The sequence below is a fragment of the Symphalangus syndactylus genome, chromosome 6 (genome assembly GCF_028878055.3).
Source record: "Symphalangus syndactylus isolate Jambi chromosome 6, NHGRI_mSymSyn1-v2.1_pri, whole genome shotgun sequence".
Lineage (NCBI taxonomy): Eukaryota > Metazoa > Chordata > Mammalia > Primates > Hylobatidae > Symphalangus > Symphalangus syndactylus.
The window spans coordinates 33,742,087-33,814,175 of record NC_072428.2 but is presented as its reverse complement, the minus strand read 5'-3'; the positions used below and the strand labels follow the sequence as shown (position 1 = coordinate 33,814,175).

The following is a 72,089-nucleotide window of genomic DNA, read 5'->3' as shown; positions in this document are numbered from 1 at the left end:
TTGTCTGTGTTTCCAATATACGGGATTAAAAAAAATTTTCCTGTTATATTAAAATACATTTGGCATTCTTGAAGATGCCATATTTACATTCACAACATCTTTAAAGTACTTTCTCATATATCCTTTAGTCATCTGTTCAGCAGCATGTGAAAAATCTTATGCATCCTAGTATTCTTTGCATTTTAAAGATGTGATAACAGAACTAGATTTTAAATGACTAGTCAAGGATATTTAGCTAAGAAGTGGTGGAACTGGAAAATCAGATATTCACGTTACTCATTTAGGGCTCTCCCTGACTGTGGTAATTGTTAATGCAATTATTTCCTTGGTTATATATTTTAGATTTTTTTAATAAAGTGATTCCTCAGGTTTTAAAACTAGTAATGAACTCTCCAATAAAAGTATGTTGCAAAAAATGAAAGTATATTACTAAAATTTAAAAAATTTGTTATAGAGTACACACTGCATTAAATCTAGAGAATTTAAGAACTTTTGAATTTCCCTTTGGTGTCTTTGTTCCAAGGTCCAATGTTCTGGCCAGTTGAGGCCTGACCCAGGAGTGGGAACATTCAGAATTTCTCTATAAAAATCTGTTTTGGGGAACACTTATCTAGCATGCTAGTTGTTTGCTTCCATGTGAAGGGAATTCAGTGAATCTGCAGACCTTAGTCTGTCTCTTGGGGGACACATCAGACTATAGCAGGCTCCCATTTCTTCCTTCATCCATTCTTTTAATACATTCATTCGTTCATTGTCCTCCTTCCCTCCCTTCTTCCTTCCCATTCTTTCTTTATTCCCTTCCTTCCCTCTCCCCTCCCACTTCATCTATTTATTCTACTAACATCTTTCTGACATTTTTCTTGCATGTTGGGTTACTCCACTCTAGAGAAGGAGACGTGACTTATCTGCTTAGTACATTTGAAAAGAGTGAACAGGGCATACGCATACTCAGCTCTCCTACTTTCATCTACTTTTTGTAATAGTCTTCCTGCTCTGCTCCTCCAAGGCTAGGCTCTTCACCTGTGAAGGACAGGAAAGGGGGCTTGTCACAGTTCACTGAGGCTGAGATTAGGTTGGTAAGTCTGCCTAATTCCCAGATACACACATCAACTGGCCCTGCTCAACTTTTATCTGTCAAAATGAGATATATGGGCAACCACCTGTTACTCCTTGGCCTTATTTTTTTTAATTTATTCAGATCCTGGGGAAATTACAGAAGTGCCATTTATTGAGCAGGCTTAAAGATGTTAATAGCCATAAACTCAGCATTTGGATATCTTGTGAACTATATATTCATTTTTAACTTTGGAGCATTTTCTAGACAAATGTATTTCAAAAACCTGCAATATAGATAGTAATAATAATAATTGCAGCTAACATTGATACTGTGGTAAATACTTTACTTGTTTTATCTCAATGAATCTTCATTATACTAGTTTTGATGAATACATGTATTATCTTCAGCTTTCGATAAACAACTGAGATTTTAGTCTTGTTCTTCTCTGAATTAAAATATTTCCCTTTATTGATAAAGCAGCATAAAAATGGTACTGTCTAAAGCAGAAAAGGATAATCGGATGGGGAAGGATTCTATGTTGTGCCCTCAGGATTGAAACTCTCTTTGCAAAAATTATAATGGAGAAAATTATTGCAGTGAAAGAGATCTGACCTAACTGACTCCATCTTCCTTCTAACCTCCAAGCTATGCTCATTCCTTCCTGCATATGGACCAAACTGACTTTGGAAGGAACTTAGTTTATAGTTTAACTTGCAAACAAAGATGATAACTGCCCTTTGCCAAAACAAACCCTCTGCCTGCCTAGGGACTAGACTGCCTTTGTAGGACTAACAGAATAGCTACAAGATTAGAAATTATGGCTTAGGAGCCATGCAGCTGGAGGCTGCAAGATTCTGAGCCTCCTCAAATTGTTCCTCAGGATAACATCACTATTATAAAACCTAAGATCAGTGCTTGAGATATTTTGCACACCCTGCACTTAGTGGATCAGCTGGCACCAACCAGATCAATAAACTGATTCTTCTGGTCTTGCTGCCCCCACCTAGGAACTGACTCAGTGCAAGAGGACAGCTTCCACTCCCTATGATTTTATCTCTGACCTAACCAAATAGCACTCCCCACTTTCCAACCCTCTACCCACCAAATTGTACTTAACAACTCCATCCCCAAATTTTCAGGGAGATTGATTTGAGTAATAACTCCATCTCCCACATGGTGTGGTCAGCCTCATATCAGTTAAACTCTTTCTTTACTGAAATGTTGTGGTCTTTACTTGTGCAGCAGGCGGGAAGAACCTATTGGGCAGTTACAAGACCTCGCTTTAGAAATAAATAACTTACTCCCAGGCTGCTGGCAAGCTCTGGCTGTCACCCTTCAGCTGTTAGCCCTCTTGGGAACAGGCAGCAGGCAGTAGGCAGTAGGCAGTAGTTTGCTCATTCATACTTGCTCTAGGCAATGGAGGCCCACTGAAAGCTTTTGCACAAACCTTGTTCGTTCTCCCTGACATCACAGGGCATTTTCCTACACCATTATTTTACTTTCAGGCCCTCCTTTCATTCATTATTTCTGCTGTAACAAAATACCTGACATGGGGTAATGTATAAACAACAGAAATTTATTTCTTACACTTCTGGAGATGGGGAAGTCTATAATCAAAATGCCAGCAAGTTGAGTTTCTAATAGAGCCAAGTTTCTCTTCTTCTAAGATGTCACTTTGTTGCTGCATCTTCTGGAAATAAAACACTGTGTCCTTACATGGCAAAGAAAAGCTGAACCCACTCTCTCAAGGCTTTTGTAAGGAACCTAGTTCCATCCATGAGGGTTTCCCCCTCATGACTTTATCATCTCTTAAAGGCCTCTCCTCTTAATACTGTCACATTGGCCATTAAATTTCATCACATGAGTTTTGGGGGACAAATCAGATCATAGCAGGCATCTATTTCTTCCTTCATCCATTCTCTTATACATTCATTCATTTGTTCATTGTCCTCCTTCCTTCCCTTCTTTCTGCCCTTTCATGCTTTATTCCCTTCCCTTCCCTCCCTCTCCCCTCCCACTTCTTCTACTTATCCTATTAACATCTTTCTGACATTTTTCTTGCCCGTTACTGAAGCCTTGATCTGGATCATTGACTCTTCCCCCTTCTGCTTTGACTGTCTCAACAACTGCAATTTTGTCTCCTGGTAAATTAAACTCAAGCAATTGCTGGCAGAAAAGCAGCCCTTAAATGGCAGTGTAAGTTGTTTCTCACTGGGGCTCTTTTCTCCCCTCACGTTTATGAGATAATTGGAAATAAATCTGTGAGCATTAAAAAAAAAAGGAGTGAAAAGATACTAAGATAATTTTACACCAGACTCCATTAGAATCTCTTAGAACTTTTAACTTCTGTACTTTAATATGTGGCTAAATTTCTTCACTACCGCTTATATTTTAAATAATAGTCTTCTGGGATAGATGTTGTTAGAGTATGAAGTATAAGCCATATAGAAAAATGTTGTAGACTCAGATTTAACTGTCACAATACATCCTAATTCATAAACAGTAAATACTTAATTACTTAGCATTGTCAGAAAATGATATATTCTGCTTAATCCAAAATTCTATTTACTAAAGCATGCTAAATAATCTAGATATAAATTATCAATTTCAAAGAAAAATATTAGAATTTTTACTGAAGTAAACTATTTTTTTTGATGATTCAAAATGTGTTATCTCTAGATTCAGATTAGTTGGTTTAGAAGTCCAACACTATTGCATCTTTGAGTGAATGTCAACTTTCTAAGCTTCATGTATCTCATCTACAAAATGGGGAATATGATAATTTCTAACCTCATGGAATTATGGTACAAACTAAATAGAAATAATTTATATCACATACTTGGAATAGCTTCAGAGCATATAATAGGTGTGGTGGATTTCAAGTATGTCCACACATTCCTCAATACTTTTTAAGATGTAGAGCTTAGTTCACACTCCATTGACAGCTGCTACACTTAGTGATTTACTTCCAATGAATAGGCTATGGAAGTTTTCATGACATATAATTTCCTGTGCTAGTCATTTCCTGTGTCCTGGTTGCTCTCTTGGGTCATTTGCTCCAGGGAGAAACCAATTGCATGTAACTAGGACACTTAGCTGATGAATTGAGAGGTGCATGTGGTGAGGAACTAAGGCCTTCAGAAATAACCAGCAAGGAATTGAATCCTGCCAACAACAATGTGAACGAGTTATATATCAGATCCTACAGATTTCACATGACTAAACTGTCATCATCTTGATGGCAACCTCATGAGAGACCCTGAGCTAGAACTACCCAGCTAGCCACTTCTGGACTCATAACCCTCAAAAACTGTGAGAGATAATAAGCATTTGTTGCTTTACATTTGTGCATTGTTTGTTATGCCACAGCAGATGATGATTAATGTAATAAGCACTTAAGATGTGTTAGCCATTATTGTTATTCATTCACTCTCAGTAGTTGAGGCACCTGAGCACACCCATCTTTTAATTCGAATCCCATAAGGCTTCAGTTGGTTAAAGCCGGACAAAACCTTTTACATTAGTGCTTTGACCTGATTTTGAGGTGGTTTCTAAATTTAGAACTAGCTGTGAGTTAAATGCTCTCACTTTATAAAGAACAGCTTGATAACTTTATTTTCTAGAGCGGGATGATAATTTTTTAAAAAGTGACGAAAGATACTACTGCTCAAGTTTCATTGATGTCCAAAATAAAGGGGTGAGCATGTGTTCACTTGCTATATATAAGTACACTTCACATGCCACGAGTCTACTTATTCCCCTTGATCAAATGAGAGCCCCAAAGCTCAGAGAATGTAAATGAGTTTCTAAGATGCGACAGGAATAAGACTGCAGAATGAGGATTTGGACCTGGTTGTATCTGACTTCAAATCTGGTGTTCTGGTTACCTTATGCCTCTGAGGAAGGAAAGATGGGATCAGAGCCCAGATTCAAATAGTATCAGGCAACTCTCTCATAGGTAGACTGTTCTGTTAATGAAGTAGGACCCCTAGTCTTCTTCCTAGTGAAGGCCAATTGTTCTGCACATCCCTGCGCATGCACACACACACACACACACACACAATCAGAGCTAGACATCACATGCTTGATCCCAGTGAGACTTTTACCAATGGTATGTGGAAGGTCTCAGTGAAGAATAGAGTACACCAGATGAGCATATGGATGACTCAGTACAACTTGTCACATTGGTTAGGAAATTCAATTTCAGGCCATATTTGCCTTGCTGAGAATGAGTCAGTTGTTCTTTCTCTTCTCTGACACGTCAAAGGTTTACCTGAACAGGTCAAGGTTGTCATAGGAAATGGAAGAGCATAAAGAATAATGAAAACAGTCCAAGAAAGGTATTTTGATATTCATCAAACATGGAGTTTAGTGTCATTTCATTGTATTCTCCATGAAATAAGATTTCTCCAAGAACATTTTTTTTTAAGCAAACAAAGGAGTAAACGGATAGCCTGAACTTATATGTGTGTCTCTTTTTGGCAGAAAGGTGCTCTAAATCAGTTTTTTAATAGTGAGACATTTTAAAGTTCTTTCTGTCTATTAAGAGATTTGAGTGATTCCTTTCCCTCTCTAACAAATGGCTTGGCATTTCTACTGTATGGATTTTTTTTTTTCAAAGTAGGCGTCTCAACCACTAGTCACTTAAAAAAAAGAATTCTATCATATCTTACCAAATCAATACTTGATAATAGTAAAGTTCCAACTACTGCCCAGTCATTAGAGGTCTGGTATGTAACCTCCAGAGTATGATTTATTAAAAGTAAACTCGGAGGCTGGTAAATATATGGTGATGTAATTCTAGAAATGCTAGCTAATAACTTCATTTGGGTCAGCTTTACAGTCCTGAGGGAATGGAAGGCTACCACTCAAATGGCTCTTGGCCACTCATGGGTCAGTCTAACCATGGAATACTTTGTTTCAGCAATGACTAAATGTCTAAGAAAGAATGGCAAAGCTAGCTATTGCCTGTATTTTAAACATCAGGAAATTTTGGAGTTAGTTCCAGATTACCCATCCCTATTGGGAATCATAGGAAAGAAAATTTGGTAATAGACTGTTGCAAGTACATGTATTATCCAAAGGACAGGGCATTTAGGAGAACTGAACATTCCCACTGTTATTTCTTGGCTGAGAGACTTAGAAGCCAACTTTTGGTTTTGAAACAGAATCTGCCAGTTACTTGCTATGTGACCTTAGACAAGCCACTTCCCCTCTCTAAGGCTTAATACTCTCATTTGAAAATCAGAGTGATATTAATAATAATCTCAGAGGGCATCATTAGGATTTAACAAAATTATATATGTAAAATGATTAAAATAATGCCAGATAATTGCTAATCACTCAGTAAATGTAAGCAGTTAATAGTAATAACATAATAGCAACATTAACAATTAGTGCTACAAAGTTACACTTTGTAATTCATCGAACATTTGATGTGCTATAACTCACACCAAAGTTACACTTTGTTGTTACACAGTTCATTTGCTTTTCGCATTTAGAATTACATATGACAAGTTTGTGTGTGTGTATGTTGTAGCGATCATGGTGATGATGGTGGAAAGGAATGCTTGTATGCTGGCTATTATCTAGTCCCCTACCTCATGTTAATTTAAGAGGCCTTGAGGCAAGGCTCTGTTGGCTCTTTATATCTGGCCCAGGCTTCCATGTATATCTGCTCAGGATCTACAACAACCACAGTCAGAAAGACTCCAGTAATTCAATGGGAATTGAGAGTTGACTCAAGTTTTACCACATTTTATTTCTCAGTTGCATTGGACATACTATACCTACTGCTTCCCGAAACACTTTTCACTTGGCTTCTGGAACATGTTGGCTTGGCTCCCTTGCTACCTCATTCATCACTCCTTCCCATTTCTCCTCATCGTCTTAATCTCTTATTCTCAGAGTGTCTGGGACTGTATTTGGTATTTAGGGCATTTATTCTCTTGTCTATCTATAGTCACTCCCTGAGTAATATCATCCATTCTGAGATCTCTTAAAGCCATCTCTATCCTAATCATTTTAAAATTTGTATCTCTAGCACAGAACTTGTTACTGAATTCCAGACTCTCACCCAGCAGCCTACTTGAAACATCCACTTGGATATTCGAGGGGCATTGCAAACTTACCTTGTCCCAAACTAACCTCCTGAATTCCTTCCCTGCTCCTCTTGCACTCTTCCCTGTTTCACTAAGTGCCAACTCTCTCCTTACCCTTTTGAGGCCACAACTACTGCAATGTTTAACTCCTTTTCTGCCTTACACTGCACATAAATAATCTAAGGAAATTCTGTCAGCTCTGTCTTCAAAATATGAATGGAATCCAACAGCCTCTCACCGTTTCCATGGTTTCTTCCCATGTCCAAGTTATCTGTAGTTTTATATATGGATTATTATAATAGCCTCTTAATTATCTTTACCTGCTTCACTGACCATCTCTTGTCTATTTTCAAGTCAACAGCTACAGTGATCTTTCCAAGGGGTTGAATCCAAGCTTGTCACTCCTTTATTTTAATTCCTCCAACAGTCTCTCAGCACTTAAAGCCAAGCATTTACAATGGCCCACAGGGCCCTAGTGACCTATTTCTTCTACCTCAACCTCTTTAACTTCATTTCTCATTCACTCTTTAATTCTGTTGCATTTTAACCTCTTTGTCTTCTTTGAGCAAGTGGTCGTACTCCGACCCCACAGGCCCTTTGTACTTGCTGTCCCATCTGCCTGGGACAAACACGCACACACACACACACACACACACACACACGTTCTCTTTCTCTCTCTCACTGGGTATACTGAATGAAATCATAGATCCATCTATCTTTCTACCTTTGCCCTGAACAATAGTCCCTCTCTCTCCACATTTTCCTTCTACAGCATTTAAAACTGCCTGATTTTATAGAAAGATAGAATAAATATTCATTCACACATTCATATACATAGATGAGTTATAATTTATTTTCTCTACTTCTATCAGAATGTAAGCTACATAGATGGTATTTACATTTACATTTTGCTTATTGCTGTATTCCCAGATCTTAGAAAAAATGCTTGACATGAAAAAGGTACTTAATGAATATTTGTTGAATGAATAAATGAATAAATTAAATCTTTATCAAGCTGAACTTATTCCTACCGGAGGCACTACTTTTGAAAACCTTACCAGCCACTGATTTTCTTGCATTGCAAAGGACCTTAGACACTCAGTGTATCCTCCTAATTTTACAAGTGAGTATTCAGAGACCCAGAAATAAATAGTGGTTGTCTTAGGCCTTGGAGTAAATAAGTAAAATATTAAGGTCCAGACTGTCAGTTTCTTAACTCTTACTCAGTATGGTGTTCTATAGTCTTAAGACATGTCAGAAACCTCCCAGAGAAATTGTAGAGGGCCTAATATTGGGGATAATGTGGATATTATATCAACAGTGACAAGTCCAGGGCTTGACAAGGACACTTAAAACAGCAATAAGCAGCAGAGTTCACTGGGAAATTAGGGCAGGAAAAAAAATAACAGATGCTGGCGACATTGCAGAGAAAAGGGAACAATTATGCACCATTGATGGGAGTGTAAATTAGTTCAACCATTATGGAAAGTAGTGTGGTGATTCCTCAAAGAGCTAAAAACAGAACTACCATTCAACCCAGCAATCCCAATACCGTGGATTTACCCAGAGGAATATAAAGCATTCCACCATAAAGACACATGCATGCAAATGTTCATTGCAGCACTATTCACAATGGCAAAGACATGGAATCAACCTAAATATTCATCAGCGACAGATTGGATAAAGAAAATGTGAGACATATACACCATGGAATACTACATAGCAAGATCTTGTCTTTTGTGGGAATATAAATGGAGCTGGCGGTCATTATCCTTAGAAACCTAATGCAGAAACAGAAAACCAAATTTCACATGTTCTCACTTATAAGTGAGAGTTAAGTGATGAGAACTCATGGACACAAAAAAAGGAACAACATACATTGGGGCCTACTTGAGGGTGGAGGGTAAGAGGCGGGAAAGGAGCAGAAAAAATAGCTATTCGGTACTAGGCTTAGTACCTGGTGATGAAATAGCCTGTAAATGAACCCCTATTACATGAGTTTATGTATATAACAAACCTGCACATGTACCCCTGAACCTAAAACAAAAGTTAAAAAAACAAAAATAATAAAATGTAAAATGTGGTTCAAAAAGAAGAGGTCATAGAGACTGAAGAAAGGTTTGTTCATTGCCAATTGGTTAATTTGTTCATAATCCACTGCTTATGCCAGTTCCTATACTAGGGGCTGAAGGACACAGACAAATTGTACTTGCTGTGCCAGGGGCTGACGTTCTTTTCAGCTGGGTGGGTAGGAGATGTGGAACAAGGTATACTTGAGGAGGATTTCACAGAAAAGATGAGATCTGAATTAAGTCTCAGAAAATAAGTGGACCCCAATAGGTAGAGGAGGAGTGAGGAGGTGGAAAGATAGTGAGCAGCATGGGCAAAGTCATAGTGGTATGATAGTGCCTATATTCAGGGACTAAACATTAGTCAATAGGACAGGAGAGGTAGGTTAGTGGAAGGGGTAAGGAGGAGAGGGAGGACTGGGAAAGTGGACTGAGGCCAGACGGTGCATGGTGAATGGTATCTTAGAGCTTGAACCTCTAAACACCTTGCTGAAGGAGGGTCTCTCTCTCTCTCTCCTCTTTCTTCTTTTCTTTCTTTCTTTCTTTCTCTTTCTTTCTTTCTTTCTTTCTCTTTCTTTCTTTCTTTCTTCTTTCTTCCTTCCTTCCTTCCTTCCTTCCTTCCCTCCCTCCCTCCTTCCCTCCTTTCTTTCTTTCTCTTTCTTTCTTTCTTTCTTTCTTTCTTTCTTTCTTTCTTTCTTTCTTTCTTTCTTCTTTCTTTCTTTTTTTTTTCTCTTTCTTTCTTTCTTTCTTCTTCTTTCTTCTTTCTCTTTCTTTCTTCCTTTCCTCCTTCCTTCCTTCCTTCCTTCCTTCCTTCCTTCCTTCCTTCCTTCTTCCTTCCTTCCTTCCTTCCCTCCCTCCCTTATTTTTCTTTCTTTCTTTCTTTCTTTCTTTCTTTCTTTCTTTCTTTCTTTCTTTCTTTCTTTCTTTCTTCATTTTTGTTAAAACTCAAAAAGCCTTTAATGCTATTCTGATATTCCACCAACTTTCTTAGATATCAATTTTTCTATTATTTGCTTCTAGAGATTCTAAGCAAATTTTCATGTGCTTCTATTATGAGGAAAATAATAAGATTTTTACATTAATATATGTCACATGCACAGATATAGTTTAGCAGGGCCCAAACTTAGTTCTAATGTACAATGCACAGGCATGTTGTGAGAGAAGATTGTAAGAATAAAAATACATCTTGTATTGTACATTCCAATCTGTAATTCTTTTCAGGGAAAATAATGTATAAATTTATTTATTTATATACCTAAGTCTTAATGCAGAGAATATTTTATTTATATTATAAAAATCCCAGGTGAGGGGCCAACGGAGTAATTTTAAAGCATCAAAGAGGAGTTTACATGGTGTAAATTACATTCAAGGAAAAGATAAGTATTAGATTTTTGTAGCATGACTCTCCTTTACATTACCATAAAATGGAGGAAAACAATAAAACTCCCAGAAAGTTCTGAAAAGCCAGTGATTCTTTTTAATAAAAGATCAGTGATCTGTGTATATTACTGTGATTAATCAAAATAATACAATATTTATTTGTATTTGTCAGGCAAGGTGCTGGAATTTTCTTAGTAGATTTTAGTGAAGATAGGAACACAGTGTAGCAGCAGCACTGTCTCCTTCCTTTTAATTGACAAATAACTACAGATAGAACAGTCAGAAATTGGAAGAGAGCAGGGAAAGTAGATGAATTCTTCCCAGATGATGCAGGGGCCCTGTTAATGGAATTCCGTTCACGTAGTCTAGAGCTCAGACCTGCCTTGGTTTAATCAGCTTGCTGAACATTACAGTTGAGTATAGCCATGTTGATCCAGGTCTCTACATACATAATTTATTTCCCCTAAATTAGGTCTTGTTTAGTTCCCATTGTTTGACACATTATATTGAAAGTGCAACGGTGAGAATACAGTACTGTATCAGTTTATGTATGCATGTGTTTCTGTATATATTTAAAAAATTTATACATAGAGCTCCAGTGTTGACGCATATCACTCTATCCCAGGCATTTGATGACTACAGAAAAATATTGGATGTTAAGCAGGATGTCGACTTCTTCTATTTTGGCAATTATGTAGTCCCAGCTTTGCTGAAAATAAGGCCCAGCCACCCTTGCAGAATTGAATAAGTCACAAGGATATAGCACATAACACCTGTCCTGGTTGTGAGCAAGGTCTGCACTAATTCATCAAGTCCTGCAGTGAGGGATTCCACAAGAGCTGCTCATGACAAGCACAGCAGAGACAAGTATTTAAAACCCAAGGATTTTGGACACATTGTTTTCAATGCTTTTTGGAAAATTTTGGCAAAAAATACAATTTTTGTTTCTTTGTTTTCCATCCATGGTTGAAAGAAAGAAATTCAAAAAAGTCTACGGAGTTGGAGTGAAAAAGTGGCAGGCAAACCTGAAACAACTCATTTTTATGACATGTGATACTTAGACATTAGCAATTTCATAACCAGACCCAGAGTAGGACCAGAGAAAATGCTGGTAATTATATTGCCAGTGAAGTGGCCCCAAAAAATGAAATTTTTTGAATTTCACCCATGATTTTTTTACTATGATTAAAATACAATTAAAATATGAAGAAAAATTCAAAATTGCTTTGTAACTGGTTTTAGAGTGGCAGTGTTCTTTATGTAAAGCATTATGTTTGTCAATAACGTACACATTTGGTCTTATAGTCCTCATTGCTGATTCTTGACACTGTAAAAGGAGAACCTGGTTTTCTGAGGTGATGATATTTATAGTTCGGCATCATCAAAAAGCAATTCCTTGCTTATTTGGGATTCGAAGCCCAGCCAGGTCTCCCTTGTGACTCATTCAGCATTCATCCGGGGATCTATGCTTGCCTGCCTGTGCAGCATTCTCATGAATCCTTAATTCCTTTTGAACTCAGTAATGCCAGAGTCACTTTCCATCAACCCGCCCACTCAGCTGAATTGCGCCAGCCTCTTTTGTGCAAAGCATCACACTCCTGTTGTAAGATTGATTGGGTGTTGAGCCACCGCCACAAAGACAAAGGAGGTCAGATTCAGCCCCTGCAGTTTGCTTTTAAGACCTGATGTCATCATCATCCTGACTTCCAGAGCTGATGCTGATAAAATTTTCTGAGACCTACCTATATGTAACCCATGTCTTGTTGAACTAACTTTATTAGCACTTCATCACTGATAATGCAATAACATATTAATGACGTGTTGCTCTTACCCTTTGTCTGCAAAGCAGAAGAGTTGAAACTAAAATGACATGGTGAGCCAGATCAGTCTGATGTGTAGACAACCCTGTATCGTGGCATCTTTCTTATTCCCTGACTGCTTTTCTCTGGGATGATAGGGCAGAGATGGCTGGAGTGCTGGCCAGATGTCCAACACAGGGTCCTGCTCTAGGCTCTAGGAGTTTGCAGCTCAGGAAACCAGCATAGCTATTCATAAGGGTCAGAATATGGGCAAGTCAGAGAGCAAGCTCAAATCTAGTCCATGTGTCCATAAGTGAGCACATAACTAAAAATGTATGACCAAGCCAGGGGATCAGGTGTAAGACAGGGAGATGGACTCAGCATAGACGCAAGGGCAGGGGCAGGGGCAGGGAAGCTGGATTTCAGACAATTATGAAGAAGAGGCTGTTGTGATGGTGGCTTTCTAAAATTGGTTACCCACAGAGTTGCATGTATTAGGTTGGCCTAGTTTAGAAACACAAAGTAGGGGGTTGGTAATATGCAAAATACTAGAGAGGCTGAAAACTTACTTAGATAGTATTGGATTACATGACTGAGATCTCCCCAGTGGCTCTTTAGTACCTGGAGCTAGAGATAAGTCAGATGTGGCCCCTGCCTGTGTTCACCATCTGCACAAGGAGAAAGGAATGTAAATAAAAATATTACAACACTCCCAGGATTGCTGGGACATAACAGTCTCATTCTACCAAGAAGGTAGTAATAATGGCTGACATTTATTGAAAACTCACTGTATACCACCGGGCACTATGTTAATTGCTTTACCTATATTTCTCACTGTATACCACCAGGTACTATGTTAATTGCTTTACCACATTAAATTCTTACAACCATATGAGGAAGTGCTATTATTTATATTTTATAGATTAAGCAAATGGAGGCTAAAAGAATTTAAACAATAATCACCCAGTGTTGCACAGCTAATTAGTGGTGAAGTCTAACTCCGACTTAGACTTTGACCTCTACATGAGTCTGTTCTGGGAGACACATTTTAAGATGGATGTTGGGAAATATAGAACTTGACAAGAGTGTTAAGAATGGTGTGGAGATGGGATCCACAATCTATGAGCACGTCTCTCCTCAACCCCTTCCAATGAGTCTGCTGAGACTGAACATAAAGGGCTAGAGGGGGTGATACACACTCTGGCTTCAGGTGTGAATGATGAATGGGTTATGGCAGACTGTTTCACTTGGTATAGAAGGGAAAGAGATTCATCTGCAGATTCCCAAACCACTTACTTGGCTCTGAGTGTTAAGTTCCTCTGGCACTCAGCAGAATGTTGGGGTAACTGATAGATCTTGGGAAGTTCTGCTAGTGAACAACAACTACAAAGATAAGAGCATCTAAGTCATGTTGATTTAGGAGAAGACATTTAATAGAACTCTCCACATTTGAAGAGTTGTCATACGAAAGAGAAAAAATAAATTTGTCCCTTGTGATTCTAATGAATGCAACTGAGACCAATGATTGGAAATGATAGGAGGCAGATTGCAACTCAGTAAAAAATTATTTTTCGACAACTAAAGCTAACAAATACAGAAGCTTGTGGTAGTGTCAATTCTTCATCACTAGAGGTATTCACATAGAGACTGTGTCACCTTCTGTTGAGAGGGGTAGTTTTCAAATCTTAGAATTCATAAGAATAATTTCTGGGAGTGGCAGCCAGATTCTGGCTCAGGAGGTCCTCATAAGCATCAAGAATCTCTCCTTTTAGTAAGCGAACTAGAGGATTCTGATGCAGGTTAGAAATAACAATCTGCAGACTGTAAAAGAGATAACTATTTTTAAAGGAGAAGTTAGATTCCATGGTGAAGTTTCCATCCACCTCTATGTCCAGACCATGTTGATCTATTTCTTCCCAGAGTTCCTGTTTTTTGTATAGTCCTTATCACATAATTTAATATTTTATTATATTTTGTCTCCCTCTTCTAATCATTTCCCTCATCCCACAAATATTTACTGATAATTTACCATGTGCCACGCACCATTCTAGGCACTGGGGAGACATTATAGAGACAAGCAGACAAGGCAGCCTGACCTTATGGAGCTGATAATCTAGTGAAGGGAGATTTTTAAAACCCCAAATATATCAGTTATTTTATAAATTTTTCCTCCATACAACCAGATGCAAACTCTTTTGGGAAGGACTCTGTCTTATTTAGTATTTTATGTAGTGTCTAGAACAATGCTCTGCAATAACAGGTACTCAAAAGTATATTTTAAAGCAATGATGGAACAGTAAAATAAGAATACACTTGGAGAAAAACAGCAAAAATTTATATTTTCTGCTATAAATCAGGCTAATCTCAATGGTTTAACTGAGGATTTCTTTGTGCTTTAGGATGGAGAATTTTTGTAAGCCAAAGGATTTTTTTCTGCATTAATAGAAAATGTATCCAGAACAAGTGACACAAGCTTCTCAAGTTTTGCAGGTCACAGTCTTACAGCAGTAGTGAAAAACTGAAAGACATCCAGAATACAGATGACTAGGGTCCTTGACACACCATGGTATAAGACAGTGGCCAACAAACTATTTTTTAAAGGGCCAGGTTATTCAATATTTGGGGGCTGTACACTCTCTCACACAGCTAGTCAATTCTGCCATTGTAGTATAAAAGCAGCTTAGAAAATATGGAACTGAATGGACATGTTCTAATAAAACTTTATTTACAAAAATAGGTGACAGGCTGGATACAGCTCTTAGATCACAGTTTGCAGACAGCTGCTATAAGATAAATAGTTCAAAGAACTGAGATGTTTAGCTGGGTGTATTAGTCCATTCTCACATTGCTATAAAGAAATACTTGAAACTGTGTAACTTATAAAGAAAATAGGTTTAATTGGCTCATGGTGCTGCAGGCTGTGCAGGAAGCACAGCAGCATCAGCTTCTGGGAAGGTCTCAGGGAACTTACAATCATGGTGGAAGGAAGGGAAGGAGCCAGGCACTTCACATGGCTGGAGCAGAAGAGAGATGCGAGGAGGTGCCACACACTTTTAAACAACCAGATCTCATGAGAACTCTACAGCACCAAATCTGGAAATCTGCCCCCATGATCCAATCACCTCCTACCAGGCCCCACCTCCAACACTGGGGATTACAATTTGACAAGAGACTTGGGTGAGGACATAAATCCAAACCATATCTCTTGAAGAAGACAGAAAGAGACCACCATTACTATTTTTGGATATTTGAATGACTTCCCTGCAGAAGAAGGATTTGACCTACACTAGAAAAACAGAGGATATATGTCTAATATCTTAATAGAATTCTCCAGGTGGTTATGAGTTTAATGAGTTTACCAGTACTGGAGGTGTTCAAGCAAATATTGGATGCCCACTTCTTGAGACTGTTCCAGAGCAGGCAAGGGAGTCTGGTGTACAATTTGATTAAATGTCCTTTAAGGTCCTTTTCAACCATGGGATTCTCTCATGAATATGAAGTTTAGTGAACAGAGCAGGGCCTAACATATGCTGAGATTGACACAGAGACACAGGTAAATGATATCCCAGCAATTTCACATGTTAAAATTTATCTGTGGTAAATGAATGACTGAGTGAAAAGCAAGCTCTACTAAATGTTAGGTACCCATATTAATAAGCAGGTTAAAAATAGCCAGATTAAAAACAGTTAACACCAGGTAAATATCATTTCTATTTTCAGTGAGCTTGATTTACAGCCTTTTAAGATTATATCTGGGTTAAATGGATTGGTCATTCAAAAACTAAGTAGATGTCTCTCAATCACATAGATTAAAAGAGAGGGAAGACTCCATCCTACCTTTTAGAATTCAACAATTTTTAATTTTTTATCTTTTGGACTTCTTGTAAAATTTCTTTGTGTGCCTTATGATATTTTGCATTTATGAAGTTGTAAATGCTAAAACAGCACAAATTCATACTCACCAATGGATGTGTAGATCTAGAAAATTAATAAACAATGATTTATTGGGAGCCTATTGCTCCACTGAAGAAACTGAGAACCAGACAGTGCCTGAAGGTTGAACATGACAAGGAGCTAAATGGTTTAAAATTTGTGGCTATCCGTAATATGCTACCCATGTGTGCCAATGAGGCAAATCTTCAGTCAGCTTGAGCCTGGTCTCCACCTCCCAGTGGAGGGTCAGATGGGGTGAGTGATTCCAATCAATATCCAGTTGTTAGAGTAACAGCTATGTCGGTTCTGGATGGCTGACTGGACGAAAACATGTTTGTTCTACTTAATGTGACAGTGTCTTGTCAAATTAACAGCCATGGTGGCAGGAACAAGCTTGCTTAATGGGTTAGAGTCAGTTCCACAGAGAATCTATCATCAACATGCAACTGAGAGGAATCCCAAACCTCATTACCAGGGTTTATTTGTAGATAATAACTGAAGGTATGCCATGTCCTTCGACAGGATTTGTTTGGTTTTTTTGGCAACTCAGTTTCATGGTCTTTATCAAGTGTTGCCCTTTTAACTCCCCAAAACTCTGTATGCTCATGCTTAGTCTTGTGTTTAAATACACTAAGTACAATATTTAAGCAGCTATGTTAAGATGTTTTAGCAAGATAGAATGATTATTTGAAATAACCATGTATTAGATGTGCAGGGCAGTGGAGAAAAGGAAGTACTCTGGTGAGTTCTTTAACCCTGCACTTCATGGTGAATATTTAAATGTACTTTTCCTCCCTAGAGGTGAGCTGTTGTTCCAAAGCCAGAATCATAAACTGCCTGCCAGTTTTCTCTCACAGTTAAATTGCATTTGGTTCACATAGTGGTTTTTAAAAATTGAAATGCTTTCTATCACTTAGAAAAAAGACAATTTCACATGCAGTTCTAGATGTTTCCTTTCAATGAAAAATTCAGAGAAGTCAGCAGCACAGGCCAGGTTTTCACAGGGCAGTAGTTTTCTGGAGCTGTGTGTTAGTTCATCTTCTCTAGATATGCTGAGCGTTCTCCATGGTGTCTACTGTGCCTGCTTTATTCATCTATGTGACCTAACCAGCCCCTTGAAACATTGAAATTTTCCATCTGTGATGAAAAAATTAAATCTTGATTTTCTAATCATACTCATAGATGAAAAATGCAATATTATGGCATTACCATATACAGATATCGTTAAGACACTGTTTGCTTCTTTCTTCCTCTAGTCCTCCAATCCTCTACCAGTGCCTCCCAGTGGCCTAAACCAGCAGGAGCCATATGAAAAAGAAGTCTGGAAGATGCTAGTCCTTCACAGGAGGATACAAGAATGGCAACGAGAAGATCTGAGGACTACGAGATTTAGGACGAACAAATCTAGGAGCCAGAAGATGTACCTTCTAGTAAACGCTAAGATCTTAAAAAACTCTGGAGCGAATGTGACCTTCGGAATTTTTCTTTTCTTTTTTTTTTTTTTTTGAGACGGCGTCTCGCTCTGTCGCCCAGGCTGGAGTGCAGCGACGCAATCTCGGCTCACTGCAAGCTCCGCCTCCCGGGTTCACGCCATTCTCCTGCCTCAGCCTCTCCGGGTAGCTGGGACTACAGGCGCCCGCCACAACGCCGGGCTAATTTTTTGTATTTTTAGTAGAGACTGGGTTTCACCGGGGTCTGGATCTCCTGACCTCGTGATCCGCCCGCCTCGGCCTCCCAAAGTGCTGGGATTACAAGCGTGAGCCACCCCGCCCGGCCGACCTTCGGAATTTTTCATCTGTAAAATGAAATATTGGACTAGATGGTCCCTGAAACTTCTTAAAGTCCATGATTCTATGGTGGAGGGGTTGGTACAGCTTTGATTTCATTGTCTGCTTATACCTGGCTGAATTCTCTTGTGACATGTGACTGTCCTTCTTAAGAAACTGATAGGCAACCAAGTAGCTGATTGTTGAGATATCGGAATGTTTTAGGGAATGCAGAGAATACAGCCTACCTGATATAAAGTCTGACAGCAACAACAAAAATCTCTCTGGGCAATTTTATTTAATAATTAAAACAAAAGGTTTGGAGGAAATATTCAAATTGCCACTTTAACAAGAGAGTAACCTGTGGTGAGAATGCTTCCACAGTGATCTGGACAGGCATTAGAGCTAAAAAATCCCAGCCTGATGTGATAGTGACTCTGGCTGCTTTATGTTCCTCAGGAATCCCAGGATGTCTTTCAAACGAACAAACAAAACAAGCAACAACAATGAAATATTGTCTTCATCACTTATCACAGATGATTTTCCCAGAATTGTTGGCTCAAATTTTAGAGGAAATTCTAGAAACTGATTCAACATAAAATTCAAACCTGCTAACTCTTCATTTAAATCATGGAATCACTTGTTTGCTATTGAACCACATGTTGACATTGAAGTACAGATACTTGATGATGAATTCATTCCTCTTTGTATAACAGCAACTACATGGTAAATCAGGGAAAATACGGCAGCATCTTTTATATCTTCATTTGTTTGAAACAGATAAAAAATATTTTATTTTCCTTATTCTATGTCAAGTAACCCAATAATGACAAAATGTAAACTTACATTTTCAAGGGATTTTTAAATTGTATTAAACTTGTAAAGGTAAAGCAATACGTTAAATTCAACACACAGTTTGAAACATATCAGTTATGGAGCCAACTGAGATGTCAATAATTTAGTAGTTCTTCTCTCTGAAAATAGAGAACATTCAGAAGCAGATCCAGAAAGTTTCATTTTAACCTCAACTGGAACCAGGAAGAGGAACTGAGGTTGCTTACTAGCAGATCATGATACAGTGGACACTGACGTTCTTCCAGACATTAAATCATTTGCACTTTCTCTTTGACAGATTTAAAACCTGAGAAGTTAATTGTGGGAGCTAGTCCTGATTCACCCAAGATCAACTAGCAGTTGCAAGAATATTTTCGTTCAAAAGCTTGAAAACGAATCAAGTTTACTTGTTAAGATGTCCAGCAAATAGCAAGATAAACATGGTAATATATTCAGTTTTAAATATATAAGTTTATATCAATAATATATTTAAAATAGCATACTTTAAGGCTACTAATGAAAATGTGAAGCAAAACGAAAAATGTTAGTTTGCAAGAGAAACTGATTTTATTTAATGGGTTATTTTACTTCAGTAAAATCTTGGTTATGCAGAATAATTGAAAAAAGAAATATCTGAGTAAGCAAAGCTTTGATATGGCTAGAAAATAAAGTATATTTTTCTTGTACTTGTAGCCTTACTGTTGAGAATTTTAAGAAATGATCCTCCTTGTTTAAATTCAATTGGCCTTTAATGGGCACGTATCACATGCTGGGCATTACAGTAGGAGGCTGAAAAGAATACCATAAATAAATAATCCCCCTGGCTCTCAAGGAATTCTTAGACTCAATGAATAGAGTACATTGAACACAAGGGAATAGTTTTATATATATATATCTAAAATATATATTTATTTATTTCTAGAATCCTCCAGACTTACATTCAGTTTCAGAAAAAAAAACTCATTTTGAGTTTCAATTTCCATTGCCTTAGCCTGAAGATGGAAGTGGAGAACAGAGGAAGGATCACTGGCTTTAGAAGAAGTCTTGAGGATGAAACGAAATAATGTGTGTGAATGCTTTTGGCATAATATGTGCTACTTTGCAAATGTCAACAGCATTAATATTTATTTATTTATTTATTTATTTATTTATTTATTTATTTATTGTATCAGTCACATGGCAGGCATTATTATGTTGACTATCTCCCTGATAAGAGCTTGTGGATGGGAAGGAAGTTGGATGTCACAGACTTTTTCTTAATTAATCAACCAAACATGTATTGTGTATCTATCAGAGTAAGACTGAACTACATAGGTTGAGTCATACAAACCAGGTTGCTCTGAAAACACATGGGAAGGATATCAAAACCAAATGTTGGGTTCCAGAAACTGATTACTTAAGGAAACCAATATTTGAAGAATGAGGTGAACGTGCCCTATGAATGAGGGTACATTTTTAGACAGTTGTTCGAAATTTAGAGCAGTTGTTTCTGTGAAACAAATGAAGGAATGGTTGGTTTCAGAAACTCAGACATCAGTCAAATTTCTAAGATAGACCAAAAAAACCTGCAATTATTCATGAACTGAAATATAATCCTTCTTTTATATAAAATTTTGTCACAAGCTATTGGAATGAGCTTACCTAGTATGCATTCTATGTATTATAATTATTGAGAAATGGAATCTTAGTACCTGTCTGCCAGTGTTAAATGGCAACTAAGGAGCACTTAATTCATCAAAAATGTACTGAGTTTCTATTAAATTGATGGAGCTGTCAGAGGACAAGGGAATATAAAAGAGATTTCAAAGTTGTCTCTTCTCTAGGAACTTACAGTCTACTGGGAAAGACAGATACATATGCACATAACTAAAGCAATTAGGTTTAAAATAGAATATGTACAAGTGTTATACAGATCAGTAAAGTATGGAGCATTTAGTTTTACAATATGTTAAGGATTTAGAAGCAATAATAAAACAAACTATGAGGATAAATGGTGATGGTTTAACACTGTCTCTAATTCTCCATTTGGTTCTGAATATTTAAAATCACTTTAAAGCAGAATTGTTTGTATGCCCGGAAGTCAGAATATTGACTGTCTCTTTCCTCTTCCCGTTTGTCTTACAATACATTTTTTGCCATCAAAGCTTTTCTGCCTATGTTCTTGGATATTTATAACCCAACGAAAGGATATATATTACTCAGCATTCTATAAGAATCACCTGATTTAGGATCTTCAAATTTGAGACGTGGATCTTAGCTGAAGGGCTAGAGATCATTTAAGGTGTTCTTTGTAGTGGATGTAATGAAAAATGTATTACTTCAGAAAGAATAGCAAAAACTTCTGCTAAACCTTTCAAAGAAGAGATGTTGTGAATCTATTAAAACCTCAGTTAAAACTCTGACTCTTGTGTATGTTTCAATTGGTTCTTATCCCATTCTCTCTTTGGTTCACACTTCACCAGCCACACTGGCTTTCCTTCTGTCCCTCAAAACGCAGATCGTTATTTCTTTACTCCTTAGACTCTCTATCCTGACTGTCTCCAACTCCTCCAGATCTCTGGCCAGTTAGCTACTTCTCATCACTTAGGTTTCAGTCCAAACGTCACCTTTTAGAGAGATCTTGCCTGACCATCTAGCCTTTTGTGTCATTTGTTTTCAGGAACAGGTAAAAGAAAATGTGGTTCAAGTTTATGTTAAGTGCAGGAAATATGAGATCCTACAAGAGGAGATCCTGAGGTCAGGTGAGTTTCGGGTGATTGGCTTAGTACCCTAACAAGTTCGTTCCTTTTTTAACTCCAGCTTCCATATCATCATCTTCCTCCTAAAGCTGGTTCCCCCTTCGTGGTGGTAAAAATGAGTTCAGGGAAAATCTGGGCCACAAGGCTCCTTGTTAATATCACAAAACTATTAATTTGTTATGGCTCTTCCATAAAAAATAATTTTTTTAAACTTTCTCAGATGCCTGCAGTAAACTGGTTTTACATTTTATTGACTGGAACTGGGTCACGTGATTATGCTTGAACCAATCATTGATAAAGTAGATGGGAATAATTTATAAATATGAGATCTGAGTCATCACCAATTGAACTGAAGTCCTTCTCCAAATCATACATTGTTGTTATTCATCAAGAAATGATGAAGTAAGTACTGAAGATTCAACCAAAATGTCTACATTTCCCTCAAATATAATCTTATTGTCTTTTTGAGTTTTTACACTCATCACAATTTTAAGTTATATATTTATGAGTGTTGTTATATATATATGTACATAATTGTCTGCCTTGCTATCATAATAAAAACATCATAAGAGGATTATTTTTGTCTTATTTAATGATGCATTTTTACTTAGAAAAATAAAATAGTTAGTGCTCAATAAAATTGCTGAATTAGAGGATGAGCTGGAAACATCACGTCATCACTTTCTTAGTCCCTAATAGTCTTCTGACTTCATGAGGATGAGAAACTTTGAGAAGTTATTATTAACTGACTCTTCCTTCTTATCTCCTAGAGTCTCTTACATTCCTAGGAGGCCCCAGTTATTGGTGGAGGGTTCCTAAACAACAGTAATTTTATCAGTCTTGGACACTTTTGAAGTAGACTTTGAAGGATAAATAAAATGATAAGTCATTTTTTAAAAATAGAAGCACAAGAGAAGATGAAAAGGAAATACAAATTGTAGGAAGACATGATGAAATTGCATGAGGTGTGCTAAGAAATGAAACCAGTCTGGTGTGACTAAATCTGGGAGCTGTAGAGTGATTGGGGCAGTAAGGCTGGGAGGGAAGCAGTGAAGCTGACCTACAGATAGTCTTTCTCAGTTATGTCTATGGTTCTGATTGGCTCTAATTATCTGGTCACTGGTTTATTGACCTCAGCACATTTATAATTTGTTTTATATTAAATTACCTTAAAAACTTCTTATTTATTTATACTTGATATCTCAGGTATAGTTTACCTTTTGACTTGTTTGTAAACTCATTGATAACACTCAATAGTTTTACTGTGTGTTAGAATAAAACATAACTGACCTGGATATAAGCTAAGCTTTAAGAAAGGATCTTGAGTGACTTTTTTTTAAAACCACTTATCCTCAGTCCACATAGGAAACACAGTCATCCTGGTAAGATAATACTGAATAAATGAAAGACAGAATGACTCAGAAAACCTGTCTCTTTGTTTTTTGTTTTGTTTTGTTTTGTTTGTTGTTGTTGTTGTTTTTTAATCAGGCTTCCCCTTTACTCATGTGATCATAGAAGAGTGTCGCTGAATCCTTTCTAAGTTTGATTTCCTTATTGGTCAAGTGAAGATGATAAAACTAATGACAATTGTTGAGAGATATAAGTCAAGTGAGGAAGACCCTTGGGAAAATGAAAATGCTACAGAAATGTATACAATGGGGCTGGACATTATTCTGAAATCAGAATAATAGAAGCAAAGATGAGAAAAGGAAAAGGTTAAGATTGTAAGTTTGGCGCCCAAATGGGAAAACCTAACTCACATTTTTTTTTTTTTTTTTTGCCTGTCTTGAAGATTTCAAGCTGCACATACACTCTTAAAAAACAAGTTTCACATTTCACTGTAAGAAATGGAGATAATCAGCTGAGTAAATAGTTATAAAGCTCCAAGCCCAAAGACTTCTACAATTTCAAGATTCTGTGTTAAGTAAATATTTCTGAGTTGGAATGGACCGCTTTGTAAGCAGAGATTATGGAGATTTATAGCCTATTTGAGATTCTTGTCTTTCTCTTCCCATCTTCACTTGAGAGGGAATAAAGAAATTATCTTACCTTAATATAAGAAAAGAAGTCACTGCATCAGGGCCCAGGAAACTGTCCACTAATTACTTATGTAACCTTGTATTTACTCATAGATTCGGTTTTTCTTTATAAAAGGAAGGAACTATATGAGATAAACCCCGAGATTCTTCTGTTCACTAAAATTTCACAGTCCTTAAGCATCCAGAGGAAATAGTGAAATTGAATCCCAGGTAACTTTCCCTGATCACTCAGCTGAGTCCCTTATATTTGCAGTATTTGGGGGAATATCTGTCAGCTTCCACACACATTTCTACAGAATTCTTTTATTCTGGTTTTGGCTGAGTCATTTTGCTGGCTAATTTAGGTCATGTCCTATTATCCAGCTGGGTGATAATAATAACAGCTACCACCTATATCACACTACATGCTGGGCACTATTTTAAGAACTTTAATATATTAACTGATTCAATCTTCATAACAACTTTATGATGTCGACATTATTGTGATGCTTATTTTATAGATGAGTAAACTGAAGCAAAGTGTGGTTATGTAATTTGTCTAAGTTACACTACTATTAAGTGCCAGAGTAGCACTTCAAATCTAGACTGTTTTATAACCCCACATATGTGTGCTAAAGTAATAAACTACACTCAGTACGGAGGGTAGAAGGAAAGATGGTAAAAAGAGGTCTACAACTAGGAGGAACAGAGCCAGGCTCCCAGATCATTATGTCAGGTATACAAGGACAGGTAAGCGGTTTAAACACATGTGGGCAAGTGACCAGAATCTGAGTTTTATCCCATAGGCCAGTTTACTCTTGGAACTTTGTCTTTGGGATTGCCTGCCAAAAATGTGACTTTAAATATAAAACCAACAAAATGAAATCATTTCTTGGAGAACCTTTCTGTGGTTCCCTGTGGCATGCCAAGTTCACAATATCTGTCTTACGTTTTCAAGCACATGTGTTGTAGTAATTTTATGGGGTAATGAGTTGGCTTCCATTAAAGATATTTTATTTTTACAGGGGCTGGGGCTGGAGAAACATTATGTGGCAGGCAGTGAAATACCTTGCTTTTTCAGATTGCTTTAACTAATCATCTCAGGTGGATTTTCTAGGAACTCTGGTTTTTAACCATTTGACTGCTGTGGATTTCAGTGGGCTGTGACTGAGACTTTGAATGTAATGCCATGGAACATAGTGGTAAGGAATGGAGAAATTCAGGATTTGGTGGAAATAATAAGAGTAGAGTGGAACAAATGTGGTACTTTCATTTCAAACTGAAAACTTGAGTGTAATTTAAGTGCATTCCTTGGATTCAATAGAAAATAGTTTAACATGTGACTAGAGCTAGCAAATGGAGGCCAGATGTAATTTATCAAAGCTAGCATAGTCTCCCATTCCGGTTCATCACATGGAGGACGCTGCTAGTTATCTACCCAATATCTAACCTCTCCTTCTTCCTTATTGGCAGAGACCCAGTTTTACTACTAAAATATTTTATTCCCCATATTACCTTACAAAAAAAGAGTTGGAGCTGTGACACATTTTTGACCAAAGAGATCTATTTGGAAGTTGACTGGGATTTCCTGGAAAGCAGCTTCTTCTCGATCCTCCTAACTGGTAAGTGGGACATCAACAGCTGTCTTACAACTATGAGGAAGAAACATTAGTTATGGTTAGCCACACAGAAAGATGGAGAGATCTAGATTCTGGATTCATTGTGAAGCTGCTGTAGCTACATGTAACCACCCAGGCACAGAATTTTTTGTTTCCTAAAAAAAATATATATATATATTTGTATGTGTACACAGTTGCCTAATTCTGAGCCTGTTAGAAATACTCTCACTGTGCTTTTTCCTGTTACCCACGCCCTTCTTGTGGCCTCAACTTAGGAGTTGACAGGCTTCCACCTAGTTGTGCCTGTGCCAAGGGATCAGGAGGACTCATTCCTTCCACTGCAACTGCCATTCTTGATTATGATGAATTTTTCTTGATGTTCTCAGAGAAAGAAAAGGAATGTAACCTGAGATATGATCACTTGCAACAATCTGTTTAATTTCAACATAATAAAGATATTAGGGTAAAAAATAAGAGAGAGAGAGAGGGAGAGAGAGAGAATTTTACTTGAGAGGGCAAGAGAACATGAAAGAGCTTGGTGCCTGATCCTTGTCCCCTATTGGGGTACAGAAAATTCTATGGATCTTCTGATGGAAAGAAAGCTGTATAAGGCTGGTGGCAGCCTTCAACATTCTGGTAATGGAATACAGCCCCATTCTCCATTGGGTAAAATGTCTCTGAGGCTAAATATCAGTAGGATTTGAGATCTCTGGTCAATAATTGCTGTTAGGGAATTTTGACAGAACTTTGAAGGGAGAGTTTAAGAGGTACCAGAATTAAATGGATGTAATTCACACAGTCCATCTGATGTTACCAAGAAAAGACAAGCTTGAAGCTGAAGACCTTCATGTTGAGGATGGCATATTAGAAGCTGAAGAACTGCATGTTGAGGGTGACGTATTAGAAAGGTCTTTGATGGCATTGTTACACTTAAACCAAATCACCTTGGGCTTCTTTTTGCATGAGTCAAATAAACCCTTTACTTGTTCAAGCCACTGTTGGTTGGGTTTCCTATTATCTGGAGCTGAATTCATTTCATACTACTACATCCTCTCTTCTCTCTCAATACACCCACTTGGTGAGTGCTCAATAGATGGTTGGTATGTCAGGGAATGATAACTGGGTGAAAGACATACTTTGTGATAGAGGAGTTTGACTAATTGTCTAAGCCTCTATAATCTCTACTTTGTACTTATGTTTGTTAGTTTGTTTTGTCCAAAAAGTTTTAGGCTGATTATATTTGGATGTGTTCTATAAATATCAGTTTCTTTATCAGTTTGAGGTGGGTTGTGACCTTCTAAGGAAATGGGGGCATTTTGATTTTCTAAAGACAGTTTAAAGAAGGTAGGATGAAAGGCAGAGAAAAAGGAAGGTGAAACAAGGATAGAAATAGTAAGCAATTGTGCACGAAAGATATGCCTATCATGCTGTTATGGTTTGAAAGATTGTTCCCTCCCAAAGTCATGTTAAAATTTAATTGCCATTGTACAGACTTAAGAGATAACTAGACCGTGGGGAATTATTGAGGGTTGAGTGCCTTCATAAAAGGGCTTTCAGGTGTGGGCTCTCTCTTCCTCTCTCTCTCTGTTTCGCCCTACCACCTTCCAACATAGGATAGCACACCAAGAAACCATGTGCCAGATACCAGCACCTTGATATTGAACTTCGCAGACTCCAGAACTGTGAGCCAAAACATTTCTGTTTATACTCAGTTTGTGGTATCCTGTTATAGCAGCACACAAAACAGACTAAGACACATGGTGCAAGTCATCATGTAATCTTATTTATTTAACAATTCTTGAGGCATATTTTCTTAAAACTGCCACACAAAATTAGAAATCTTATACCCAAAATAGGTAAAATACCTTACCAGTAAGTGTCAGAACCAGATTTCATACCCAGATTGTCTGATTCTAAGCATTCACATTTCCTGTGACCTTTGCTCCAGGAAGAGACATTATCTTTAGTATACCAGACATTATCAAAGCTACCCTTTGCTCTGGGAGCTTGGGGGATTATATCTATATCTACCAAGGCCATTTGCTATACAAACAGCCTTGAAAATATAATGGGGGACAATGGCAGCCAGTGCCTTTGTTTGCAAACAGTATAAAAATGAGAAAGATCCATGGATAACAATGTCCCCAAAGCACTTACTTTTTGAATCCTCCTTTTCTGATTCCTCCAGAGTCTTCTGTCTCACACACTTCTCACCACAGTTCCATCTTTGTTCCCCTTAATTTATAGGTGCCTGGGGGCTTTCATCTTTTTACTTCTTCTTATCATCAGAGAAAAGTTTCTGAAACACATTTTAGGCAATATACATATATATATATATATACACACACATATTTACACTGTATTCCAAAGAGTTTTCATATGATCTTTCCAACCAACTAATATAGTTTGGATGTTTGTTCCCTCCAAATCTTATGTTGAAATGTGATCCCCAATGCTAGAGGTGGGGCCGGGTGGGAGGTATTTGGGTCATGTCATGAGGGCAGATCCCTCATGAATGTTTTGGTGCTGTCCTCATGGTAGTAAATGAGCTCTCACTCTGAGTTCATGCAAGATCTGTTTAAGAGTCTGAGACCTCACTTCTCTCTCTGTCTCTCTTGCTACCTTTCTTGCTGTGTGATACATGGCTCCCCTTCACCTTCTGCTATAATTGTAAGCTCCCTGAGGCCCTCTCCAGAAGCTGAGCAGATGCTGGTGCCATGCTTCCTGTGCAGCCTGCTGAACTGTGACTCCAAATAAACCTCTTTTCTTTGTAAATTACCCAGTCTCAGGTATTCCTTTACAGCAACATAAATGGACTAACACAGCTACAGAAGCATAAGCATTCATTCATTAGCTCATTTATTTATTCAGTGTTTATTGTGTAATTTCTACAGGTTGAGCATCGCAAGTCTAAAAATCCAAAGTCTGAAATGCTCCAAAATCCAAAAACTTTTGAGTACATCATGGTTAAAGAAAATGTTTACTGGAATATTTTGGATTTGGGATGCTCAACCAGTGAGTATAACATAAACATTCCAAAATTGAAAAAAAAATGAAATCTGAAACACGGTCTCAAGCACTTTGGATAAGGGATACTCAATCTCTATATAGAAAGTACTAAGTGCTTTCCTTTGAGAGAGGGAAAGTTTTAATAAGCCAACAAAGGAGCACTTCAGATACTGGTGAGTCTAAAGAAGTAAAAAGTATTCATTTCACTGGGGGTGAGATTTGGTGCTTTTACATTTTATGGTCAAGAAAGACCTCATTTAAAAAAATGAAGTTTTACCTAAAAACTCAAAGGATAAGAGAATCATCATAAAAAGAACCTGAAAAATAATATTTCATAAAAAAAAGAGAGAATGTATCTCTTTAAGTGAAAAGACCCTGAAAAAACAAGTCTTAAATCTAAAGTTTATACTAGGTGAAACTGCTAAAGTTGTACACCAAAACAGTCAAATCTTGGAAATTTCATACTGGATTTGGAATATTTACATTTTACTTACTGCTTGAAAATCCCAAATCCCAAATGCTATGATGAGTATTTCCTTATTGTCATATCAGTGCTCAAAAAGTTTTGGATTTTGAAGCATTTTAGATTTGGAGTTTTCAGAATTGGAATGCTCAACCTAGAAATGTTAACTGACATGCAGTCACTGCTGTAAGAATTATGTGTGTTTCGGAGTATCTATTTATGTAATTTCATTGAAAATAAGTTTACAAATTCTGTGTCACTAACTTTGAACTTGATTCAATGCATAAAAATGTAAGCATCACATACTTTTTCAAGGTTTTCTTTATTAATAGTTTAAAAGTTTGAAGAAAATGGCTCAATGGTTTGCAAAACTCTGAGAAACTACAAAAAAAATAGTGCAACTTTACAGGGCAGAACAAATAACCTATTAGACAAAATGAAACTCTACAAGGATAATAACTGGAAATTAAAACAGGAGAAAGCAGATTATAAACAAATAAAAGTTCCAGGTGTCAGCAATCTTTAGTCAACATGGAAGCATTTAACCTAGGAAATACGTGTTTCAATTGTGGTTTCTATAAGGCTAAATATTGGAAGTAAACTATTGCATGAATAACTGCTAAGTTATATTAAGAATATGTATTTTACCTCTAGGGACAGCTATTTAATAATCTATTGTGTGAGTATTAATTCTATGTGTTAATTTGACTGGACCATAAGAACTCAATATTTGGTTAAGTATTTCTCTGGGTGTATCCGTGAGAGTGTTTCTGGATGAGAATAACATTTGAATCAGTAGACTGAGTAAAGCAGATTGCTCTCCCCAAAGTAGATGGGCTTTGCTCAATCCATTGAAGTCCTGTATAGAACAAAAATCCATGTTTTTTCTCATTGTCTGTTGAAAACATCTATACATGTGGTATAAAAGAGTATTCAATATGGAATCTTACACTGTTTGTAATTTTAATCTAATCATATTTCAGAAAGGATAAGGAAATAGATTATTGACATTATTGACACATTCTCAAGTGTTGTCAAAGTTGTATTTACAAGCACCTATGTATCCCTTCTTAGTGATTCATGAACACAGAAATTCCTTTGAGAACTGATGAAAGCTATGAACACTCAAACAACCTACAAATGTTTTCTTGCAGTTTCAGTGCTTCACAATAACCCTGAAAGTAGTTCAAATATCTCGGTTTAAGAACTCCCACTTATTCCTCAGAATAAGTCTTAGAAATAAATATTTGTACACCCTTCTATCAATTAAAAAAATAAAAGATTAAAGAAGTAAAATAATTACTTGCCCAAGTTAACATAGCTAATGAGGAGCAATACTGAAACTAAATTCAGATCCACCTGAATCCAAGTTTGGTCACTTTTAATCATATCATACTTCAAATCTAGTTTTTCAGTTTTTGTTTTTATCACTTAATATCTGATTTTTTTAACTTGCAATTCAAGGAAGTTAGGACAAGATCTGCTTTTTACTGTTGTCCTACAGCAATTATAATTTGAACTTTGACCCCTGTACTATCAAAATAGAATGATTAAAAATGCTTATCTGCTAGAAGGTTTTGACGTTTGAAAAGAATGCCTCATTAGTTGACACAGAAAGATACTCCTACTGCATGCCTTACTTCTATTTCACAAACTGGGCACTGGTATTATGGTCTGATATAGCTATAAGGTAAGAAGGTTTATGGTAAGTTAATTAAGTTCAGGGTTTGGCCTAAGACATAACTGCCTCTAGATGCAAAAGTGTATCCAAATTGTATGAAATTTTAAGTAGCACAATACAAATCTAAGAGATCAATGAAGCTCTCAGAATACAGATGGAAATGATGTTTGGCTTGGGAAATGGGGCCAGGTCCAAAGGGATTGTGAAGACTTCTGGGATTTGAGAAAGCATCATAGTGGCATTAACCTTTCCACAGTCGCTTAAAATTTTCTAATTGAAATATGAATGTGAAAGAACATCTCATGGTCTATGATTTTTCCTTTAACGGAAAAAGTCTGGAAGGAAAATTTATAAATAAATGTAATTGTCAACATGCAATTTATTAAGAAAACAAATTTACATGTTACCTATATTGTGATGTCTAGTGTGTCCTTGGTCGTTAATGAGTACTGTATATTGCATTTGACTTCTAATTGGCCACCAGAAATGAGTAATGCTTAAAAATATTTTTAATTTAAAATTTTGAAAGAAATTAACTGTATAGTTTTGAATCAAAACAAAACAGTGCTAAAAAAAAAAAAGAACAGATGCCATATAATGAATGCTTCCATAAGAGAAAGTCACCACTGACTGTGTAATTTCTCTTGAGATCAAGGGCTCATGATCAATAGCTCATTTCAAAGTTGCTTTTTTAAAAAATGACCAGAAATACTTGGAAAATAAGCAGGTCATTTTCAGAAAGGAATGTGGCATATGGAGAAGGAGAAGGAGAAAGTGCAAGGATTATGAACATCTGTGCTATTTCCTTCCTTAAATGCTTCTTTTTCCTCACAGCTTTTTTAAGGTATAATTTTTTTTTTTTGAGACAGAGTTTCACTATTATTGCCCAGGCTGCAGTGCAATGGCACAATCTCGGCTCGCCACAACCTCTGCCTCCTGGGTTCAAGCAATTCTTCTGCCTCAGCCTCCCAAGTAGCTGGAATTACAAGCATGCACCACCACACTTGGCTAATTTTGTAGAGATAGGGTTTCTGTATTTTTTTAGAGATAGGGTTTCTCCATGTTGGTCAGGCTGATCTTGAACTCCCGACCTCAGGTGATCTGCCCACCTCGGCCTCCCAAAGTCTGGGATTACAGGCATAAGCTGCTGCACTGGCTTAAGGTATAATTTAGAACATAAAATTCACTCATTTTTAAATATACAATTCAATGACTTCTAGGACATTTATAGAGTTGAGCAGCCATCACCACAATCTGATATTAAAACATTTATATCCCTCCCAAAAGTTCCTTTGTGCACCTTTGTGATTAATTTCTAGTACCACAACTAGCTTCAGGCAAACACTGATCTATTTTCTGTCTCTATAGATTCGTCTTTTCTGAATATTTCATATGAATGTAATCATACAATATGTAGTTTTTTGTGAGGGGCTGCTTTAACTTACCATGGCTTTGAGATTCTTCCATGTTGTGGCATCGACGAGTAGTTTTTTTATGGCTATTATTCCATTGGATAGATAGACCACATTTTGTTTATGTATTCACCAGTTCACAGACATTAAAATTATTTCAAGTTTATAGCCACTAAGAGTAATGTTATTGTGACATTCACATAAATGTCTTTATATGTGTAAAATATATGTGTAAACATATATTCCATTTCCTTTTGGTAGATAAGTAGGGGTGGAGTTTCTGGATTGTATTTGTAATGGACTAAATTGTGTTCTGCCAAAATGTATATGTGACTATATTTGGAGATAGCATCTTTAAAGAGTTAATTAAGGTGACACAAGGTCATAAGAGTGGGACCCTAACCCAATATGAGTGGTATCTTTATAAAAAGAGGAAGAGACACTAGGAAGGCAGGTGCACAGAAGAAAGGCCATGTGAGAACACAATGAGAAGCCCAATGTCTGCAATCAAAAAGGCATCAAGAGAAGCCAAAACTGCCAACATCTTGATCTTGGACTTTCAACCTCCATTACTGTCAGAAAATTAATTTCCATTATTTAAGTCTCTTAGTCTGTGATATTGTGTTATGATGGCTGTAGGAAACTAATTCAGTAAGTTTATGATTAACTTTTTAATAAACCACTAAACTTTTCCAAACTGGCTGTACCAGTTTTACATTTCCACCAATATGTGGGAGTTCCATTTTCTACACATTCTCACCATTAATAATACTGTCTTTTTTTATTATTGACATTCTAGTGAATGTGAAATGGTATGGCTTTGTAGTTTTAATTTGCATTTCCTAATTGTGTGGATCATCTCTCATTCTTTCTTTGCCTCCCCACCTGCATACACCAAGGAAAAACCACCTGAGGACATAGTGAAAGGCAACCAACTGCAAGCCAGGAAGAAAGCCCTCATCAAAACCAAATTGACCAGAACCTTGATCTTGGCCTTCCAGCCTTCAGAACCATGGGAAAATAAATTTCTGTTGCTTAAGCAGGCTAAGGTGTCTTGCTGTGGTAGTTCAAGATGACAAATATATAGATTAATAGAAGATAGCTAAAATTTGACTCCACACCTGCATGTGGAATAGGCTCAGAGTTTAGGTTGCTAATTGGAGACTTTTTCACACTCTAAGACCCAATCAGAGTCAAGTTTTCTTGCTTTTTTATGGATTGGTTCTTTTTAGTCTCACTTACATGAAGGAGGCTGCTCTAATGCTCTTCAGCTTTACTCAGGGCCCCAAGTTTCAGCTTTAAACCACTGTTTTTCTATCCCTAAGAAATATACCCTAAGTACTAGATTATAGGGCCTATATCAGGGTTTTCTCCTTCCTAGGATGTTACAGGGTTAATAAAATTGCTTACCTTTTTCTTTTGAGTTCTCTCTTTTTTTTTTTTTTTGGAAAATTTTGGATTTTTGCTCATTCTCCTGAGTACACCTATTCATTTGTGTGCATTTGTTGTTGCTATTGTTAACTTCTACTATAGTGAGTTTTTGAGGGGATGAGGAGTCTGTGTTGGATGTTATTCATGTTGCCAAAATCAGAAGTCTCTTCTTACATATTTGTGAATATACATTTTGTGCAAAATTAGCAATAAGTGCAATGCACCTTCCCTGGATCATTATTGATCTTCCTTTCTTTGTGTCTATTTCTCTCTCTTTTTCTGCCTCTATCTTTCTCTTCCTCTCCTCCTCCCATGTGAGGACTCAGCAAGAAGGCCACATGCAAACTAGGCAGAGGGCCACTGAGGTTTATCAGAACCTAACCATTTTGTCACCCTGATCTTAGACTTCCCAGCCTCCAGAACTGTAAGAAATCAATTAATATTTTTAAGTCACCTAGTCTATGATATTCTGTTATTGCTACCTAAACTGAGACAGAAATTATTACCAAGAAATAGGGTGCCACTATAACAAATACATAAAATTGTGGAAGCAGTTTTGGAACTGGGTAATGGGTAGATGCTGGAAGAGACTAAGGTGCGTGCCAGAAAAAGCCAATATTGGGATGAAGGGAATATTAAAGATGAATCTGTTAAGTACTCAGAAAGAAAGGAAAATAACTATAGAGAAAGTGCCCATCTTGAAGAATACACAAATAATCACGTACAGAAAGTTGGTAGAAATACGGATGATAAAGGCCATTCTAGAGAAGTCTTAGATGAAAACGAGAAACATATTATTGGACAGTGAACGAAAGGTGTTCTTTGTTATAAAGTTTCAAAGAATCAGGTGAAATGTGTTTGTATTCTAGTGTTTTGTGGAGAGCAGAACCTGTGAGTGATAGAATTGGATATTTAGCTAGAGAGATTTCTAAGCAAAGCGTTGAAGGAGCATCTTGGTTCCTCTTGACTCCTTATAGTGAAATGAGAGGAGAGGGAAATGAATGAAAGATGAGATTGTTAAGCAAAAAGGAACCAGAACTTAAAGATGTTGAAAATTCTCAGCCTATCTATGTTGTAAAAATGAGAAGGTATGTCCATAAGAGAACACCAAGGGGATAACTGACCAACATTTTGATAAGTTGATAAGTGATGGTATGAACCATGAACCTAATCAGCTATCTCAACAGAGGCCAGGAAAAGAGATGGGGTTATACAGCGAAGATACAGCCAATTTGAAGGGACAGAGAGAGTGGAATCACAGCCAATTTGAATTAAAAGGGACAGAGAATAAATGGAAATAAAGGAAGACTTTCAAATTTCTTAGCTTCTACAGGACAGAATGATAAAGCTATTCAGATGTAAATTTGTGCTATTCTTCAAAAAAAATAAATAAATAAAAAGAAGAAGGAGAAGAAAAAGAATCGCCCAAAGGCAGTTCAGAGAGCATTAGCTTTTGACAGAGCAGAGCTCCAACAGAAGCCATGGGGGCAGTGATTTCTGAAGCTTCAGGGGTATGATCCTTTTCTGGTAGGGAACTAAGATAGCGATTTACCATCTAGCATTGTATTACCGAGGAACTCTTCTTTCTAAAGAAGCAAAAGCAAAGCAAAATTCACTCTGAGAAGAAGCAGAATTTTTCTAAACTAATGAAGAACTTTTAAAATTAGATTTCTATCAGCTCAAAGAATGTAGCAGAAGTAATTGTTCCTTTATGGAAATCATTCTTTTATTGATGTCTTCTTAGGCAATTTTTTCTGCTTCCACTGAATTGCAGTCAATTACTCCCTGGTTCTCTGAGCACTGCTAACAGGTAGGGAAAAACTGAAGAATGGATATAAGGAGGAAACTCAAGTCATAAATATGCCAACTGAATGTAAGCAGCATTAATTACAGGCACTCGTGGATGACAGAATATTAAAACTCCAAGCTGCTGGAGTTTTAACCTACACTCACTCTCACATTAAAATATTTCAACATGTACTTTGGCAAGATCTATATCACCCTACTCTGAAGGTATCTAGAGTTGGAATAACAGACTTGAGAGTCCGACTCTCAACCCTCTCATATATTGTGTTCTGTTGGGAGGTTGCCATTTCTCACACAGTCTGCTGACCAAATGAAAAGAGATGCTTAAACTGATATTTTCTTAAGCTTTTATGTTCTCCTGGAAGTGGTCATTATAGATTTATATTACACTGCACTTATGTTTATAAAACATATAGAACGAATGATTTATTTCACCTAAGTCAAACTTTAGGTGGGTAGTCCTCATTTATAAGGATTTGTAAGAATTTATAAGAATTCTTGAGGATGACATAATTCAGAGGGTGGAGAGGGTAGAAATAACATGAGCTTGATTGATAGAAAGACAAGAGCTTTGTCATTTGTCATTGTATGAAAACATCAGGTTCCTCACCTGTAGAATTGAGATACTGTCTCCCTCACAGGATTTTAAAAAATAGAGTAAATGTGCATTGAGCCCAGCCCTAAGAGCTCAATAAATGTTAATTTTCTCCTCAGCTTTTCTAAAATTTTGAATTAATTCACAGAATTTTACAACTATAAAGCTGAAAAGAACTTTGGACATCTTTGTAACACTTATTACTGGTGTGGAAATAGAGTATAAGATATTGAGTTGGTCATGTTCATTTAGAAGATGGCTTAAAGCCCCACTTCTGATTCCTTCCTAACATTCAGCTAAAAACTGATGGCTTTCTGCTTTTCTTCTTGTTGTTTAATAAAAGGTTAAGTCTGTGCTACCTCTGTGATATCAAGGAATTGTCTTTTTCCATGGGATTTTAAAATCTATAATTTGCTGTTCATGATATTTGTTTGCCTTGTCATTATCTCCAGCCACTTGTCTGTACTTTTCCCATCTCTGTACTGTCCTTGTCATGCTGCTTGGTACTTCAAAGATAAACCTCTAACCCTCACCTCATCCCAGGTACAAAGGAAGTGCGGAAGTTAAACCTCTCTCCAACACACAGGCAGTAAAAGACCTTCTGTACTAAGGACACAAACAAAACAAACAGAAAACAAAAAACAAACAAACAACAACAACAACAAAAAGGCAGAGAAGACTCCACAAAAGGTTAGACTTTCCAGACTTAAGGGCGAAACGGTCTTTCATTTTCTAGGAGGACACGAGTGAGCTTTTTATCTAACCGAAGCTCAGGAAACCAAATAGCTGGAAAATGAAGATCATTAATAATTTCTTCTTTTAAGAGGTGTGATTATAAAATTAAAGAATGAGTCATTCTACTGTTTAGTCTATGAAAGTAGGAACTGGTTTTTCTTTTGTTTCTTTTTCTCCTCCCCTCCCCAAAGGAACACACAGATGATTTAAGCAGCCTTCGATTACAACATACCTAAAATAATAAAGCAATTGAGGAGGGAAAAAAATCAGCTGAAGGTGTAAACTCCCTCCAGGCTGGATGACTGTGGTATATTTCATCTTCGCATTCTAAATCAATGCTAAGCAAAGCACAGAAATGTTTACCTTTGTCTGATCTCTAATTCCCTAAATTTATGTGGAATCATGCACAGATGCGCTGGAAACCAGCCTGGAAAAGCCTGGTATTTTAATTGATCCCAGAGCTTCTTGCCTCACGGCTCCTGCTGTGATGAAGTCTGCTACTTGTTCCAAAGATTCTCCGCCTGGTTGCCTAGCCACGGCAGCTGGCCAATCAAGGTGTCCGTATGCAGCGAAGGAAGTAACCAATCAATTGTTTAATTTCCTTCTGTAAACGGGAGTGAATCAGGGTGGATTTGAAATCTCATTAGTCAAAAGTAAGACGTGTAGTGTGCACTTTAACATATGTATTAGTTGAATACATTTGGCATTCAGTTATAAATTCTGAAGAATATTTGAAAGCCCATTTCAGACAAGTTTGAACCTTGAACTTTGAGTTACTAACTTTTAAAAAATGTTTTATATTCTTACTAGCGCACTCCATGTATAAAATTTAAACAGACTTCTCCCCCTCCTAATTTAACAGCCGCCTCCTTGAAAACCAGTTTCTTATTAAAATTTCCTTTTAAAGACAATTTTATTCTGTCAGTTTGGCTGGATTTATCCTCTCTCATGACCAGTACTCTGGTTTAAGGCCCAGATTTCTTCCCATTTGGATTCTGAAACAGCCCCCTGATCCTAGTTCCTCCAATCTCTTCTAGATGCCATAATTGTCATATAGTTTCTCCAATTTATTCTATAAGGCATCATCAATTGTCATTACTTCAGTCCTCTTCCAGAAAACTTCTACTCAAATGCAGGCAGTCATGGGTTGAAGTGAACACTTACTGATTGACATATTTCAGTAAATTGGTATCTCTGAGCCTCAGTTTCCTCATCTGTAAATATGGAAGTAATTAGGTCAAAGGAGATAATGTTTGTAAAGCACTTAATCAGGCTCATATTTATACATACAAATATGTATAAATATGTATAAATATTTGTATGTATATTTATTATACGTATAAATATATGTATTATATTATATGTATAAATATATGTATAAATATAATATGTATTTATATGTATAAATATAAATGTAATTTATATTTATAATTACATATAATTTATATGTATATATAAATTATAAATGTAATTTATATTTATAGAAGATACATCTTATATTTATACATATAAATATGTAAATATGTAAAAATATATGTATAAATATAATACGTATTTATATGTATAAATATAAGATGTATCTTCTATTATTTCTTACTATTATTTCTTCTATTATTTCTTATATTTGTGTATGTATATGTATCTTCTATTATTTGTATCTTCTATTATTTCTTACTATTATTTAATGTCTCCTTTTTTGTTAATCTTTTTATTATATCTTCGAGGTTTTTCATAATCTTGCCTTGATTCCATCCATCTGTCCATTCTTATTTCTAATAATCCTTCCCATATCTCATTTCTCATCACCATGTGTTCATCACTCTAATCAGATAGTCTCCTCATAGAGCCTCAAATTCATCATGTTATACTGGTTTCATTCCTTAACTTCTACTGATCCTTCAACAGATATTCAAACTCAAGTATCACTTTCTAGTGGAAGATTGCTTCATTATATGCTTTCACAAAATCATGTTAATTTACGTCCACAGATTTTTCTCAGTTTGTAATTATACATTGCTTGTACAGCTATTTAATTAATTAATGTTACCTCCCTGACAATGCAGGGATAACTGTGAGAACAGGAACAGTGCAAGTTTTTGTTTTTTGCTCTATTCCGAGAGCCTAATATATAAGTATGTTATGAATATTTGTTGAGAGAATATTGTCAAATTCTTATCTACTGAAATGGGCTCTAATCTTGCCCCTTTTCCAGATATGAAAAATCTTATCTTTTGAAACTCTATATTAATTCCATTGGAGGGAATCAATATTTAAACAAACATTTACTGAACACATTCTGCGTGCCCTATATTATAACGGGTAATATAGATGAATTATTTTCCTAAACTTCATGGAGAAATACTGGATAAATAGATAAAAATAAAATTTACTTAAAGCAAGCGCTTAACTGTGTGTGTGTGTGTGTGTGCATGTGTGTGTGCACACGTGTGTGTGTTGGTGGAGTAGGAATGAAGCAGTGTGGTCCAGTAGAAAGAAACAGGGGACTGAGAAATCTGGCCTTTGATACTCGATCCTGAACAAACTTGGGTAAAACATCTGTCCTTTCTAGGCCTCTGTTCCCTTGTCTGTAACCTGAGCAGATTGAATCAGTATTTCTTTAAGATGTCTTCAAACTTTGTGGGTTGAAATAAAACATGTTACAGTATTAACATATCAACAAGATTTTTTTAAAAAAAATCCTTTTATTTCAGGTTTATATGGATAAATAAATGTATTTAGTAATATATAATTAGAATATTATATTGTGCATTTCTCTAGGATACAATAAGATAAACATTTCTAGTGGTTCTACAGTGGACTTTATAATCATCATTCTTTGCACTTTTAAAATTTATACAATAAGTACAGTATTGAACAAAGACTTTGTGATAGGCCCCATGTGAGGGACTGAAGGTAAAATGAACAATGGAAGAGGTGTGGTCTTGGTCCTTATAGAGCTTATCATTAGTGCAGGGTGCATCCATTGTACTTGCCATTTTATACTTACTTTTTTTCTGTAGTTGAGATCTTCCACTATATATATATATATATACACACACACACATATATATACACATATATATACACACATATATATACACACATATATACACATATATATACACATATATATACACATATATATATATATACATATATATTTTTTATTTTTTTATTTTTTTTTGAGACAGAATCTTGCTCTGTCGCCCAGGCTGGAGTGCAGTGGCGCAATCTCGGCTCACTGCAAGCTCCGCCTCTCGGGTTCACGCCATTCTCCTGCCTCAGCATCCCGAGTAACTGGGACTACAGGCGCCCGCCACTACACCCGGCTAATTTTTTTTGTATTTTTAGTAGAGACGGGGTTTTATCGTGTTAGCCGGGATGGTCCCGATCTCCTGACCTTATGATCCGCCCGCCTCAGCCTCCCAAAGTGCAGGGATTACAGGCTTGAGCCACTGCGCCCGGCCTAATATATAATTATTTACATGTGTTTCTTATTCTTGGTTGTTACTTATGTGCAAGTATTCTATTCTCATCAAAATTATAAATTTTTGGATGTTGCATTATGTGTGTGGGAATGATCCTAAATCACAAAATTTCATGCCAATTTTAGTTTTTAAATATTCTGTTTTGTTACTATGGATGTACATGAAAATTGTCAATGTATAGTGATATTTATTTGGAAATTGTTGTTGCTTTATATACAGTTAATGGCTAACACATATGGAATGCCTGTTATGCGCCAGCATTTGCCATGATTATTGTATCTAATCCTCACAACTGTCTATGTGACGCTGTTATCATTCCCATTTTATGAATGGAGAAACTGAGGCCAAGATTTGTTAAAACACTGGCCCAAAATATTGTTCAATGTATATGTGGGACTTCAAGTCAGGCTCTCTGGCTACTGAAGGCATGCCTTTTCCATGTTATACATTTTCATATACTCATGTTTCCTTCATATTACTGAGAAAAATACAGTTGCTCTTGTAACATAATAAATTCTTAATAAATTTTTATTGAACCATATTTTTAGTAAAATCATGAAATTCATTTTGGAGCCATATAAATCTTTGTTTTCTTTTCTGTTTTCTTATAAATCCTACTAGCCGTTTTTTGTTTTTTTGTTTTGTTTTGTTTTGTTTTTGTTTTTTTTTGAGACAAGATCTCATTCTGTTATCCAGGTTGGAGTGCAGTGGCAAGATTGCAGCTCATGCAGCCTCAAACTCCCAGGCTCAAGCAATCCTCTTACCTCAGCCTCCCTTGTATCTGGGACCACAGATGTGCACCACCAGGAGTGGCTAATTTCCTTCCTACCTTTCTTCCCTTCCTCCCTTTCTTCCCTTCCTCCCTTCCTCCCTTCCTCCCTTCCTCCCTCCCTTCCTCCCTTCCTCCCTCCCTTCCTCCCTTCCTCCCTCCCTTCCTCCCTTCCTCCCTCTCTTTCTCTCTTTCTTTCTTTTTTGATACAGGGTCTTGCTCTGTCAGTCAGGCTCGGGTGCAGTGGCGTGATCATCACTCACTGCAGCCTCCACCTTATGGGTTCAAGCAATCTTTCTGATTGCTCAGCCTCTCCAGTAGCTGGGACTACAAGCATGCACCACCACACCTGGCTAATTTTATTATTATTATTATTATTATTATTATTTGTAGAGATGGGGGTCTCCCTGTGTTGCTCAGGCTGTCTTGAGCTCCTGGGTTCAAGCGATCCTCCCGGATCAGACTCTTAAAGTGTTAGGCTTAACAGACTTGAGCCACCGCACTGGGCATTGATAAGCCCTATTAGATTCAATATAATTATCTAGTGGAGAGAAAACACTGAGAACAGAAAGAAAAAAATCTGGAGCTATTTTATGCCAACTTGTGAATTTACATGATTCTAAGTATTTGGAGATTTTTCTAAAGACATCTATTTTCAAAGCACCAAATTTTGTACTTTGGTTGCACGATATTATGCGATCTTCAAAACAACCCTTTGAAGTAGGTGCTATAATCATTCCCTTTTTAGGGGTAAAGAAATTAAGGCTTTGCAAGATTAAGACACTTGCCTGAATATTTACTCTGGGTTAAATACCATCTTGCCTTTACCCACATCATAGTAAATTGTAAGACAACTTACTCGCTCCTTTCTCCTCTCATTTTCTTTCCCTCTTTCCTTACTGAATTTGCAGTCTACCAAAACATGTGACTTACTGGTGTTCTATTATTATTCCTTGCTGCAAGGAATAATAATAATAATGGTAGCATTTAACACTTAATAGTAATTTAACATTTAATAGTAATAATTATTAGTAATAGTAAGTTAAACATTTATTAGTTGTTAGTAATAGTAATAAACATTTGGTAGTAATTTACCATTTAATAGTAATAATGATAACTTTTAACATTTAACAATTAATGTATATCAGGCATTGTTCTAAGCAATTTACATGTATTAATTTAATCTGTATAAAATTCCTGTATGGTAGCTACTATTTTTGTGTCCCTTAAGTGAGATAATGCATGAAATGTGTTAGGCATATCTTCTAGTATAAAGGAGAGTGTAGTGTAGAGGTTCAATTAATACTAACTACTATTATTAATTTTGTGTGCACTTACATTTGGGGCACACACAGTTTTATGTATGTTAATCTTTTATGCATTAACATGAGATCTTTCGATGTGTGTGTGCATGTGTGTGTGTTTGTCTGTCTATAATTGATATGCAATCACAGAATCTTAGACAAAAAGGGGAATATATAAACCAACATTCCAACAAATAGAGTAATTCATTTTCCAGCTTCTTTGACAGTTTTATTGTCATGTTCTTCTGACCTCTTACTGAATTCTGCTTAATGAGTTCACTGAGTTTTGAAGACATTTATTCATTTGATAGCTCTATTTTTTAGAAAGTCTTGTTTTGTACTGAGTTGAAATTAACCTTCCTGGGATGGTACCTGATTGTACAGAAAAACAATGTACCCTTGAACATTGAAATCAACTAGGTCTGGCCTTCAATCCTGACTCTATCATTTACTAGCTGTGGCTCTAACTTAAGTTACTTAAGTTACTCAGTATCTCAGTACCTCATTTTCTCTTTCTGTAAAAGGAAGATCATAATCCCTATTGCAGAGGGTTATTGTGGTGACTGATTGAAACACGTTTCCATTATTATGTAGTGCACTCACAGGGTGCTTTGTACCAATTTACTCTGCCCCCGTACTTTCACATCTGGCAGGCCATGCCCTCTCCTCTGCACCACACTAAGCTAGCAGGAGGCATCTTAGTTCAAGTATATGGAGAACAGGGACTAAGGTGCCTGCCAAGGAAATGTGGACTGGTTTCATTAACTGCGATTAGATCCAGTTTGCCACATTACTCACAAGCTGGCACTGCACGGTATCAAAGAGCAGAAACCCTTGCAGAACTATTGACCTTACCTCCAAATGGCTACCGGGGTTTTGCTCAGGCACAAATCAAATCTGGAAACAGGTTCCCTAGAGAACTCAGCTACCAGCTATGCAGCAGCAAGTCACCGGGGTAAAGAAAGCATGGGAGCAAGCTATTAGTTATTATGGACTGGGAGACTGAACAGCTCACAATATCAGGGATGGTTTGGAGGAGGGTAAAACTGTGCAAAAGTCAATCCTTTCAGGCCCATGATGGAAATAATATTTCTAAATAATAGCATAGGAGTTATTCAATATGTGTTTATTTTTGGCCACATAAATGCATGCATGATTGCAGGAATAAATAAATGGCTAGGGGATGCATAAATGTCATTCAAAGGTGCATATTCACCATCCAGTCTTCACATCATCTATTCATTTATTTACCAGATTTGTTATATGCTAAGGACTATGGTAGGTGCTAGAAATTTCAACATTAATATGATACAAAGGCTCTCAAATAATTGTTAATCTAGTAGGAACGGATGTGAATATCTAATTATGAAATAATACGGTTAGTGTGGTAACATTATAGTGGGAACTCTATTGAAGGAAAACAAAATTATTTCTGCTGGAGGATGGGGAACAGAAATGAAACAAGGATTCGCACTGAACAATACGTTTGAATTGAATCCTAAGGAATGAGTAGTTTTACAAGTGAGAAGAGGAGGATAAGAAGTACATTTTGGCCTAGCACAGTGCTCACACCTATAATCCCAGCACTTTGGGAGGCCGAGGCAGGTGGATCACCTGAGGTTAGGAGTTTGAAACTAGCCTGACCAATATGATGAAACTCCATCTCTACTAAAAATACAAAAATTAGCTGGGCGTGGTGGTAGGCGTCTGTAATCCCAGCTATTCTGGAGGCTGAGGCAGGAAAAGTGCTTGACTCAGGCAGTGGAGGTTGCAGTGAGCCAAGATCATGCCAGTGCACTCCAGCCTGGGCAACAAAGTGAGATTCTGTCTCAAAAAAAAAAACAAAACAACAACAACAAAACAGAAAAAAGTACATTTCAGGCAGAAGGAATAGCATTTATATTTATAAGCCATTTTGGGGAAGAGTAAACAATCTAGGATACATAGAATGCAGCAAGAGAAAGCTGTAGGACCTGAAGCTTGAAAGGAAGGTTGAAGGAAGCCTTGGATGGACCCTAACTAGAGAAAGAAATTGTTCTTGATGGATAAATAATTCTGACACTTATTCATGTCTTCTAGTTTTGCTCACTTTCCATCCACATTCATTTTTTGATCTGTTATGTCTGTTGGTCACTCCCTGCCTACGGACAGTGACCTGCAAGATCCAGCATTGTCACGTTTGGCCTAGAATAGTGCTGTCTTAACTAGAAGTCTGTATACGCTTTCTAAAGCTGTAAAACCCTTAAAGTGGCCAAATAATGTTACACTTAACTGGTCACAAATTCTCTCTGTCTTTCCCTTTTCTTTAAAGTTTTCTTCAGATGAATACTTGAGAAGGCATAACTTTATTCATTCACTCATTTGTGTATTCATTCACTCATTTGTGTATTCATTCATTCATTATGTATCTTGGTCCTGTGAGCAATACTGTAAAAATCCCTGGATTTCATCACATCTCTATCATGTCCTTCATCTCTATCTTATTCTTTTCCTAATCACTTTCACCTAATTACTTTTACATTTCTTGGATACAGGCACAAAATCCCTCATGCATATTGTCCCCTGAGTTGTTTTATCTCCACTGGAAATCCAGAAAAGCTCAGGCTCTCAATTTCAGGAGTTACCAGCCAGTTGCCTTTAGCAAGGAAATTTACTGTAGAAAATAACTCACTTTTAAGATTGCAAGGGTCCACTAGACTTTCAGAATCCATTGTTTGGAGCACTATTGACCCATCAGAAAATACTAAAACAACACAGAATATTTAATATTTCATTACACACAAGCCACTTGCTAAGAAGTCCCAATTTCCTGACTCCAAACTGAAATTATGACTATCTTCTTTTGGACTCCAAGTTATTTATAGAAAAATGAACTTTGCGTTTCTGGTAGTATATTTTCATGAAAATGAAACTTAATGGTTGACAAAGTAAAATTTCAAATTATTAATAAAAGTCCCAAAGTTGCAATGAATACTGAACAGTACAAGGGGGTCACAAAATATAAGATATTTTCTGTAGCAAATAATTTTGATAAATTACATGGATATTAGCATATACAAATATTGTATTTCCTTTCTTTTCTGACAATACTCAAAATGTTATTTATCCCTGTTATGCAAACATGGAAAAATATGTGACTAAATCTATGCTTTCTTAAACATGAGGCTCATTCAAAAATTTAGGTGATACTTATGTTCTCTAGAGTCTTTCTTTTCCAAGGTAGACACACAGCTGGTTTTTCCCTAGATTCTTCTGTTTGTTGAAAAACATGATATTTCTCTATGGCCATTCCAGGTCACTGATTAGTTTATCAAATGAATTCAACAAATGGCTCCGGTTGAAATGTGATCAGCTTGAAAAACAGCAGTAATTCCTGCTTATGTTAGAACATTATTATTATTTATTAATTCAGTCTAAAAATATCTCTAACAGTTTCTATAGGGAATGGATTAGTGAAGATGTCAAATGCCCAATCTAATGACAAAATTCTTGGGTGGAAATTGGAAATACAAGTCCAGTAATGAACTGAAAACACACATTAATTTAACTAAAATGAAATTTTATGATACCTCTTAAATTTTCATTATGTTTTATTTTATTTATCATTTCTCTTCAGTTAAATTATTTCCTCAAAGTTAGTGGCCACATTTTTAAGAGGCAACATAAAACTGTAGACCTGTAACTACAAAGAGCTAAGAAAATGCAAAAAAAAAAAAAATCTTGTATCATAGTCTTAATTCATCCACTCATATGTAATTTTAGCAAGTCTTTAAATCTCTGGGTTTCATATTTTCCACCAATAATACCCATTCCATTCCTCACAGAATTGCAAAAAAAATTAAATGATGTAATGAATAAAAATGTACCCCAAGAATTATAAAACTCTGTACAGATTATGGGACCATGATTCTTCCTCATTCACAAGAATGCACTTAGTAAGTACATCTGACATATAAATTAATAACGTGTTTGTGTCTCCACAGCACCAAGGAAGGTTAGCTACTTCTCTAAATTAAAAATAGATTTTCTTCTAATAATTCATTTAATACAGCTGGTATGGACAAAGTGAGTAATGATGTGTAAACTACAGTTAAAGAAAAATCATATTTTCTAAAATCATAATTATAATAATTTGATGTTCTCTATCCTTGGTCTTTAGTGTGCAAAAATTTCTTTGGAGTGCTGGTAAAAGGATTTTTGCAGCTTTTGGCCTCAAAGGATCAAGTCCCACAGTGATCACAATGTGCTCAAGCCCTTCCCACTCTGTGAGTTTTACAGTCTTGAGTTAAACAGAATACAGATGTCTGCAGATGAAAAGAAAACATATGAAATTCTCACTCTCGAGCCAGAGAGAATTCAAGCCAATCCAAGTGTGAAGGCCAATGTCACAGCTGAAATAGAAGTCAAGAGGGTAGCTTTGAATATAATTAAGATATGACAGTTTCACTCAGATCCAAAACCCAGACACCTAAAAGAAGAATTTCCTCAAAGGTGTGAAGGTGAAAATAAAATGTTTCTGAAATTGGGCCTTGTGCCCAAACTAATGAATTTCCCATTGAGTTACTAGTTATCTGGAGCCATGACCACCAGAAAAGAGATCTGGGAGATGAATTTTTATTTGAATTATTTGGATTTCTCCTCTCTTTGAGGTCTGTGGAAATTATTCCTCTGGTAACAAAAAAGCGGGGGTTGGGGGACAAGAAGCCCAGAGTTCCAAAAGAACGAAATTCAGGTCTTCTCACTTTAACTAGATCCCTGTTTTTCAGGCATACTCTTGGCATTGAATCCGTGCCAAAAATGCCAACCATCAAGGGAGAAAGCACAGTAAGTTTAATTTTAACATTATATAACCAGGGTAGGGACCTTGTTCTATTATGGACCAATCATTCATAAAAGATTTTAAATTTATTAAAAGTCACACAGAAAATAAGCAAAACAACATCAAACAAACTGAAAAATTTTAATTGTTTTTACTTGCATACATACACATACACACACTAACACACACACACACACACACACTGTAAAACAAGAATAAGATCCAGATTTATTTGATAACAAAACCCATGCTCTTCCCACTGTATCTTGCTTACAAAGGAATAAGGGCTACGACCACAAAGGGCAGAGAATAGAATAATTTATTACCTGGAGAATATCAATAACTAATTGTTTTCTACTTTTTAATTTCTCCAATGTTGAAAACCTACATTCAGAGCAGTATTTACTAAAATACATTTTGAAAAATTCTAGTACTTCAACTTAGTAGCCAATGAAAGCTTCAATGATCAAAAAAGTGGGAAACTCTATAATATATATACTTTTTGGGAAATTATCAATGACTATTGCCCTGTTAAGGCCTCTAACATCTCTTACTCAGTTTTGGTTTTTGTGTTTTTAATATTTATTTGGTCATGCAATATTCTCTTGGAAATTCTTATTTGGAGGTCCCATCTTTAATGAGATGATTAGAACATCTCACAACAGTGTCATCAGTTATATTCAGAATTATAGTACAAATTATTATTAAAGTGAAGCCAAAGAACTTGAAAACCAAAGACCTAGGAATTCGAACTTTATCTTAGACTCTTGAGGAAACCACCAGAGGCCTCCAGAGAGAAATAGTCAAATGATATTTTAGCATATATCAAATGTTTTTTAAAGTGTGTTCCATAGGAATGCTCAGAAAGACAAGTATGTTTTTGGGGTTCTAATTCCAAGAGAATATGAGGACAGCTCTTCCTTTTTTAAAAAAAAATCACTTTTATATATCAGACTTTATGCCATAGGTGGTGATTAGCTACTCTTTTCTGATTGTTTTGATTATCTATGTTTTAGTTATTGCAGAATACAGTAGCAATCCACAATAAAACTTGTACTCGTTGATATTCCAATTTACTACACATCAGTGACTGAAATGAAATACTCCTTAGATCTTGGGAATCCAAAGGTCTTCCTTTTTTCTTACAGCTTGCCTTGTTGCTCCAAGATGAACCTCCCAAAACATCACCATTGTCATGCCACACATCAAGTCAGAAATCTTCATCTGTTTTCTCATGGCTCCCAGAAGAATCTGCATTAGTACATTAGCATAGGCTTTTTTGGGTGTAGCTAAATTCTGTCTTCTTAAAAAATAGATAAATAAAAAATAACCAACTTTTCCATCCTGCAATGATCTCACATACTATTTTTGATTCCTCCATGAGTTACATATTTTATCCTTTGGTCGTATATTGTTTTTTTGCACATATTAGTTGCTTTATTGTATCCTTGACCAGATATAAAAAACTTGGGATAATAGAAAGCACATAGTAATGTCCAAGCCAACCAGAAGTTGAACAAGGATTCAACTACTTTCCAACAATGTGAACGTTATCAAATCATTTGAATTATTTGAGTCTCATTGATTTTCCAGGAGGCTTGTAAGGATTGCTAATAATGTGTCCACCGTGACACTTGACACATAATACATATTTAACAAACATTAGTTCTTCCTCTGTGCCAAACCTTTTTTAAAGCCAAAAAGCTTTAAAGAAGCTTCTACCCACCATGGTGCTCATTGCACAGTGTTATCCTTAAGACGAATGTAATTATAACTTGTTGAATAAAATAACCTGAAAAAATTTCTTTATTGACCTTATTCAGTCATCAATTACACAAACCATATTTTTAGGTACTTCAAGCATTCAACAAATATTTAATGAATTGGTCTGTATGTGTCAGGCATTGTCCTAGTCTATGGGGATATAGTACTGAATGGAACAAAAACCTCTGCCTTCCTGGAGAACACATGATGAGCACTTCACATTCCCTGCCTGGTTATTAGTGGCCTGCCTGGCTTTGCCATATCTGTGTCTAACTAATTTCAGGATATTAGTGGCCTATATATTACCACTTGAAATATAACCAGGCTTTAGCATTTTAGAGGCTAAAAATGATGTCAATTTTCATAATGTCATTAATATAGAGAGTTGTAAAAAAATCAATTTTCCCCATAGTATCTAATAAAATAATTTATTTTTTTATTTTGAACTAAAACAATCTTATGAATATTTTTCCTCTTATTTCTGAATTAGCCTCTATACACAAATGATGAGTTACTGGCATATTAAGCCAAAAATTAATAGGCATCATTATGGTAAATACTTGATTTGTCATAAATCAATGATCACCATTATCGATTTATAGCACCCAAAAATTTTTCCAGCTGTACCAATAGCGTTTCTAAATTATAGAAATAATAATCCATTTTTATGAAAATAAATATAATTTATTCTTATGATTACCAGAATTTCTGTGGAGACAATATCTACTTCACATCCTCTACTGAATCCCTATGCCCTGATTGTTTATTTAAGAAAATACGGTCTTAGTATTCAAACCGGTCCTTTATTTTTCGTTTTTTACCCATTTAATTTTTTATAAATAAAGAAAGCACATCATGGTAAAAAGGAATTAAGAGTACAGAAGAGAATGAGATAATTAAACTTTAAAGGTCCCTTTCTCCACCCTCAAACTCTTCTATTTTGCCCCAGAAGTAACTACTTGTTGCTTGTTTATATTCTAGAAAGGTACATACATATGCATATAGATTTTTTTAAATAAATGGATCATTTTATACATAATAGTTCATAATGATCTTGACACTAAATTCTATATTTTGATTATCTTTTCACCATCAAAACATCAATTTTCTTTTAAATTAACTTTATTGAAGTATAATCTACATAGAGGAAAATTCACCAATTTTAAGTGTACATTTTATTGAGTTTTGATGTGTGTATTAATATAGTCACCGACACAGTCATACTTACATTACTCTAAAAGTTTCCTTTATATTTCTTTACAATCAAGCTCCTTCTTAGAACTCCTGCCACTGATGTGCTATCTCTATTGGTTTTACCTTTTCTAACAATTCACATAAATGAAACCATACAGCGTGTGATCTTCTTTGGCTGGCTTTTTTTTTTTTTTTCACCTACCAAAATGCCATTGTGGTTTATCCAATTGTTACATGTATTAATAGTTCATTTCTTTTCATTGCCAAATATTATTCCATTATCTGAATATACCATGATTTATTTATCTACTCACCAGCTGATGGACATTTGCATGGTGCTCAGTTTTTGGCTGTTTAAATATATCTACTATGAACACTCAGGCACAAATCTTTGTGTAAATACGCGTTTTCATTTCTCCTGGTAAACACCTAGATGTGGAATTGCTGGTTTATGTGGTAAGTGTATGTCATTGAGAAACTGCCAAACTGTTTTTCACCAAACCACATTCTACTAGCAGTGTATGAAGGCTACAGTCTCATACACTGCTATTGTATATGTCCTTGCCACACCTGCTATTGTTAAACTTTGTAATTTTAGCTATTTTAGTGCCTTTGTAGTCGTATGCCATTGTGATGATTTTAATTTGCATTTCTCTAACAACTAATGTTTTTGAGCATCTTTTTATATGTATATTTGCTATTCTTATATCTTCTTGGTAAAATATTTTTTAAAAATTTTTTCCATTTTTGATTGGGCTATTTTTACTCTTGTTGTCGATTAATAAAGTGCTCTTTCTATATTCTGGAAACAAATTCTTTTTTTTTATTTTCTTTTAAGTTCCGGCATACATATGCAGGATGTGCAGGTTTGTTAAGTTGGTAAACATGTGCCATGGTGGTTTGCTGCACCTATCAACGCATTACCTAAGTATTAAGCCTGGCATGCATTAGCTATTTTTCCTGATGCTCTCCCCAGCCCCTGCCCTCCCCATACAGGCTCCAGTATGTGTTGTTTCCCTCCCAGTATCCAAGTGTTCTCATTGTCCCGCTCCCACTTATAAGTGAGAACATGTGTTGTTTGGTTCAGAAACAAAGTTCTTTATCAGATATATGTTTGGCAAATATTAATCTCATGCTGTGGCTTGCCTTTTGATTCTCATTACAATGTCTTTTAATGAGATCCATCATGTTTTCTTTATCATCTAGTGCTTTTTGTGTCCTAGCTAACTTGCCTCAACCCAGGGTCACGTTGATTTTCTTCTATTTTTTTTTTCTGGAAGTTTTATATGTGTGACTATTACCTTTAGTTTTTTTATTCATTTCAAATTAAATTTGTGTGTAGTATGTGGCAAGGGTGTAGGTTAATTTTTTGTGTATGGTTATCTAATTAGTCCAGCATACTTTGTTCAAAAGATTAAATTTATTGGTTGCTTTGGTGACTTTGTTGAACATCGATTGATAAGAAGGAACCTATTTCTGGGATCTCTATTCTCTTCCACTTAGGTATATTTTTACATTTGTACCATACTGTTTTAATTATCAGAGTTTTATATTAAGTGTGTAAATTTAGTAGTAAAAGTCCTTAAACTTTAATTTTTTTCTAACCCATTTTGTTATTCCGGGTCCTTCACATTTTAAAAATAAACTTTACATTTAGCTCATCAATTCTACCACATAAAAAAAAACCTTACTGAGTTTTACTGTGAATTGTGGATTAACTTGTAGAAAACTAACATTTTGATGTTGACTCTTCCAGTCACTCTATTTATTTAGGTTTTCTTCAATTTCTGTCAGCAATATTTTGTAATTTTCAGTGCACAGCTTTTGCACATATTTTGTTAACTTTACTCCTGAATATTAATAATTTTGATGCTGTTGTAAATGCTATTATTTTTAAAGGTCAATTTCTACTTCTTGCTAATAGAAGTACAATCCATTTATTATGCATACTTTATATTCAGTAACGTTAATGTACTTATTAATTCTAGTAACTTATTTTTATAAGTCTAATAGAGTTTTCTGTATAAACATCAATATTAACTGGATATAATACAATCGTATGTCTTCCTCTTGTCCTAAGACTTCCAATATGGTGTTTAATAAAAGTGTAGAGAGAGGATATCCTTGTACTGTTTCTTTTTCTTTTTTCTTTTTTTTTTTTTTTTGAGATGGAGTCTCGCTGTGTCTCCCAGGCTTGAGTGCGGTAGCGCGATCTCGGCTCACTGCAAGCTCCGCACTCCCCCCACCCGCACCCCGCCCCCGCCTCCCTGGGTTCACGCCATTCTCCTGCCTCAGCCTCCCAAGTAGTTGGGAATACAGGCGCCCGCCACCACGCCTGGCTAATTTTTTGTATTTTTAGTACAGACGGGGTTTCACCGTGTTAGCCAGGATGGTCTCAATCTCCTGATCTCATAATCCACCCGCCTCAGCCTCCCAAAGTGCTGGGATTACAGGCGTGAGCCACCGCGCCCGGCCCCGTATTGTTTCTAATCTTAAGAAGAAAACACTTAGTCTTTTACCATTAATTATGATATTAACTACAGATTTTTCATAGATATTTATTATCTGATTGAGAAAGTATTATTTTTATTCCTAGCTTTGTTTGTTTGTTTGTTTTTGAGACAGTCTTGCTCCATCGCCCAGGCGCAATCTCCGCTCACTACAACCTCTGCCTTTAGGGCTCAAGTGATTCTCCTGCTTCAGCCTTTCAAGTAGCTGGGATTACAGGTATGCACCACCACACCCTGCTGTTTTTTGTAGTTTTAGTAAAGACAGGGTTTCGCTATGTTGGCCAGGATGGTCTTGAACCCCTGGCCACAAGCAATCTGCCCACCTCAGCCTCCCAAAGTGTTGGGATTACAAGAGTGAGTCATCACTCCCAGCCTATTCCTAGCTTTCTGAGAGGTTATTTTTTAGTTATCAATGGGTATTGAGTTTTGTTAAATGCTTTTTCTGAATCTATTAAGACTATCATATAGTTTTTCCTTTTTAACCTGTTAACACGATGGTTTGAGTAATTTACATATGCATACATTATAGGAATTTTTAATATAGTTCATGCATTTATACATTTTGTTTTATAATGTTCTGTTGACAATTCTTTACCTTGGTTATTTTTTCATAATCAATATATTATAAAGATCTACCCTGCTTTTTAATAACTAGCTAAAATCCCATTGAATGGATGTACCACAATTTAATTAACTGTTAGCACATTTATAAACATTTAAGTCACTTCCAAATTTTTTTTGCAACTATAAACATTGCTGTGATTAATACTCCTAGAAGTGGAATTCCTGCATTCAGGTGTATGAGCATTTAATAGTTTGGCAGATATTGCCAAATTTCCCTTAAAAAAAAAGCTCAAAAAACATTTCTACCTATAATTATTGAAAGTATCTTTACTTTCACTAATACTGAGAATTAGCAAATGTTTAAATCTTTGTCAAGATTACAGGCGTTGTATTATTTTAATTTTGTGTCTCTTTAATTATGTATTTGAGAATGATGGGGAGTAATGTTATGCTATCAAACAAATGTTGATTTGCTATTCTAACTCCAGAAGGCTGGGCACAAGTGCAAGAATAATAATAGCTACTACTTGTGAAGCATTTACCATGTGCTAGACACTGCCCTAAGCACTTTTGTCATATTATAACATTTAATTGTAATAATTCTATGACTTAGGTAATGTTATAATCTTCATTTTACATATAATTTCAGAGATACAAAGAGAAGATAAGATATTTGCCTAACTGCTCAGCTGCAAGAGGAGACTCCTCTTATTTCTCACATGTTGAAATCAACCAACAACTGTTTTAAAATGCCAATCCCAATGAGTAGAATAGGAATTAAAATTCCAGCTTCAAATCTTCCTAAGAGTAAATTAAGGAGTCAGCCAAATAATATCTTTAACAACTCAGTTTCTTAGACTAAGCATACTTTTCTTCATTTTTTCTAAACACAGGTGAAGATGCCTCCAATGACTGATTTCTATGTTGTATTTCTAAGCCTTAAAAACAAGTGCTCAATCAAATATCTAATAAGAGTGTTACAACGATAAATGGTTTCATTTACAGACCTCGGTACTTCCAAACCCAACTCATTAGGTTTGAAGTGGTATAATTAGAGCAGTGTAGATGGTCTGGGGGATGTGAGGATCAGAGAGCTCAAGGGAATTGCAGTTTTAATTTTAATTTGTGGGATTTCACTTCCGATTTCTTCTCTTTTCACTTCCAATCAGAGCTGCAAACTACTTTTTACGCACCTTCTGCAGCCTTGTATAACTTCCCTGAGGAACTTACACTTGTTTTTCTCTCCATTAATGTGCAATTTCTCCTCCTGTTTCATTGTGTAGAGCTAAGAAGGTGAAGTAATTGAAAGCGCCCCTTTCTTTTCACTCTGGTAAATAAGGAGATCTTTTTTCATGCTGACAGTGGGGTCTCAGAGGCCAGACTCTGTTTGCACCAGAAACTTGCTTTTCTAAACCTCAAAACACTTCACCATATGTTCAGCTCACATGTTCTCCTGGCTGGTTAATTTAACCCATGCAAGGTTCCTCTGTGTTTGGGGTGAGCACTGGGGCCATAGCCTGCTTGCGAATGATTATTTATGGGGATGTAAGTTCACAGGTCACTTGTAGTGACCTCTGGGTGCTTCGCTGAACTGTGACAGACACCTCTGTGGAGTGAGTACAGAGGAAAGATATTTCAAATTTAAAGATGAAACACAATACACAGGTCTGACACCTAGGGTTTTATTTAGTTCATATTCAGTTCATAAATTTAAAGTGATATATGCTTCTAAAAATTATGTATTTCTTGTATACATTGATAACACTCAGCCTGATCCAAAATACCAGTTTACACAAATGCATGTAATGCCACTGGGTAACACAGATATGAGGCAAAAATAATAGTAATAATAATAATAGAGGTAACAATGAAACTAAAGTAAGGAATTAAAAAAGCCTAGTTCCCAAAATTTATACCATGCAATCCTACATCATCACTAGGGATAAGTCATCTATGTGACTCTAAATTTTCTAGCAGCCAAAGCAAAAACTTAAAGCAAATTTCAAAATGTACTATAGACATACGGTATAAACTTTCTAGTTTCTTGGCAGTATATTTTACACAATAATGAGATTTGATATAAATTTCTCCTGGAACAGCACATTGAGGGGGTCTCTGTAACAGAGTTCTCTGTGAGATTATAGTGATCAACATCTTCAGTCATGATCCTATAATCAATATTAAAACTGATTTTTAATATTTCTGAATGAAGTTTAATCTCTTTCATATCCATTACAATTTAGTAAAAGCAATTTTATTAAGATGGGTCAAAACAATGTAGTACAGGTATTCATCTCTCCAATATATTTTAGTTCGTTTAAGAACAAAATGTGAATGATGCAGAGAGAAAAAATGAAGGGAGTATGAAAAAGCTAACCTGGAAATATTAATTCCTACAAACAGACTTGATTATAACTGGTAAACAAAGAATTATAGGTTATATTCTCCACCACAAACTGAGTGCAGATATGTTTTGATAATTAATTGAAAGAGAGCAGAGCTAATATTTAAAGATATTATTAAGAAATGTGTTGTTGATTTTGGTCTTCGTTTATTGCTTCCAGACCTGAAATTACAACAGGCAGAGTGGAGCGGGAATGAGCCTGTGTGTTGCTCAAGCTGTGAAGAACCAAGTTACAGAAGAGGTACAGGAAATATGACAGGGCTCAAACAGCGGCTGCTGAATTATAATATTTCTGAAGGCCCTAAAGTATGCTCTTTCTTCCCCCACCCCCTTGCCCCTGAGCCAGTCAGGGATGAGATTGGCAGAGCACTACTACTACATCCTTTCTGCTTTCTGTCATAAACCTGGAACACTCTAGCATGATTAAAGAGATTCAAGCAATGCACTCAACTCCAATTCTTTCTGAATTCGTTCTTGCCAAGAAATTATAAGGTGGAATATGCGAGTCTTTTTCTTAAATAATGGTGATTTTGAGAACTTGAGAAAAGCTGTGAGCCCTCTTCCCTCTCCGCTCAGCACTCCAAACACCCCTACACATTATTTTGTGCAATTTTGGAGTGTTTATATAATCCCTGATATCCAGATTAAGAACTTTGATTTTAAAGTCCCTGCTATTTATAGGAAAGTCCAGACTCTTTAAATGGTCTTGCCATTCCTTCAGGTAGGACGTGCTTTCGTCTTCCATTTTCCACTCAATTCCTGCCATTTCCCGGACCCCAAGCAAGACCTTGAATACTTCAGTTTCTTAAAATATGTCATGCTCATCATGCCTCAGAGTATTTGTTTATACCCCTTCGTCTGCCCTTTCTTTCTAATTTTTCTGGCAAACTCTCACAGAGCCTTCCTGAGCCAGCTCTGAAAACTAACTTCTTTTTTTTTTTAAATTATTATACTTTAAGTTTTAGGGTACATGTGCACAACGTGCAGGTTCGTTACATATGTATCCATGTGCCATGTTGGTGTGCTGCACCCATTAACTCATCATTTAGCATTAAGTATATCTCCTAATGCTGTCCCTCCCTCCTCCCCGCACCCCACAACAGTCCCCGGAGTGTGATGTTCTCCTTCCTGTGTCCATGTGTTCTCATTGTTCAATTCCCACCTCTGAGTGAGAACATGTGGTGTTTGGTTTTTTGTCCTTGTGATAGTTTACTGAGAATGATGGTTTCCAGTTTCATCCATGTCCCTACAAAGGACATGAACTCATCATTTTTATGGCTGCATAGTATTCCATGGTGTATATGTGCCACATTTTCTTAATCCAGTCTATCATTGTTGGACATTTGGGTTGGCTCCAAGTCTTTGCTATTGTGAATTGTGCCACAATAAACATACGTGTGCATGTGCCTTTATAGCAGCATGATTTATAGTCCTTTGGGTATATACCCAGTAATGGGATGGCTGGGTCAAATGGTCCTTAGTTGTCTCTCCCCACCCGTCAGGATTGCTCACTTACCTCTTTACTCACAGCATGTTGCACCCACTTCTATACAGCATGAGTCACTCTCTTCTAATTATTTGTTTGCATGTGGATCTCCTATATTGGAAAGTAACTTATAAAAACATTAATCATTTCTTACTCACCTCTCAAGGTGTGCAGTGGCATGATCTCAGCTTGCTTCAACCTCTGCCTTCCAGGTTTAAGCGATTCTCCTTGCCTCAGCCTCTGAAGTAGCTGGGATTACAGGTGCATGCCACCATGCCCAGCTAATTTTTGTATTTCTAGTAGAGACGGAGTTTAACCATGTCGGTGAAGCCGATCTCTAACTCCTGACCTCAAGCAATCCACCCGCCTCGGCATCCCAAGTTGCTGTGATTACAGGCATGAGCCACCGCACCTGGCCCAAAATTCCCATTACTTTTGAAAGCAGAGGCTCTGAGAGACACTTATGGAATCGAATGCTTTTAGATATTCTAACTAAGATGATTTTTGGAACATGTCCCTGTTTGGAAAATTGGTTTGGCCAAACATCTCAATGTATTAAGAAGAAATATTTACAAGGAATCTGATTTAACTAAGGTACATTCTTCAGGCTTAACTACTAAACACTGGAATTACTGGCTTGGAAGTGTTACAGGAATATCTAACTCCATAAGATTTTAAAAGACGACTTATTTATTCCCCATACTCTAACTACACAATCATCAGTAAAATTAGTTGGAATATTTTGCAAGTGGATCGTGAATTAATAACTATATATTCTTCCAGATTTGTGTAATGAGGATCTTCTTTGAAAATCTTGCTGTGTGACATAACAGAAGGAGGAAAAGCTTAATCTCAGCATGCCATCTCATAGGTGTTTTTAACCTCTCCGAGGCTTCAATTATGAAGTGGGCACAGGTGTACAGTAAGGATTAAATGAGATAAGGGTGGGAAGATGAATAAGATGTTTAGCAGAAGCAGCTGAGTGACTTCTATAGTGTCTATTCTGACTGCAAGAGGTATGCTGGGAGTTCAGGGTGTCTATGGCTGGGCAAGATAGAAACAATGGCCCCTGAGGATGACGAAACCTAACGCTAGCCTGTAAGAGCAGAGCAGCCCCTAACTCTTTCTGCAGAACTACGCCAGTGCTTTAAAATCTTCCTGGAGTAGTTAACATTTAGAGGGAGTCAGTAGTGTAGGAGGAATACAATATTGCTTTGGATTCAACTCTTGACTCTGCCTCAAATTAATATCTACTATTTTTGAAACTTTAATAAGGTGATAAGCACTCTGTGTGTGTGTGTTTGTGTGTGTGTGTGTAGAGTTTTATCTCATTCTTAGAACAACCTCATAGAAGCATAGTATTGCTTTGTTATGAGTATTTTTCATTTCACTGGTGAGTAGCCTGAGACTTAGCAAGGTTAAGCAACTCATCCAATGTAAGACAGCTAGTAAGAGGCACCTGGATTTGCATTCCAGGTCATTTTGGACATAACCACATCACTATAGTATCTCTGTGATTTTCAGTACATTGCTTAATATTGTTGAAATTTAGATTCCTTGTCAGTGAAATGGAGGTCAGAATTTCTCCTTCCTGTCTTGTTCTGAGATTTAACTGAGGTAATGCATGAAGAGTGCCTCACCACAGCCTCAGGATCAGCACAACTTGTTAAAAATAAAGATTGATCTCATAGTCGAGTGCATGTTTGTGTGTGTAGGGGGAGTTCTCATCTCAATCTGAGGAGTGGGAATTTTTTTTTTTTACTCACTCATGTGGAGTTGCCAAGTGAGGCTGACTGCCAGTCATCAGTCAGCACGGGTTTATATGACCAGCCCAGGGCTCAAAAGTTGGCTGAGATGCGCAAATCAGTCAGGCTCTGAGGTAGGCAGGGGGTTCCATGGTCCAGGATGGCGATGCAGTGAGGTAGTTTCCACCAACTATTTGTGCCTTTTAAGGAACCTATAAAGAAAGAAGAAAAACCGAAAATCTATTGCCCGAATTTACACTTTGGAGACCTGAGAAGTGGGAGAAAGGAAGTGCGCTGGAACAAAGGATTTGTTTATTTTTTCCTCTTGCTTCATGAATACCAAGGCCATTATTTTTTCAGTCCCTCCCTCTGCCTCCCACCCATCCCCCACCAACACATAACCCACCCTGAGCCACTTGTTTGGAAAGACAGGAAAGTCAGTAAAGATGCACTTCTATTATTTAAACACAAGTGTTTCAAGGATTCTCCCTAAACGGTGAGATAGATATGCACGCGTACACATACGCACACGTGCGCACACACTGGATTGCTATGGATTAATTAGGATACACATTCCACACTATGTCCCAGATATAATAAGAATTTAATTAGCCTTCAGTATTACATTGTTGAAAGTACACAGAATTAAGAATTAGATATAACCAGTATAAAATGCTAGTTCTGGGCCGGGTGCGGTGGCTCATGCCTGTAATCCCAGCACTTTGAAAGGCCGAGGTGGGCGGATCAAGAGGTCAGGAGATGGAGACCATCCTGGCGAACACTGTGAAACCCCGTCTCTACTAAAAATACAAAAAAAAAAAAAAATTAGCCAGGTGTGGTGGCGGGCACCCATAGACCCAACTACTCGGGAGGCTGAGGCAGGGGAATGGCATGAACTCGGGGGGCGGAGCCTGCAGTGAGCAGAGATCACGCCACTGCACTCCAGCCTGGGCAACAGAGCGAGACTCTGTCTTAAAAAAAAAAAAAATTCTGGTCCTGGCATATCTAACCACTGTCCATTCTTTAATCTCATGTAGCCTCCATTTTGCTTCTCTATAAAACAGGAATTATATCTACCTTGCAGATTTCACTTGCTGACTAAATGATATAAAGAGTATAATGCAACTAGAGCAGTGTCTAATTCAGCAAACGTTGATCGCTTCTCTACAATGGGTATTTCTAATAGATTCCTCAAAAATTGTACCATATTGATCATCACAACCACTCAACCACCCCACCACCAACCATTTTTTCTGTAATGTTCTTTTCTTTTTTTTCAGGATATAGCACTTGTTCTCTGCCCCTAGAGGAAGGGAATTCCCTTCTCGTCTTCTCAATCCATAATATCCATTTGATAATCACATATTTTACTGCTGTGGAAAGAAAATGAGCTGTGTCCATGCCAGAGTATGACTGCCTTTTAAGTGTCCCACTCCCTGCAGCACAGATCCTGCTCAGTGGGAAAAGGATTCCCTACTGCATTTATAGCACTCTGGACATCTGATTTCTTGAACCTCTAACTCGACTGTTCCATGCTATACTTTTCACTTCATTTTCTTGACTGCCCTGGTTACCAATTTTTCATTTTTTCTAGCATTTAATTCTTGTGCTATTCTTTAGCACTGGATATATTTCTAGCCCTCTGACAACCTTGGATATCTTTTTGACTGGATATCTTTTATTTGTACTTGATGTACTCATGGATCAGTGAACTATCTCTCAAGATAGATGGAACCAAGGTGCTGTATCTGGGGCTAGAGTAAAGCACGAAGCTGGAGTAACCAGAGGGGCTGTGCTTCAGAAGTGGAATAAGGTACCAGGTGGGACCTTCCAAATCAGTCAGCACTCCAAAGAGGATGGACTCAGAAAGAATCAGGACATGAAACAGAGCATTGCAGGTTCTATGGAGATCTAGTAAGAACGGACAGTAAGGGTTTGCTTCGGAGAGTGGGAGGTGTAATCTAGAACAATTCCTTTCTGAAGAAAGCAGTGGCTTTTTATAGGGTTTCTGTGGCGTTAAAATTGTTAGAAATAAAGCAGTTAAAGAAACATTGTGTGTAGTAGACATATATAGTATTTTCTGCTCAATACTCCATTTCCAGGAATCACTGCTTTACCCAAACTTATGTTTGCAGTGGAAGCAGCTGGAATTTTTTCTTGTTTCTTGTTTCTTTTTTTTTTCCTTTTTTTCTGTGTTGTGTTTTTTGTTTGTTTGGTTGGTTTTGTTTTGTTTTTAAGACAGAATCCTGCTCTGTTGTCTAGGCTGGAGTGCATTAGGGCAACCTCTGTCTTCTGAGTTCAAGTGATTCTCCTGCCTCAGCTTCCTGGGTAGCTGGGATTACAGGTGTCTGCCACCATGTCCGGCTAATTTTTGTATTTTTAGTAGAGACGGGGTTTCATTATGTTGGCCAAGATGGCCTCTAACTCTTGCCCTTAAGTGATCTGCCCATCTCGGCCTCACAAAGTGCTGGGATTACAGGTGTGAGCCGCCATTCCTGGCCAGCAGCTATGTTTTAATTTTTTTCTGACCCTTGGCATTACAGATTGACCTAGGGAAAGAAATCTAACCTAAGCTGGGCCAATGAACCCCTTCTCTAGGACATTTGGACATAGAGTTTAAAGTCTAACAAATAATGCTGAGGAGTTATCCTAGATAAATTTTTTACTATGTACAAAAAAGAAGCAGCAGCCAATCTTTAGAGAAAGAGAAAAATGAATAGACATACAAAAAGTGACTCTCATGAGATATTACAATATATTTATAATAGCTTATTTTTACTTAAAGATAGTTCTAGTTAAATTTTAGTTTTTGAAATAAAGTAACTAACTCTAAAGATGCCAAATAAAGTGCACCTTTGAGCCTTTTCTGAAGTCACTCTCCTGAGACTGCCTCCCTTTCTACTCCACTTTACTTTTTATAATCCATCCACAAATGTCTCTCCTTCTCTCAAAAGCCCTCCCTGACCATACCTAATGTTAGCCTTTTGGAATGCCTCTTAAATGAGCAGTTTGATTAAGTTCTTGATGGATTAAGTATAAAAAGGCTTTTTGTATTTTCTATTTTTTTACTTTGACTGTGATCATTCAACTTCCCTCAGTAATTTTTATACATTTAACTTGAAGTCAGATTAGTTATGTATTAAAGCACAAAATTCTCTGTCACAAAAAGTACTTCATTAGGCCCCTAATCATAGAGATTTTCATTATCAAGGTACAGAGGAGTAAAACATTTTATTAGAAATATTTTCACTACCACATGACCTAATGTTACCTGGCAGCTTGCTTTTGGCCAATCGTGGGTTTAGGTATATGCTTTTGAAAGACAAGGGAATACAAAGAGGACTCAAATTGTGTGCTTGGTTTCAGTGCCTAAATAAAACTCAGAGAAATTAATTTGGATTTTGGATTCTACAAAGCAGTATTCTGGATAGCTCTTTTGTCTCAGCCCAGATTTCAAAATGGTAATAACACTGGCCTAAGAAATGGGACACACACACATGCATGCACACATTCAGCTCTGGCTGTGTCTGTGGTAGCATTATGAATGCAGCTGCTGGACCCAGTAGTGAGTATTGACAATAGGAGACGGGACACAGCAGACGGTCAGCACATTCACTCAAATGTCAGGCAGTGGCATCATTAACATAGTGCCGTGTCCAATAACTCCAAGCTCCCCACGGATGGGGACTGTGCAGAAATAATTACTTGGACATCACATGTACTTCATCACTTCCAAATTAGATTTTGCTAATCCACCGCTTTATTTTCAGGGTAATCTCATTAGTACAATGGTGTTCCTTGATTTGTTTTTTTTTCAATGCCTTGGAAGTTTTATTGCTTTGAACCAATAGTAAGATTAAGTGATTGCCAAAGGACATATTATTTTAGGATTTAAACTAATTTAAGTGGGGCTGTGCAAATCTATTTATTCTTCTTCCTCATCCCCCACACCTTAAGACATATTTTAGGGTAAAAAAAATTATATCTCCATACATTGATTTTCCTTTTTTACAATACAAATAAAATCTTATTAAAGAATGCTGTTGATTTTCTAGAAGAGAGAAGAAAGTTCAACTCATTGTCATACGCAGCCTGTCCCTGTAAAAAATGCATCCAGAAAAAATGTCTATTTTCAGTGGACACTTTGTTTTGTATATTCTAATTTTTCTCCATTAATAATAGGATAAAATGAATGTTCTTTGTGGGTTTTGTTTTTCCATTTGTGCTGACCCAGAAAAGGTAAAGTTAGAGAATGCTGAAGGAGCTACGAATTCCAGAGCATGCCAGATAGGAATTATTTTGTTCTTCCACAAGGTTATTTCAAAAAAGTCTTGTTGTCTTAATTGACAAAAACATCTTATAATATCATGGAAAACAAGACAAATTATGAAGAAAAACTACAAAACAACCCACAATGCTTTGCTTCTAGATTTATTTTATTAAATGTACTCATGGTATTTTCCTGGCTACACACATACACACCTTATACAATTTCAGAACTTATCTAATTTCCGTATTAGAGAGTCATAAATGTGTGATTAATGATTGACTGAATGACTGTTAGCTATCTGTAAATAACTAACAGATATGAAGTTATAGCAATTAGTTGCATTCTTTTAGCAGAAAGGTTTTTCACTACAGAAGCATCTAAATTATCAGAAAAATATCAAATAAAATATTTGCCTTTCACATAAGATAGGCATTATACTAGACATTGACATTGCTAAAATAATTATGATTAGCATGTTTTCTCTCCCCAGGGTACATAAAAAGTTGTGAGTGAATCAGACAATTAGATGCATGGAAATTATTTACTATGATGGGTAAACTACAAAATGCAACAGAGAAACTCTCCATAGGTACATAAGCAGGTCTTTGAAGAAAACTTGATATTTACTGTCTTCTAAATTATTCTTTTAGGATCCAAGCAGCCATTTGGATTATGTCTTTTCTGTAAACTCCTAGGAATTTGTCAACGAATTACCCCCACATACCCTATACTGAGAGTGTTTGCTAGGATCTTCTCTGCTACGAGAAAGAAAATAAAATTTTGGAAGACCTAGCTTTTGGTCCTGGGTCTTCCAGTAATTAAACTTCTGATTTGGGGAAGAGCTCCTAGGGTTCAGTTTCCATGTCTGCATGATGAAGAATTGAATTGAAGTATCTTTGTTTTTAACTTCTATTTTAGGTTCAGGGGTACATGTGCAGGTTTGTTCTATAGGTAAACGAGTGTCATGGGGGTTTGTTGTAAAGTATCTTTATGAATGTTTAGAATTCAGAAAAGCTCATAATCTTAGTTACCTTTCCAGGTCGTCTCTCCTGCATTTTTACAGGTACATGTAAGACCATGAAACCCAAGATAAGGAAAAGGAGAAGAAAAAGAGAGTTAACCATAACTAAGCACTTGTTATGTGGCATTGATATTTCACAACAAAATAGAAGTAGGGTACTCTGCATGGTTTACTAACCTTATGTGGCAAGGTCTGCTATATACCTCAGTAGAGCTGAGAGCCAAACACAATTCTTAAATGATGACTCACTAATGATGGCATTTCAGCTGCCTACACATGGAAGAGGAACAATGACTCAAGACAGAGAAGACTTCCCAGAACCCGTTGACAATTTTTAGAGGCATATAAAATAACCATATTTGAGAAAATAAGTACAAAACAAAAAACTAAAATCACATGAACACCAACAAAAATTAAAGAAATTCTTTGGTTGAGGATGTGCCCTTCCTGAAAGGTCATTCTTTTACTCCTACAATATAATTACTCTTTGTATCTCTAAGGATAACACCGTCTTTCACCTGAAAAAAAGTCTCACACTGACAGCATGGTACACAATCAGAATAATGACTGGGGCTGGGTGCGATGGCTCACGCCTGTAATCCCAGCACTTTGGGAGGCTGAGGCAGGTGGATCATGAGGTCAGGAGTTCAAGACCAGTCTGGCCAAGATGATGAAACCCCGTCTCTACTAAAAATACAAAAATTAGCCTTGCTTGGTGGCGGTTGCCTGTAATCCCAGCTACTCGGGAGGCTGAGGCAGAGAATTGCTTGAACCCAGGAGGCAGAGGTTGCAGTGAGGCGAGATCACGCCATTTCACTCCAGCCTGGGCGACAGAGCAAGACTCCATTTCAAAAAAAAAAAAAAAAAAAAAGAATAGTAATAGTGACTGGGATCTAGGGAAAAGGACCTTTCAAACAGGTTTGACGATAGCATCATTTCTCAATACTCTGTAGCCCAAACAAAAGAGTTGACTGCATTTTCCATTTCTAGCTTGTTGATATGGTAATACAGCTCAGCTCTTTTCTAAAATTTGTTACATAAAAATGGTTGTTATACCCAACTTTATAGGAGGTGGTGACAACTTTGAGTTGTCAGCACCTAAACAGTAGTGGCAAAGCCACAACTACGAAAGACATAGAGGTTAGGGATCCGTGAGAGGTGGGAAGGATGTCAAATCCTAGTCACCTAGACTTGGCATCTGACTAAGGTGGCAGGCCTGGCAAAGACTGAAGAGAAGGCAGCACCAAGAAACCAGGGCCTACGATCAGGAAACCCAAATATATTTAAGAGTTCAGTGTTTTGTTAGGTTGAGCAGTCCCTTGAATGACTGAGCCCCATAAATTCACCGTAACTTTTCTTAAAGTTTTTTTAATAACTTTTGATTTTATAATGATTTTAGAATAGTTACAACCATAGTACAGAGAGTTCCTGTGTACCTCTTGTATGAGTTTTCTATGGCTTTTATAACAAATTATGAGTTTTCTATGGCTTTTGTAACAAACTTGGTGGTTTAAAATTACATGAATTTATCACTGTACAATTCTGGAAGTCAGGAGTCTGAAATAGCACTTATTGGGTAAAATTAAGGTGTTGCCAAGACTCCATTACTTCTGGAGGCTCAAGAGGAAAGCCTATATCCATGGTTTTTCCAGCTTTTAGAGGCTTTCTGCATTGCTTGGTGTGTGGCTGCCTTCCATCTTCAAAGCCAGCAATAGCCAGTCAAGATTTTCTTCTATTGCATCACTCTGACACTGATTCTTATTTCTCCCTCTTCCTCATTTAAGGACTCTTACTATTATCTTGTGTCTACCTGAACAAACTCATGATTATCTCCCTATCATAAGATCAACTGATTAACAACCTTAATTCCATCAGCTACCTTGATTCCCCTTTGCCAGATAATTTAACATACTCACCGGTCTCAGAGTTTAGGGCATGGACATTCTTCGGAGGCCATTATTCTGCCTATCACACCCCTTATCCAAACTCCCTCATTGTTACCATGTTACTTTACCCTTGTACATTTGGCAAAACTAAGAAACTGACATTGGTACATTACTATTGACTAAACTTCAGACTTTATTTGGATTTCACAATTTTTCCATGATGTCCTTTTTATGTTCCAAGACCAATCCACAATGCCACATTTTATTTAGTTGTCACGTCTTCTGGGCTGAGTCTCCTCTAAACTAGGGGAATTTCACAGTCTTTCCTTCATTTTCATGATTGTCTCAGTTTGAGGAATACTGAAGGGTGCAGTGTTTTAACAGTTCACCCCTACTCTGAGTACATCACATTTTTTATTTCAGTCAATAAGCAAAAACAGAAGGGCAAAGTATTTGTTTAATTTGCCAGAGCATCATATTCCAGCTTTGCAGAGGTACTCAGGTAAATGCTATTATGATGATTGGGCTCCTTCCAAGCAGTGTCCAATCATTGGCTCTAAAAGAAAAATAGAGTTCCAGTGTCCAAAGCCAAGCCTTCCTGGAGTCTCTTTTATTCGTTATGGAAATATATAGTTTTCACTAAAGACATAGCATATTATAACTCAATGAGAATAGGACTTCAGATAAAAGTGTATAAAATGTTTTTCTCTTGTTATTAGTGCTATTCTTCTTGTTACTTTTAAAGAGTTTATTGAGAAATTAGAAAATGCAAATAAGAAAAAATATTTAAAACTAAATGAAACACATTTAGAAATAATCCTGTAAACACTCTGGTATATATTGTTTCTGAATTAAAAAAAGAAAATTATGATTATGTAATACTTAAGGCTGATCTTCTTTTTCATTTATTATCATCTTGAATTTCTTCTAGTGTTACAGCAGATGTTCCATGTTTTAGATATACTTAAAAGTACCCTGATTTATATAGTTTATCTCTAAGTTTACTGTCATGAAGATACATTAAGATACATTTTGTGAATATACCTAACTATTCCTTTAGGATAAATTCTCTGTGGAAAAATTTCTGCAATGTTAGGTTGTATTGGGATGACAACAACTCAAAATCTTGGAGACCTAAGACAGTGGTTTGTGATATGAGTTATCAGGGTTGCCTGGATTCTGCTTCGTATTGTGTACTCTGGAACTAAGCTGTCAGAGCAGTCATTCTCTTGTACACTGCCGGTTATCAAGGCAGTGAGGAGAGAGCAGTGAAGCGCATGACGACTCTTGAAATTAATTGGCCAAATCAAGTCGTGGTCAAGTCTGACTTCAAGGAGGCAGGAGAGTATAAGCATCTCATAGAGAGATATACCTTGTCAAATGGCCCTCTAGAATGGTTTCACTTGTTTATGTTTCCACCAGAATACATGAAAGTGGTGATTTCCACATGCTTTGCAAACACTGCATATTACCATGTTCTTAAACTTGCCAATTTGAGAGGAAAAATAATATTTTATTTCTAAAAGTTACATTCAGTTGATAATTAATAAAGAAGGATCCTGCTTAAATTTAGTTTTACATTTAATGGATATGAGTCCTTGAGTAAATTAGCTAATATCTCCAGCCTGTGTTTACTTTCTATATAATGGAAAGAATAATTTCTTATTCAATTATGGTAAAGATTAAAGTTGATAATATGTAAGATTACTTTGTAAACTCTAAAAGGTTTTTAAAGGAGGAACCTATTTAATAATCATCTACACAGTATCAAATGTCTAATAATAATAATAGGAACTGCAACGTTATGGACTGAGGGGTAGAGGAGTGATCAAGGCATTGCAATCAAATTTCTGGTCCCATGTACAACAGTCATAAGTTCTTCAACTGTTCAAGGATTATAATACTCTTCCTGAAGGGCTATTCTGAAGATTCAATAAAAATAAATAATATAGGGCATAAAATAGATAATAAAAAACATTTATCACTAATGGTAATATGATAGTCAATTAATATTTACGGAGTGAATTGTATCATCATTGTCATTTGAAAGCAATCATTAAGCTTACAAAATTAATGTTTCAAGCCCTAAACTTTTCAAATTTGTCTTTTGTGGACTTCACTTTGTCTTAAGGACTATTAAGCATGTCTTTATAAAAACCTTTGTTTAAAGTAGCATTTAAAGTTATGCATTAACTTACTGACATTTAAAGTTAATTGCTATGGCCAGCATATCTTTGAAGAAAAGGAAAATTATATTAACTATAGAACTTTTATCCATTAAATGTGTCCCTTAGTGGAGGGAGAACTAGTCAGTTCTTTATGCACAATTTGTCCTTGGTAACTTTCTATCAGAATGCACAAGGACACATGGTTCATTATAACTTTTATAATTTTTCTTTCTTTTGTCATTTTAATGAGTGCTGGTGCAGATCACAGATGCCAAAGATAGAGAAGAAAATGGAATGTGTTGACTTTTCTCAATCGCTTATTCATTTACTCATTCATTCAGCCCCTGTGTCAAGCATTTATTCTGTGCCAGGCTCTACACTAAATGTTTTACATGCATTATCTTATTGAATCTTCCTAATAAATTCAAGAAGTAGGTATTATGATAATTTTAACTTTTATGAAATATGAAACTAAAATTGAGTGATTTTAAGTAATTTGCTTATGATCACAGTTGGGAAGTTCCAGATCCAAGGCTAAAACTGAGATCATATTTTTTCAAAAAGCATACTCTTAATCACCATGCTATGCTACCCCAAGGCAAAGGCATTTTAGGAAAAACAAGGTGAGAGGGAGAGCTAAATATTATTTAAAGTTTTAACCCTGCATAACCAGGATGACATGGGTTACTGAACTGAATTTATATCACCCAAGACAAATGTTTAACTTAGTGCATTTCTCAAGATATGATCAAGTCAACCATTACATTTATACTCTATCTATATCATACACTAAGTACCTGAGTAAAAATTGTTTAAAAATACAACCTAGTTGTTTTTATTGGATCTTGGCTTTTTTGTTTGTTTGTTTGTTGTGCTAGTTCATAGGTAAATATGAACAAAAGCCCATTGAGACTTTGGACATGGAATTAGTAGTATAAACTCGCTTTTAATCCTAATCTAAAAATGCATCCTAATGCCACAGAGAGTCACAGTACTTTGATGACAATTTCAAGCAGCACAAAAACTAGAAATACGTTTCATTTTTAACTGTCTTCCTTTGGAAATTGTACATTAATGACTTAATATTTCTTGATTAAACAGACATACACCTTTCTGCCACTGAGAATATAATGATAAATATTTTTCTCTTTGATAACGGAATGATTATGCAGTGGCACACTAAGGCCCGCTAGATAAGGCATTGATCACATACTCTATTTTCTGTAATAATGTCACAAGTTTCTAAAACCAAAATAATTTTTCATGGCAGAAGTCTCCCACTGTTTACTTGACTCACCTTCGACCATTTTGTTCGTCGGGTCAAATCTTGCAGCTATCAATGAAGTATATTTTGCAATTAATGTACCTCAGTGAGATCACCAGGAAGTTGCCCTGTGATGAATTCTTTATTGCTCTGGTGGGTGATTACTAATATCTGCTTTAAAAATTTTCCAGTGATTCTTAATAGAGTAGAACATTGAGCCTTGGCTACCCATTTATTTCCATGTTATAGTAGAGCCAAATCTGTTTCCTAAGCAAAATGTGGACCTAAGCCCCAATGGATTCCTGTGAGCAACCTCTGTTCAGTATCATGGTGGCCAACTTGTCAGCCAAATGTGCCAGGTAAGTGCCTTCATCTTCCTTATTATGGGTAAACCTTACCCTGTTTTAGAATGATTGGAAATCGGCCGGGCGCAGTGGCTCACGCTTGTAATCCCAGCACTTTGGGAGGCCGAGGTGGGCGGATCACGAGGTCAGGAGATCGAGACCACGGTGAAACCCCGTCTCTACTAAAAATACAAAAAATTAGCCGGGCGTGGTGGCGGGCGCCTGTAGTCCCAGCTACTCGGAGAGGCTGAGGCAGGAGAATGGCGTGAACGCGGGAGGCGGAGCTTGCAGTGAGCCGAGATTGCGCCACTGCACTCCAGCCTGGGCGACAGAGTGAGACTCCGTCTCAAAAAAAAAAAAAAAAAAAAAAAGAGTGATTGGAAATCTATAGACTTGCTCTTAATCGGAATCCTAGATTATCTGCACTATAGGCTTTTACTGAAAAGTGTGACCTCAAACTGCTGCCATTCATTTCTTAGAGAAAGTCCAATCAACGTAGTTAACATTCATAGAAGATTATCAGAAAGGTGTGTAATCTATCTATTATTCTGAATATTCTAAAAGACCGAACAGCATTGTTTTAGCATCTCGTTGAATTATTTTTACTACGATGCCACTGGTTGTGATGGCAACAGCCTTCACTGTAGAACATTACAGTAGATACATCCTGTATCAAAGGGATGTGATTGAGGACATTGTTACAGCAGTTTGGGAAAGTAAGGAAAGATGTGCTAGGAAGCCCAGAATGAACCTGTGAGTCAGGTACAGACACTGATGTAGACCTCACCATATACATATTGTATGCTGAAATTTTCTCTACTCTTCCACTTTCATTATCTTACCACCCCCTGATTTCTTCAACATTTATTTATTTATTTGTTTGTTTATTTATTTATTTATGTTAGAGTTGGGGTCTCTCTATGTTGCCCAGGCTGGACTTGAACTACTCCTGGCCTGAAGGGATCCGTCCTCCTCAGGCTCTCAAGTAGCTAGAGCTATAGGCATGTGTCACTTCTCCTGGTTCTCAACTTTTCCTTTTTTATTGTATATTTTACATAATTGCAAATTTTTATTAAATAACCATACACACTAAAAAGGTTATGCTTTCCTTGACTACCTCTCTATTGTGGGGAAGTGACTCATACATTTTTCTGGCTTTTCTGGTCTTAGCCCTTCATAGAATTAACCATTACATATTATAATAATCTGTTTATTTGTCTGATCATCTGTTAGATTGTCAATACTTTGAAAGCAGAAATTGAGTCTTATTACCAATATAGGTACTTGGCACATACCAGGGATTCAAGGAAAGCTTACTAGATGAATAAATGGTGAAGAAAACCCTGTTATCCATAGTTCTAATTGGTAAATTTATTTGATAGAAAATAATTTAAAATGAAACAGACAACAAATAATATATGGAATTTGTTGTGGTTAAACCCCATTACAAAATGCTGTTATACCAAAGGAATGTTGATAAATATTTCATTGGGGATTCTTACATACCTTAAAAATCCGTTCTGGTAGGGAATGATGGTATTTTGAATGTAATCCAAAATGTTTCCAAATTATTTCCAAAATTATTTCAGGTTGAAAATCTGGGTGAAAGATTTGTGTTGGAAAATTTCAAAAAAAATGTTACCTTTGCTTTTCAGGGACTTATTCTGTGCATTACTTTTACTTGGTTTTCCTGCCTTCATAAATTCTTATGTGAGTCTTATAATCAGAGAAAGTATTAATATTTCAAATCTTGGTTATTTGTAGAGTAAGAAAAGGCAGAGAAATTAAATGTAATGTCATTAGGTTCTCATTTTCCTTCTGCAGAACACATCCATCTCTAGGAAATATAATTGTTCTTCTTTATATTAGTTCTTTCCTTAACAGAAATTAATGACCCTGTAATCCCAAACTTTCCCTTTGACTTAGGTGAGGACAACTCGAGGACTCTAATAGCCCTCTGATTTTTGGTTAGTTGTGTAAAAAGGGAAAAGAATGGCATTTTAATAGATTAGCTCACATTTTAAAAGCTCTAAAGAACTGTACCCATCCTTTGTAAAGAAATGCAGCTTATTTTTATGTATTAATTTAATAAGCACACAGCTTCCTAAATTTATAAATTCTGATGTTCCAACGGAAAATCTTTTTACTTATGTAAACATGTGTATTTGTCACCAATGACATGCTTTTGTTATTTCCAAATATTAATATATCTATTTTTAAAATTTTTGTTATTTGAATAGAGTGATGGTGGTTAAACTTGTTTGTATATTAATTCTAAAAGAAAGCTTATAACATTACATTATTAAATGTGAGGCTTGTTGAAAACATATTGAAGCTACCTTTCATCAAATAAAGAACACTGCCTTCTATTCCTAGTTTGCTGTCTTTATCATAAATGAGCTTTGAATTTTTTCAAATGCTTTTACTTCATCTTTTGAAATGATCATGTTTTATCTTTTAAGTAAGGTGTAGGTTGAATCAGTTTATGTAGTAGAGTATATATTTTTAATCAGTTAATATAGTGCATTATATATATTTTTTTCTCTTAAAGATGAGTGTGTTTTGTTTTTCGTTTTGTTGCCTGCCGATAAAAGTAACTTGAGCTCTTTTGGTTTGTCTTTGCCTGGTACATCTTTTACTATC

General features: G+C 36.4%; 1 long non-coding RNA gene across 1 annotated transcript; it reads right to left on the bottom strand.

The window, feature by feature from the left end:
• Window positions 1-12,975: 12,975 nt before the first annotated feature.
• On the bottom strand, window positions 12,976-36,939 carry LOC129483887 (uncharacterized). The gene is made up of 4 exons (XR_008658325.1): window positions 36,810-36,939; window positions 27,472-27,592; window positions 25,211-25,347; window positions 12,976-13,074 (listed from the first exon to the last, which is right to left on the bottom strand). It is a non-coding gene; the product is annotated as an uncharacterized lncRNA (long non-coding RNA).
• Between the last annotated feature and the right edge of the window lie 35,150 nt (window positions 36,940-72,089).